Source organism: Saccoglossus kowalevskii, chromosome 20 (genome assembly GCF_978046115.1).
Source record: "Saccoglossus kowalevskii chromosome 20, keSacKowa6.1, whole genome shotgun sequence".
NCBI classification, from domain to species: domain Eukaryota; kingdom Metazoa; phylum Hemichordata; class Enteropneusta; family Harrimaniidae; genus Saccoglossus; species Saccoglossus kowalevskii.
The window spans coordinates 13,313,530-13,365,227 of NC_140660.1; the positions used below are offsets into that span (position 1 = coordinate 13,313,530).

General features: G+C 37.9%; 1 protein-coding gene, 2 long non-coding RNA genes and 1 other non-coding gene across 5 annotated transcripts in view; 1 reads left to right on the plus strand and 3 right to left on the minus strand.

The window, feature by feature from the left end:
• Positions 1 to 1,034: 1,034 nt before the first annotated feature.
• Positions 1,035 to 10,805, minus strand: LOC144351965 (uncharacterized). The gene is made up of 7 exons (XR_013420507.1): positions 10,733 to 10,805; positions 7,103 to 7,180; positions 6,164 to 6,188; positions 4,288 to 4,338; positions 3,470 to 3,554; positions 1,784 to 1,842; positions 1,035 to 1,144 (listed from the first exon to the last, which is right to left on the minus strand). It is a non-coding gene; the product is annotated as an uncharacterized LOC144351965 (long non-coding RNA).
• A 10,358-nt stretch (positions 10,806 to 21,163) lies between these two features.
• On the minus strand, positions 21,164 to 29,954 carry LOC102807356 (uncharacterized). The gene is made up of 7 exons (XR_438291.2): positions 29,712 to 29,954; positions 27,679 to 27,758; positions 26,669 to 26,693; positions 24,501 to 24,533; positions 23,425 to 23,497; positions 22,702 to 22,760; positions 21,164 to 21,346 (listed from the first exon to the last, which is right to left on the minus strand). It is a non-coding gene; the product is annotated as an uncharacterized LOC102807356 (long non-coding RNA).
• TRNAT-AGU (transfer RNA threonine (anticodon AGU)) lies at positions 21,573 to 21,646 on the plus strand. Its single transcript has one exon. It is a non-coding gene; the product is annotated as a tRNA-Thr (tRNA).
• Positions 29,955 to 37,751: 7,797 nt separating the features above from the next.
• The window catches only part of LOC100371821 (aminopeptidase N-like), an 18,868-nt gene continuing 4,921 nt past the window's right edge, over positions 37,752 to 51,698 (minus strand). Inside the window, exons 3-17 of one of the 2 annotated variants that reach the window (XM_002734727.4) lie at positions 50,059 to 50,179; positions 49,263 to 49,417; positions 48,885 to 48,998; positions 48,589 to 48,792; positions 48,196 to 48,261; positions 47,670 to 47,863; positions 46,795 to 46,883; positions 45,719 to 45,846; positions 44,954 to 45,009; positions 44,357 to 44,504; positions 43,733 to 43,911; positions 42,946 to 43,113; positions 41,654 to 41,794; positions 40,758 to 40,836; positions 37,752 to 39,466 (exon numbers count right to left, since the gene is read on the minus strand). In XM_002734727.4, the coding sequence (XP_002734773.2) occupies positions 39,308 to 39,466; positions 40,758 to 40,836; positions 41,654 to 41,794; positions 42,946 to 43,113; positions 43,733 to 43,911; positions 44,357 to 44,504; positions 44,954 to 45,009; positions 45,719 to 45,846; positions 46,795 to 46,883; positions 47,670 to 47,863; positions 48,196 to 48,261; positions 48,589 to 48,792; positions 48,885 to 48,998; positions 49,263 to 49,417; positions 50,059 to 50,179 (2,001 nt within the window). In that variant the 3' untranslated portion in view covers positions 37,752 to 39,307. Of the gene's footprint in view, positions 39,467 to 40,757; positions 40,837 to 41,653; positions 41,795 to 42,945; positions 43,114 to 43,732; positions 43,912 to 44,356; positions 44,505 to 44,953; positions 45,010 to 45,718; positions 45,847 to 46,794; positions 46,884 to 47,669; positions 47,864 to 48,195; positions 48,262 to 48,588; positions 48,793 to 48,884; positions 48,999 to 49,262; positions 49,418 to 50,058; positions 50,180 to 51,698 lie in introns of those variants that run through there. The other variant, XR_014927800.1, reaches the window with a different exon arrangement.

Consider the following 51,698-nt stretch of genomic DNA (forward strand, 5'->3'; position numbering starts at 1 on the left):
TCAAAGCCACTGTACCCTGGGGAGTGTACTACATAGTGACTCAATGGAGATGTCAAAACCACTGTACCCTGGGGGAGTGTACTACATACTGACTCAATGGGGAGGTCAAAGTCACTGTACCCTGGAGGAGTGTACTACATACTGACTGTATGGGAAGTCAAAGCCATTTCTTTTTCGGAAAATATTGCTACTAGAACCATATTCTGATTTAGCACCACTCAACGTGTTGGCCATCAATGTTTCTATCATGTTAATGGTATTCTCACTTTATATCAAAGGCGGCGGCACAACATTTTTCACGAGGGGGCTCGATCTGAAATTTATTAGCCCGACCATGTCGCCATTCCAAATCATAGTGAATTGTGGGATAGAGTTTAACCGAGTTGAACACAACTTTGCCAACCACACTCAGCTGCACGCCTGCTATATATGCTACCCATATCCAACAATGCACTATAATTTTATAATTGTGATAAGGTCTATGTCAGCGCCATCTATTGGACAAATGCATTGTGGGACATGTCAACAATCGGATTTGAAACATTGCCTTGTGGGTCACAATCTCAGTTCTGAATTTGGAACCAGTGTATTATGGGACCGTAGATCAGTATTGGGTATTCAATTATTGCATTGTGGGATACTGCAAAATGGCGACAAGGCTTTTGTGACGTAAAACGCCAGATGAATGAAAGTTATACCGTTTACCTGAAGAAGTTAAAGCAAACTATCGTTTGGTTTTATAAATTGTTTAAAGGGCCGTGGTCGTCGTACCGTGCCCTGTTCGATATGGGACTCATAGCGACGTATACAACGCGTGTAAAATACATTGTTTGTTTACATGAAATTCGAACACGCGCTGCGCGACGACCACCGCGCTTTAACATTTTTAGTAAACACAATTTCTATAAACGTTTTTATGATTGACATACGACATGGTGAAAACAATACGCCGTTTACTTTATTAAAGCACTTTGTCGCTAGAGGGCGCAAGGTGTATCTATGAAATAAAAAATATGACACACAGCCACACTAAATAACATAAATCCCTCTTATTTAATTGGTTTACACGTATTGTTTGTTCTACATGAATGCAAGTTTTTTAATGATATGTTCTCTATTTTTCTCTTTTACCCAGTACCATAAACTGTTAAAAAAAGAAAAGAAATTATTTTACAATAGAAAGGCCAACACAATTTTTTTTTTATCATGAAAATAGTTTGGCTTAAAATAAATGGTTCGACGCTGAGCTGAAAAATTGACGAGCACGGTGACATGAAAGACATTTTGTTATTGGTTGGTCTAAGCGTCTAAGAAAAAATTGAATAATGTTTCGAAGTTCATTAAAATAGTCACTTTTGGAAATTCACATAAGCGTAATTTTACAGGGAGTTGTTCTAGTCATCCACACTCCGAACACTGATGGCGCGTTCGATCTGTAGCGGTAATAATGGGATTAGCGGAGAAGTGAAGCCTCGGAAGTGATGGCGCTGTCAGTGTGGTCTAAACGAAATACTGTGAAATGACTAATTTTCACTGGCTATAAATTTCACTCACTGATTTGGCATTTCAGGCATATTCAGTGGGTTTTAAATTCACGGTTTTGTCATTTAGATAATGTGTTCTATGCTAAATTTTACATATTCACTGGGTTTTAAGTTAGCGGTTTTTCCAGTCAGCGAAATAAGCAAAATTAAAACCCAGAGAATAATTAACAGTATAGTTCCAACAAGCTTCGTCTTTGTCGCTTATGTATGATTTATTTCAGTTTTATGATTGTACTTACAGCAGTCGTCATCGGTACACCACCAATATGGGTCATTTTGTTCGTCCAATTCACAAAAACTAAAAATATTAAGAAATGCACATTTTAGTAAAACAAAAAAAGGGGAGAAATTCTAAATAACTGTACATCAGTATTGGGTGCGCGTGCATTCGAAACATGCAACTTCATAAACATGTAATGCGCAGAAAACATGCGCAGAATGGGTAAATATTGTGAAACCATTTATTTTCACTGACATTTAATCTGACTCACTAGCTAGTTCGATGTTTTGAGCATATTCACGGTGTTTTAATTTCACGAATTTGTCAAGAAAACTATGAGTTTATTGTTAATTGTACATATCCATGCGGGTTTCGAATAGCTAAATTTAATCCAGTAATATACCTAAGCATTTACGTTATACAAAATGCAACATTTGTCAAGTATACAAAATAAATTATAACTAGGATTATTGCCATGATTTCCATTTCAGCTAAATAATTAAAGCGAGGGAGTCGTCACCTGCGCATGCGTCCGATTGCCGTAGCGTGTCATTATATACAAACAAGCGTCTACCCATGAGCGTTTTTAGCGTGTGTTGTTATCATCGATTGGGACGGACTCAATTCCCGCGCGACCCTCCTGCTTTAAATCTCCACAATGCTTTGAAAGAGATCACGGGGTCTGCTAAGGAAAACTAAACCGAAATCCCAATATAGTAAAACAACATAGAGGAAAATTAGCAAAAACAGATACATACATGTAATAAAATGTTGCAATAGACACTGCACTAAAATGGAGACTACATAGCGGGCAGAATACACTTGATTGGATGAAATCATCATATTTGATGGACATGCCTTTTGGTCAGATGAATATGGTACTAGTGTGGGTGAATATGGTACTAGTGCGGGTGAATGTGGTATTTGAATATGGTATTAATGCGGATGATTATGGCATTTGATTGGGTGAATATGGTACTAGTGTGGGTGAATATGGTATTTGATCGGGTGAATATGGTACTAGTGCGGGTGAATGTGGTATTTGAATATGGTATTAATGCGGGTGATTATGGCATTTGATTGGGTGAATATGGTACCAGTGTGGGTGAATATGGTATTTGATCGGGTGAATATGGTACTAGTGCGGGTGAATGTGGTATTTGAATATGGTATTAATGCGGGTGATTATGGCATTTGATTGGGTGAATATGGTACTAGTGTGGGTGAATATGGTATTTGATCGGGTGAATATGGTACTAGTGTGGGTGAATGTGGTACATGTATTTGAATATGGTATTAATGCGGGTGATTAAGGCATTTGATTGGGTGAATATGGTACTAGTGTGGGTGAATACAGTATTTGATCGAGTGAATATGGTACTAGTGCGGGTGAATGTGATATTTGATCGGGTGAATATGGTACTAGTGTGGCGAATGTGGAATTTGAATGTGTGAATATGGCATTAGTGCGGGTGAATATGGTATTTGAATATGGTATTAATGCGGGTGATTATGGCATTTGATTGGGTGATTATAGTACTAGTGTGGGTGAATATAGTATTTGATCGGACGAATATGGCATTAGTGCGGGTGAATATGGTATTAATGTGGGTGAATATAGTATTTGATAGGACGAATATGGCATTTGATCGGTTGAATATGGCGCCCAGCTGAGACTGCCTGTACCTAAGATCACATGACTCACCATTCGTTACACTCATCTATCTCGGGCCATATCGGCCAACTGGTGCCCACTTTATGCTTGCTGTTGTCATAGGGATAGATACACCCTGAAATGAAAAATATGAATAAAATTGCAAACATTAATTTAAAAAAGCCTTTCTATATTTTTTGTTCCACATTTATCACTGGATTGTGATTTATCGTAAATTAAAATTCCACGCGCACAAAATACTACGGATTGGTCGATAGAATACAAAATACCTCCACTGGTATGTAGCACGTACGCAAATGGCCGCCAAGGTCTCGTTGAAAGCGAGATTTTCACGAAACTTCACAAGCCACGAGACTGTTCTTCGTTCTCCCGTCTCCGCGCCAACAGACCAAATAGTAACGTGGATCAGAGAAACAGTAGACCCCAACGTTGCTGTGAATTTTTGAATATTTCTGTCGATATTTTAGTTTTCCGAGCATAGCAAATGGACAATTCGGCACGCCGGAAATAGCTCGTATCATACAACACAATACAACAAAGAATGATACCGTCTTTAAAGAGTTATAGTTTTTCGCAAAATGTGAGCTGTTTCGGAAAGGGCAGTGTTCTAGGATAAAAGTGTTACAGGCCTAGTACAGAGCCAGAGTAGTACCCCCTCTATAGTTTTAAACGAAAAATACACTTATTTAAAACTTCTGAAAGAACAAAACCCTCCGGAATAATGTTTCCTGTATGCTGACTGCATACGGATGCGGATTTTCTTTCCCCACAAATTGCTGCGTTCATTTCCATTGTCTGACCTTATCCGTTATTTTATAAACAATTATATGTATAATTATCATACTCACGTTTGTTGCCACCACCACCGCCGCCGCCATTTCGTCGTCGATTCGGTGAACCTAAAAAAAAGTTTTTTTTTTTTTATTCGGATATGTAGTGAAATGTAAAAGAGTAACGTACCATATTTAGGTAACGAATTTAGGTACGATGGGTCTATGGACACATGTCAAAATTCGGCCCAACAAACTGATTACTGATTTTGTGGGTCTAGTTTTGTAAATTAGTTGAAACCTCACAAAAATTCGATAGTAATAATATGTTAAACGCTAACATAAACAACTTTACTGTAAATCGCGCCCTCTAATGACGAGGCGCTTCTATGACGTCAAAATGGCGTATCCTCGGGAGCGGACATCCGGGCATTTTCACCGCCTGGCAACCATCACGGTGATAACTTTGGGATGGTTGTTGAGACTCTCCTGAACAGTGCAACAAGATTAGCCCTACGTGTGTAACATATATAAATTTGGTTGTTCGGGATTACTTCAAAGTTGAGTTTGTGTTGTTTTCTCGAATTTTCACCGGCTCGACCAGCGTTCCACAGCAGCGCGCACAGAGCCCATTGAAATGCATGTACAGTGGTGTGCATCTTAGCAGCGTGGAACGTCTTGTGACGTAGCTCCGCCCCCGAGGATATGCCAAGAGGCCGTTAAAATAGTCGGTATATTTTTGATCTCCTGTCGTCCATCAATGAAAATTATTTTTATCAGAGATTATACTATCTTCGGAATAACTAACGACAACACACACACACACACACACACACAGTTGTTGACTGTCAACGTTCTTATTTTACTCACGCCGCCATTGTACTAACACAATGTCGAGAAAAAGAAAATTAAATAAATTAACCCTTCGACTGCCGAAATCAAGTTTTGTCGCCATCACAAAGTTTTAATCCAAATAGCCGAAAAATACATAAAAACAAGGAAAATATTGAACCAATTTTTAAGCGGATTAACGGCTTAACCGTGGTATACTATGAGGTTATTACGAGAATACCGCAAAGTATGAACGAAGACAGTACAGCTGGAATATCGACCGACGCGCAGCGGAGGTCAATGCGACGGTGTACTGTCTGAGTGCATACTGTGCGGTATTCTCGTAATAACTTTATTATTATACATCTTTTCCTCCCAATGATACATCATGGGAATGCCGAAATTCAAAACGTTTAGAACAGATTTAGAAAACTTCTTTGTGTGGGGTCTGGTCAAATCCTAGTGGTAGCCATGTTCGTTTTTTTATTATTAGATGACGTTTGCGCTTGTAATCGTTCCATATTTGGAGTTCGCGTTTCCTAATATGGCGGGATGAAAATACCCAGTGCCATAACCCAAAATTACAACACGCTGTAACGTCACAGTGACAGATGTATAATAATGTATTATATTACGATATACATTTACAACATATATTAATATGAACTTTTACATGTGTTACATAAGGCCAGACTTTTTTTATTCCTTGTTTCTCGAGTTTTTATAAGGAAATTCTTTTGAGGAGGGCGGGAAAAAAATAAAATTAATTCTTTTTTTCCCATTAGATTTGTGTGATTTTCGCAGAATTGTAAGTGAAATCATTGATCGGAGAGAAGAAATAAAATTTTATTTAATGTATATCCTTGTTTCTCATCTGCGCGGTACTTTGATCATGATAATCCCACGAAAATGCAACTTGGTTTTTTTATGCGGCGGGGAAAAAAAATAGGATGAAAATAAGTTTCTTTTTAGCAATTTTTTGCACTTACAAGTCAGCGGGCGCGAGAAATTACACTGAAATAAAATTTTATTTTTATTTCATTTTCGGCCCCTGTTCATTCGGCGGGTTCGCGAAACAAGGGATAATAAAAGTCTGGCCTTACACAGGAAAGTGCAGTCTCACCTCGTTTGGCAATCGAGCTTTGAACCTGTCGACATGAAAACAAAAATGATAAAGTAAAGGTACTCCTCGTTAAAACACCAGTTGTTGGAACATGCTGGGATAGTATTATTTATTCACATATTCAATGTGGTACTGTAAAATGACTAATTTATTTTCACTTGGTTTAAATTTCATTGATTTACAATTTCAGGCATATTCAGTGGGTTTTAAATTCACGGTTTTATCATTTACATAATGTGTTCTATGCTCAGTTTCACATATTCACTGGGTTTTAATTTAAATTAGCGCATTTTCCAGTCAGCGAAATAAGCAATATTAAAACCCAGTGAATAATTAATCCTTTTACAGTAAGTTGAGGTATATGCATTATATGAACACGGGCATCTTATATTTAAATGGCCGCCGAGATCTCGTTGCGAACGAGAGAGCCACGCGACTTGTTTCTGGTCTCTAAATAGTGTTCTCTTAGTTATAGTCATCGTTCCTCTGTTCGCCTGACCGTCGTAGCCATGGTATTTGAAGAGAATGAAACACAGAGGTGTAAAGACAGGTCACGTTTTCCCCTCACTCTCGATGACGCTATATCAGCGATCATTTAAGTTTAAATCGATTGTGATCATCTACACAAACAAACAAACAAAATTGTCTACTCCCTTTCACAGTCTTACAGTATTGGTTTCATAATGTTAAAATTCGGAGCTATACAATAAGTGAAATATGATTAAAACACTATTTGTGAGAATTTTAAACTCAAATACCTGTGAGAGTTGTGAAATATTGACACTAAATAGTTAGTGTTGTTATCTATTGGTTTAATCCATGTGTTTGCGTGCGTATGTGGCATGTTCTGTTCTGTGTTAAATTATGGCTTGATTGCATTACATCCTGGTTATATCGTTTTCCAATCAAAACGATCATTTTTTCAAACACTATACTTACCTCAGTGATCGCCACGACAACGAAAACCACCATCAGCAACGACAATCTCCAACAGGTCATCTTCTCAAATAATCTAATCTGAAAAAAGGGATACAAAAATGTGGTATACTAATCTGTGCGACTTTTCATCTTCTGTAATGATAAGTGATGACACCTAAAGTTTACCTGTATTTGCGCATGCGTCACCTCCTTTTTGCGTGCGTGTTTTTTTTAAATATAACAACGCCACCAACGATGTTAACATGAATCATTTTCGAGGTCCACACCTATACACAGGCACACACAAATCTATGCAGATACTATCGGATGACAGAACACCATTACACATATTGATTCAAAATTATAACATCACAATGACCATATTTGGACATTGCGTCATTGCTATGCAGTAACATAAGTTATAAATCCTTACTGCCAGAAATATAGGCGCTCGTCACGAGAGGTCGCGATTTATAGTATTTTAATTCATGTTATACGATAATGTAAACCTCTATTTGAAAGTAAATTCATTTCAACAACTGAAAAGGCCCCAAAATTTAACTAAATTTGTTTGATAATGAATCCCAATAGCGTCATATTGGAGTTGAACGCGGCAATGTGTTTGCCTTCGCCTCACACAGCAACTTGCCACATACCATTCTCGATGGCGATGTAGGAGTACCCATTAATTTGTAAGGTTACTCAATACAGTTTAACGAAAGGCTTTGGATTGTTGTTTCTATAATAGATTGCTTATTGCCATACAAAAAATAATGGGAAGACGAACCAATTCTCTGGGGCGGACATCCGGGCATTTTCACCACCTGGCAACCATCACGATGAAAACAAAGGCCGAAAACTCTCAGGGGGGTGACACGGATATATATTTTAATACAGCAGTTGCAGTAATTTGCTGTATGCTGACACGTGGTTGGTAGAACGTGTTCTCACCCGAAAATTACTGTGCGTCATCGGATTATTTTATCGCGTGCGTGCTTAACATCATAATAAAATGCATATTAATTATATTGTGTCTGAGTGAAGTCATGCATAGTCATGGTAAAGAGATGTTACAAAACAAAACTATTAAGACTGATTTATTATACCTATTCATGGTTTATATATATCTATAAAACCCTCCAAAAATTCAGACATCCATAAAAATCTAACAGCGTTCACTTATGAATTATCTTTTATTATTTTATTAACTGTGTGTCACTTTTGTTTCTTGACACTTTACTTAAAGAAAGGCGTGTTGATATTATACACAGGTGGTTAAAAGGCAAGATAAACCTAATCAACCGACAACTTATTGGTGTACTACTGCGCACTTCAATTCTTCAAACGCATCACAAGGCATACATAAACTGTTATTTGGTTTGGCAAATAAAAATACTACTAGACTGTGGACAGTCTCTCTGGCCTGATTTTTTTTTTCAACTAAAATGATTTGATGTAATGCGTTAAATAATTTTAGTTGGAAAACTTGAAGGGCGACAGTCGTCGTGCCGCGTCCTGTTCGATATGGGACTCATAGCGACGTACACAACGCGTATTTACATGAAATTCGAACATGCACTGCGCGACGACCACCGCGCTTTAAGAACAGACGGACTGTCGTCAATCTAGATACTACTAGTACGCACATTTTGAAATCGCTTTGTGTAAATATCATATATTACTGAGTATTGTGATGACCATTATGAACAAGATATCGAGCCTAATCACCAAATCAAATCATAATTTATTTTGATTTATTTATGGATTTGATCTGTGGATAAATGATTTCCCGTAAACTGTACAAAATCCCAACAACAACTTGAAGAGAGATAATATTATCCCCGAGTGGACCCATGACTACTATCGGATGAAATGCTATGTGTTTTAAGCAGCCAAATGTTTTCTATTCGTTAATAGGGAGGACACATGTATGCGTATGTATGCGAATTAGATTAAAATATTGGACCTTGAAAATAGTCTTAGCAATAAAAAGACTCAACGTAATAGTCGTTCTTAGGAGAAGAGAACTGTGTGGATTTAAAAGCGGTCTTAGCTTTCACTGTTTGTCCAGTTGGAAGTGGACTTTTAAAAAAGTAAATTCATCGAAAATAAAGCCTCTATAAAATATAGGAATCGTGAGACCGCGAAGATCACTTTAAATATAAACTACTACCGTGTCTGGTGTATCTAATAAGTCAAACCTTAAGATATATAAAAAATTAAAAAAACACACTTATATAATTAGTTATGCGGTAATAGTATGTTAAAACACTCGATTAACAAATAATTAAAAACGGTGACTCGCCAATTTTTGAAACAAATAATCGGATTTTCACTGTGATATTATTTAAATTATGCCATTGTTCACAAACAAGATAAAAAGTATATGGTCATCAGACTATTTTTCGTACATAAAAACATCCATGAAAATTGAGATTATTGAAATATTATGATCTTTGGTTCTTAAAGTAAAAAGTCCTCGTCATATCTCAATAATTTTTCTTTAGGTTAAATATGATGAAAACATGTATATGTTTGTAGTAAGATGAATAAACGTGATTGCCAGGAATTATTAAGACTTTCTGATGATTAATATTCTTTATGGAACAATGCTTTAACATGGCTTGCAATGAAAAATGTCAATTTCTGATTTCATTTTTCAGGAGGTTTTTTCTCTTTTACTGAGAAAAAAACTTGAAAAGACGATGACGCATATTAAGAATCAATAATTATCTGACACTTTTGAAAAAAAACAAATCGTCCCTATTTATTAGGTAAAATATAAACGATCTGCCATAATTGGAAATTGATATCACATTGTTTTGATTTGTAATGTAACACCGTTACACATAATTACTTTGTAATTAAAAAAAAATACCTAGATAAAAAAAAAAAAACATCGGGGAACACTAGATAATTGCGCCGATTGATTCTTAAAAGAGCACTTCCAGTTAAGCCTAATCTCACAACAAATTTACTTTTCTGGATTAAAATTACAATAGATAACAAAAGATAGATTAACTTTGTAAATAACATAAACAATAGAGTCCCGTGATTCGTTGGTGCAATCCCTGGGCTTGGAAAGTTCCCCTTTAAACTAGTACTAACGACAGCAACGCAAATACGCCTTTTGATTTCACAAAACCGGAAAAAAAAAAATTGTTTCGCTGATGTCTATATGTTCAACATATATTCTAATTGAATTAATAATTAACACTGCATCGACACGTGTTTTTATATTAAATGTTTTGGTAAATTATGCGTTTCTGTTCATTTAGCCACTGTGAGTCCGCGTTCATTACGCGCTATTTTCGTGCATTTGTCTTCGGGGCAGTTGGAGTAGCGTTAGTATGCGTCGTCTTGTAACAGTGGAGAGATCGTCAGATCGAAACATCATGTGTTGCCAGCTTAAGGGGCGGCAGTCGTTGCACCGCGTCGTGTTCTATATGGGACTCATAGCGACGTATACAACGCGTGTAAAATACATTGTTTATTTACATGAAATTAGAACACGCGCTGCGCGACGACCACCGCGCTTTAAAAGCACGGAAGTCGCGTACGTATGTGGCCAATATTTGTCATATACACGAGTGCGAAGCGAACGTGGCACGGAAAAGTTTTCGAACAATAACATATCAGGGATGCACTTACCGAAACGCTGGAACACTTCAAAACTCTCACGGCTTTCTAGATATGACTGAAACCCGCCGACCGCAAGTCGTATTTAAACAACTAGGTGATGTCTAACCCCCGCCCACCGCGAATTAAGCCACGGATGGGTTCGTTAAATTAATACGACCTATTCAAAATACTCATATGTAATAGAACACGACATGAAGTCGGGTTAGTAGGTGTCATTTGTGCATGGACTGGTAAATGGAGTGTAATTAATATTGACAGTATCTGGCGGTTTATGACCATAACACGGGATCTCGTCGGATTTATGGCCACCTAGCATGTGACGTGTATTCGATGTGCTGGTACGGGTTTTGTGCGTATTCGCATTGTATGCGTGGTTCATTTTCATTTCTTTGAAGTCGAAAACATTTTATTTTTTTATTGATCTAGTCTCAGACGCGTATTGATAAATATGATGAGCACGGTACTTGGTTCAGAGCGTTTGAATCACGCTCGGGTGAGTGTAGGGATATCAGGAGCGGGGATACTTATGACGTCATCTGTGTCAGTTTACTTGTCTCACACAGTGCCGATAAGTTACGCCCCCTAGGGACGGAGCTTTTCTGTGACGTAACTGGACATACGTAGAAGATATTGTTTATCTATGGTCGTCTGTCAATAATAATAATAAACATTTTTTTCAGATGTGATATTATAGTGAACGACTACACAACCAAACAGAATTGTCTACAGACACTGATTGCGTCATTTTTACGTCACTAACGCCCCTCCGAGTTGTCACGGCTAGAATAGCTGCAGTGAAAAGAACCACACAAGCACTGGTATTGTTGAAACAGTTTACCCCGAGTCAGCTGATTACTCTCTTCAAATCTCTAAATTTACATTACTTACACTACATTTCAAGTCCGGATCTCAAGTACATAGTTGAGACAAAGCATATAAATAAGACAAAATTTGATACGTCGAAAAATAAAACTGTCAAGCAAGCTGCTCTCTGATTGGTCTGATTGTTAGGTGCTAGGATTGGGTAGCCAATCATGCACAATCTTACAGGTAACTTCACATTGACACCAAGTACAGGCGATATCTGCAGACGTACTATTGGATAGAATCTACAGAATTCAATGACGAGGTGTTGTCAATACTACAAGCATACGCCGTGCCAGGCCGCCACATAACTACAATTTATGTTGTGTTGAAGAAGAATGAACTAAGCATGCGCATTCCTGGTTCGGCGACAGGAAGTATGGTTTTTGCAATTTTTTTTAATTTATAATATTTGTTTTTAATTTCTACGCAATATTAACATAATAATTTACAGAAACAAAAGCGTAGTACACACACAGAAAAACTGAAAAGAAAATATGAGATGTGGGCTAATGTGGCGTTTTTCTATTTTGTACCCTTCAATGTCAGCTGTCATGTTTTGTTTGTGCTATTTCAATAACCAGAAAGAACGAAATATTTACAATTACAAAATAACATTTTTAACCAGTTCGCTACCTTTATATTTATAAAATTGAAAAGCGATGACTGCTGGTGTTGAATAGGTGGATACCCGTTAATCCAAATCCTAATTGGCTCCCAATTCTGATAATAATATATAGTATTTTGCCTCTATTTAAAGCCAGTTGATGTACTATATTATCATGGTGTTTAATGTATGCCTTAAAACCTTGGTTTTTGCAACATGTTACGATTACTGTTTTGATTTTACCGACAGCTTCATTTAATGTGTATAGCTATATCGAGATGTTGATTTGTTCGAATTTCGCAACTCGATATTCGTAACTCGAAGTTCGTAACTCAAAGTTCGTAACTCGAACAATTCAACATCTCTGCTATATATTGCTATGTTGTTTTACCTACAAGTGTGGTGATAATAATTTGGTATCAACAGTTGATCTTGCGAACAATTTCTATGGTTACACCGGATTCGAACCAGGTTGATGAAAAAATATCAGTAAAATCACAATCTTGGTCAGTCACCCCCCCCCCCTGTTCGTAAGGTAAGTGAAACATCTCTATGCATAATCCGTTCTCTGTAGTATCAAGTTTCACAATCAGGTGTACTATAACTCTGAATTTTGGCAAATTGCGATAAAAGAATACAATTTCCTCTTCTTATCACACTCAATTATACTTGAATCGCAAGTGTTTGCGTGCGAGCGTACTAAAGTGTGAACAATTTGTCATCGGCTCCCGGCAGCTTCTCTTTGATCATGCGCAGTTAAGTTTTACTACACGAGGTGATTCGATCATTATTAATCTTTCGGTCTAGGCGTGGTGGGACGCGCAAATAGCAATCCATTCATTCATTCATTCATTCGTTCATTTATTCATTGTTTTGGATATTCTACTTAAAAGACGACCACGGCCCTTTAATTATCAACTAAATTTACTGAATATGTCCACTTCCCTAATTCGACGCAAAATGCGGAGCAGATCGTATATCCTACATTCTCGCGTAAAGCATTGAGTAATTAATATGAACTATGGTCACGTAATATCATTTTCCTGAGATATAGGTAATTTGTTTCTTTTCTTTTCATGGTAATCCAGTAAGACAGGCTACGCCTCTCTTTGAAACCAAGGTCAAAATTTAACGCTATGTATTGGGGCAAATGCTAAATATGGAATCGTCTGGTACGTTAAGGTAGCAACGTGCCTGGGAAGAACGATTTGAAATTCTACTAAGCATGCTACTATAAAAACCTATACGTCATCTGTACTTTCGGCGAGAGTCGGAAATCCGGAAACAGTCGATCGTTTCAGGATAGGTGAGCGTGGCCACAACACGAGAAATATCTCAAATTTACTTGGATACGAGTAATCACTTTCAGCAAAAAAATCAATAGCTGCCTATTTCAGTGGGACACGGATCTAAAATGGGAAAGGTGTAGGTGGGCATTGCACAGGCACTTTAATGCATGCGAACTCAGTAGTCCATCGGCGTACCAATACTTGTCTAGCCTTTTCACCACCCTCTTTTCATCACCGTCGACAAATTCACAAAATAATCCCGTATTTTCTTTCAGAAGTTTGAGGCAAAACAATCCAATTTGTTTAGTAAAAACTGAAAAATTATCTCAAATTGTGTCTGTTGGCTCCAAAATTAGGGTTTATTTCCAGAAATATTGAAGAATATAAGAAAAAAGTGCGGAATAATGTGGGCCAGAAAGTCCGGTGGTGAAAATACTAAAGGATTATCAGTTTCGTGGGTCAAAGAAGTCGACAGGTAGTTTCGGTTTTGTTATATTTATTTTTTAATTTTATTTACAACCTGTGAAAACTATTTAAATAATTGTCAGCAACATGTCTGTCGTATTTGGTCATAGCTAGAAAACAAGCCGCCGGCAGATGAAGAATTAATTACCAATATCTCGTGCTATTCACTCGCCTGGCCGAAAGTTTTAATAAGAATTGTTTTTTAAAACAAAATTTGCCGTCAGGTAACCCTTTAGACAAACACTGGTATGGTATACTATGCACCACCGTATTCGTCTATATTCGACATTGTGATATTCTTTCGTTTTTATGCAGAAAAAAGTACAGTATTTTTACAAAGTAAAATCATATTTATTAAAGTTATTGTTCATATATGAATTATTGAAAAGACTGCATAGTTAGTAATTTCATTCAGCTTCTTTCAGTCATAATTCAAGATAAATTATTTATGGGTGCATAGGGAATACGTTTCGTTCGGGTTGAATCTAATCGTAAATTAAATTGTTTCTTTCGTTTTCTTTCTTTCGAAATTTCTTCGCTTAATGCAGTTTGACAACTTATCTGTATTTCAAATTTCGAAACTTGTATTCTACGCTTTAAACATATTACTACTATTAAAAATATTTACTACTACCTCTATTTTATCAGTCAAATCATACTTGTTTCTTTCGTTTTCTTTCTTTCGAAATTTCTTCGCTTATTGCAGTTTGACAACTTATCTGTATTTCAAATTTCGAAACTTGTATTCTACGCTTTAAATATAGAGAAAATCTACTTAACCAGTTGTAACTTGTAGATTCAATGATTATTTAAAAATCTACCTCTATATATATTTTTCTATTTTTGATTTATTGTACCATAGGCCTGACGCCATTCTACTGAATAAATTCATATCAAAACACATTTCGTTATGAATTATTCTTAATATAAATTTTTGAATTATCATGCAAAAATCAGTTTTTTCAGGTTTTTTTTCATTTTTGTCCCAAAAAACGAAAGAATTTCACGGAAAGTCTTACTTAGTGTTACCTAGTAACTTAATGTAAATGTATTTGCTCAAATTTTTAATTTGTTTCCAATTTCTGTTTGATAATAGACCATTTTCCGTTCACTGCGAGAATCACGCGTTATGCGTGAAATCGAACGTAAAAACAGGACAAACAAAGGTCATAGCGTCGTAGTGGCGTCAAACATCGCGTGGGATTCGACAAACGCTAAAGTATTTCGGAGACATTTCCATGCTTAATAATGTGCTGTCCACATTTGATGATAGGCAATTTCGATTAAGTGAGGGTATTCGGAAGCAATATTCCTCTGTCGAAAATCGGCCGGTCAATGTAAGCTGCGAAATAAAGAAATTCTAGTTCAAAATCAAATCGTTCGATTTTTGCGGCAGACGTTCGACGCGCGTCTTTCATGCATCTCGCGAGATCTCGCAATTGTTCGGAAAATCACCTATTCCAGGCGGTCGGGGAACTAATCACTCTTTACGACATCTCACCTTAATGCTGTTTTAGCGCCCTCTGAATTGGTTGAGCATCGGCAGGAAGGAAACACACGACGTCACAATCAAACAAGGTCAATGTCATATTTCCTTTACTTCTGTGATCGAATTATGTGCATATGGTATGTACGTTTATGACTTACATGATGAAATGGAAAACAACTCATGAATGAAAATACTCAGAATTTCTTTATTTTTGAAGAAATGTGCACAATGTAACAATATCTGTCTAAAGATGTTGCGGGTCAACATATTTTTTCAAATAAATGATAACTGTATTTTAGTGAATGACGGCCATGTTGTCTTTACCCATAACGCTTTACCACAAACGTGTGCCAAAAAATGCACTTTTTCTTTCATCGTTATTCTTTATTGAATTTCCCTAAAAGTATCGATTTTTGAAAACTATTTGCGCTGTTTTACTTTATAATGAAACCTGACTACTAAAAGTTGGTAGATGTGTGGGACTGGTTGCAATTATATAAACATATAATAATAATAATAATAATAATAATAATAATAATAATAATAATAATAATAATAATAATAATAATAATAATAATAATAATAATAATAATAATAATAATGTAATAATCCTATAAATACATATCCTGAATATTTCTCCTTGTGGGTTGTATTTGAAAATGAGATTGAATAAATATTTTTACCACGTTTGACAAAACTGATCAATGGCACAGTGAGTATAAATTGAATATTTAAGTGACTACATTTGTTTATAATTGTAATTGTACGTTGTGTTCACTGTAAAGACGTCTGTTAAACCATAGACGCCAAATAATTTACACAAAACCTTTCAATTAAACGTTTGTTTACCTAATTGGGCGTTTTTTAGAAATAATCTTAAATTCACTCGTGCAGTCTACACGGCCCACTTAATGACAGATTTTTCTCGAATAAAAATACATAAAGAGTTTTGTTTGTGTTAAGTATAATTTTAAATAATTTCAAACTTAATTTCCGATTATGTTGATTGTTTGAAGACATCAAATTGAATTTATTTCAAATCTTAGAAAAATAAACAAAAGATTCTAAGCATAAATTGTCACTACACCGATATGTAAATGATTTCCAAGATATAATCACTCAAAACCATGTGGCATTTGTTATACATTGCTGAGCCATTAGACAAATATCTTGACTGATTTTTAGTTTACATGTATAACATGAAACGTTATGACATCATTACAGGCGATAATAGTTTATCTCCACAGACGACTTTAATCTCCTTCGTGCATTGTCAATAATAAAACGCAATTTTCCATAAAATTCAAACTGTTTGAATTGTAGTATTTAGGCTCATTTGTGTTTGAGTAAACAAAAAAAACTTCTGAATTTCAACAATAAATTTGCTTCCATTTTTACCATTTCATTAGCTCTAATCATACTCACCATGCACGATCTTAGTTGGAGGAAACTTCGCTCCAAGTACCACACACATTAATACAGAGAGGAGTATTGTCATCCTCTCCGTTTTCCGAATCTTAATACCGTGCAGAAATAATCAACCTCGCTCCTGTGATATGGTTATAAGAGACAATTATTGCATCCACCCAACATCGTGAGTAACAACTCATTTCACTAAATTTGGTGCCACATTCACCCACCGGAGTTCAACATCTTTTTATCGTAGCTCACATTGTCTATTCTGTCTAAAAGGTGTTCGCCCAACGTGGGGCTCGAAACTACGACCCTGGGATTAAGAGTTCCATGCTCTACCGACTAAGCTAGCCGGGCTGCTGATGAGAGTGTTTTTGCACCTCAATCAGCGACTTTGAGTAAATGTCGGGCGATGATACGAAAATGAGTGTGCATGACTTTGTGTTTGAGCTAAACGTAAATCTTTAAATAACAGCGTTGACAGTAGAGGGAATTTATGCCACTTGAAGCACGGCTACTAACGTACTTGTAGAGTTATACTGCGTGCTCTCGCGATTTATGTGACAACTTGGTCATGTGGTCGCCGGATAGGAATTGAGTGGTGTAAACATGTCACTTTTTATGTCTATGTGAGTTCTTGGTAGAACACTCTGATTACTCCGTGTACGTAATGCTTATTAAAGCACTACGTTGTGGAATTCTTAACGCGAGATTTGCTGTCGAGATTTGCTGTCGAGATTTGCCGGGAGAGAAGAGCTATCACATATTGACGTATTGAATCATGCTGTGTCGAAATGCATGCTGATATACTGCCCTCATGAGTGGTAACCTATGGATAGTCGCCGCTTCTCTCGACCTATTTTGCGCAAATCCATGTCAAGAACTGACGAGGGACGCCGAGACCCAACGAAGGACGCCGGAAACCAACAAAGGACGCAGCTAACTAATGCAAATGTGTAAAATTTGAAAGCGCTACAAATTCTTGATATTATGCTGTGCGAAAGATAACATCAATTGAACAACGGAAATCAAACAAAAAGTGGGTTACCATGGACACAATGACTATGTGATTTCATCATGGCGTTATTGAAACCATACTTGGGTAGCCATTTTGAATTGGAAAATAGTCAAAATACATACAATCGATCGATGGAGGGTTCATATTTTAAAAACTAGTTACTTTAACCAGTCACATATAAATATTAAACGCAATTTCAAACATGATGTAGAAATTGGGAGGTGAATTCTAATGAAGATGGAGATTATTGATCGCACGTCACGGCTGTAATTCATCGCTGGAGGGTGCCCACTTAAAAGATGCAATATCTGAAAAAATGCCACACACACTTTCAAATCTGTCTTGTCTTATCACAATATATTTGAAATATTACATGAAAATAAAATAATCAGATAATTACTAACTAAAGTATTACGGGAAGACTATTAAATGATATTAATAACAATAATAACAAATAATTGAGTCCCAAGCGACGATAACAACACACACTAAAAACGCAAAAGCTCATGGGTAGACGCTTGTTTGTAAACAATGACACACTTTGGCCATCTGACGCATGCGCAGGTGACGACTCCCCGCTTTAATGAGTTCATTTTGAGTTATCGTGTGGGGATTTATGGCACGGTTACTACCTGTTCTCGTTATTTATGAGACATATAGTTTTTGATGCAGTTAACGTGAGATTTTCCAGGTTCAGTTGGCGCGAGAAAAGCGGATTGGACAGGTTTGAATTAGAAAATGCAAAAAGCAATAATCACATGAGACGGCATGTCAGTCATCTCGCATTTGGTAAAACACATAAGTCGTATTCCTGTCCTTATTTACTTCGCCGTGATATGTTGAACCAAAGACACTAGAAAAGATCTTTTTCTAGTGTCTTTGGTTGAACTATGCTGTCCCCGCAATGCTTACTAATATACTGCCCTCATAAGGGCATACCTATAGATGGACGCGTCTTTGCTGTTATGTTTAGCGCCAAATAATGCTGGGAACTCATGAAGATGGAACCGGTGAAAGACAAACGATACAAAGCACAGTTAAATAGTTCAAAACCAGTTCTTTGGGAATTATTTAGCACAATTTCAAATATGTGACGTAGAATAACTATCGCATAACTATCCTCTGAAGGCTAAATATCCACCCGCCACCATTTTACTCAGCGTTTCTTCCGCGGAACTATATACAAGTATTACTTGTTTTGAACACATTCTCTCCCGATTTTTAGCAAGATTTAATCTTTAATGAGTTGATCAATTAAAATACTCATTAGAATGTCTTATTTTATTAACATTAAAATGCATGTAATTTGGCATTGACACGCAGATCGCCGCAAACCAACCGAATAGCGCCACCTGTGTTGACACAATGTAGAAATAGTTCCGACCATTTTTCCCATAGTTCCACGCGGTATGTGTCAGATCGGTTGGTTTGCGGCGATCTGCGTGTCAATGCTGTCTCTTCATATTTGGTTGCGTCCATGCGGAACGCCGTATTTTCGACTTCTAGAAAAGTGGTCTGTTTACTGTAAAATACTTTATTTTCGCTATTTTCGCTGAGGTAATGATTCAGTGAAAATAAAATCCAGCGAATACTTGTATAACTTTCTTTCCTATATTTCACATTCAACTCGCCAAAAATCTGTGAAAATAATTCAGTTCCGGACTTTGTTGTCTTTCCTTATTTTTTTGTATGTGCAAATTGCAAGTGCAAGTGCTGACACATAGTGCATTCGTTAGTGAATGAATCTCGGCCAGTGGAATTGGCCTCCCCATTGAGTATGTGGCACACTCACCCACGGTAGGGGTCCACGCTTTTGATGTTCAGCCTTAGCCGGGTAGGATTTGAACTTGGGTCTACCGATCCTGAGTCTGATGCGACAACCACTATGCTACCAGTGACTGGTCAAAACGTTTTTTTCAGTGAAAATTAATTCCATCTAAAATAAATTGTTTCACAGTATATCATAAGAGAACTTTTGCTGTGTATTGGAAGTGGAGAATTATGCGCGTTTCGCATATCAGCGAATAAGTATGATCTATTCTATCCTCGGGGGCGGAGCTACGTCACAAGATGTTCCACGTTGCTAAGACGCGCACCACTGTACATGTATTTCTATGGGCTCTGTGCGCGATGTCTGTGGAACGCAGGTCGAGCCGGTGAAAATTCGAGAAAACAACACGAACTCAACTTTGAAGTAATCCCGAACAACCAAATTCATATATGTTACACACGTAGGGATAATCTTGTTACACTGTTCAGGGGAGTCTCAACAACCATCCCAAAGTACTGTTTTCTGTTTCTGTACCGTTTTTGGCTTTTGTTTTCACCGCGAGGGTTGCCGGGCGGTGAAAATGCCCGGATGTCCGCCCCCGAGGATAAGGTAAGTCTGAGTAAAATCACGGGTTGATGTCCCATCCATGTGTTTGGCCAAATTCACCACGTAGTGGAATGTGTATATAATTCTGTGAGGTCATAATGCTTTCATCTGCGATAATTTGTATTTATATGTTTGCTTTTTATTTGACAATGGACAATGTGAAGGGAAACTGTATATATAAAACATGGAAGGTTTGTGGTTTTAATCGAAAATAAAATTCTTTCCAGTATTTTGTGTATTGTAAATGGTCAGCGACAAATCTGAAACACTTTTCGTTTTAGACACCAGCCTGACGTCCTGCTTGGTTAAAGGGCGGCAGTCGTCGCGCCACGCATGCGCGAGATATATGGGTGCTATATATGAACGTAGATGGCGACTTTGACTGTTGCGCAAGGCAACGAGTACAAACTGAGATGTTTCCATGCTTCGAAGGAGTCACCGGCGGTGATTAGTGCAAGTCGGGCCCAGGTCAAATCTAATACTTATGATTTCATTAGAAGAGCGCTTTGGATTGTGGGAAAATCAATGTTTATCAACACAAATGTCGCACATGTGCAGCGTGACGACTACCGCCCTTTAACCACTCTCCACTATAGCCCTGAAATTCTTGGAACTCGTACGTTTATTTCAACAAAATGAAGATACGAATACAGTAACACTTTCGTCACAATGGTATCTAACTGTTGATACAGCGCGCGAGAAAACACCGTATAACTATCATCTATTGTTCAGAAAAATAGCATATTTAGACGAGCAGCATGCCAGGTTTGTCAAATATTAACATAAATTCCAGATTACTATAAAAAGTGGGTAACTATAGCGACAAAAGTCTGGTATCCAGACCTGCTCTCGTACTCAAGCCAGACAAACAGATGGGTGTAGACACACAGACATGCGCACGAACACCACAGACACAGGTTCAGGGTTCAATAACTTTATTCCATGAACACATCACAGTTATGACGTCATAATGGCGGTTTTTGAAATGTACAATGTCACTCTCGGGCAGTACCGTGTTTCTACATCCGGGACACTGTGAAACAATACTGCGATGTGCTTTCCAGTTTATCCGTACCAAGGTTTACTTGCCGGCTCCATAAACTAACAGAATGAAAACAAGAAACAAAACAGTAACCAGGAAGTTACCAAAGTCTTCTCCGACATTTACTCTACCGTCAACTACAGTAAAAGGGGTGACTATTCACTTGGTTTTAATTTTACTTACTCGTATTTCGCTGACTGGAAAATACGCTAAACGCAGATGTCTAGATAACATAAACTGACATAGCGTAAAGACCGAAAATAACCTATTTTGTCATATAAACCTGGCGCTATGGCTTAGTTGGTTAAAGTGCCTGTCTAGTAAACAGGAGATCCTGGGTTCGAATCCCAGTGGTGCCTGATTTTGATACTGAGCAAATGCGAACACATTACATTCATACCAATCAGACACCTGCCTAATTCGTGGACTGATTTCATCGTTATTCATATTACACATTCATTTGCATATGACACCTTGACCACGTGTCTCATCAGTGTATCATGCTCCACAATTGAAAAGTTCAAAACTATAGTTAGTGAGAACATTATCTTCTAAGCTAACAGGAAGTGACGAAAATGATCTATGTTTTAATTTCTACACGTGTATTCGATCGAGTTTTACAGAATAAACCTGAATAACGTGATTGGTTGCACCACGCAAATCATGATGCACACAAAACAATGGGAGGCGTGAGTTACTGCGCCCTCAAGCCGTCTTTGGATTCAAATTTGTGCCTAGTTCATCGGTGGGGGCGCTGCACCTCGCGCCGAGCATATTGATATCAGGCGCTCCGTATGTTCAGTTGAGTCGAAACAAACAAGGCAGAATTCGATACGTCGAAAAAAGTGTCAACAAACTGCCCTTTGATTAATCTAACTGTTTGGTATTAGGGTTGGCTGGCCAATCAGACACAATTTTGTGGATAGCTTCCATTGATTCCGCCTGTTTGGCTTGGCCTCAGTTATTGCTTTGGTGTTAACCGTTAGAAAGTGTGGGGGTGGTGGATTTGAGAAAAAAATCCACAAGGAAAAAAAACAACACTAACGTTAAGAAACGTGTAAGACTGTCTACGCGTAGTTTCTTACAGAAAAAAAAGATTTTGTTTACCCCCTCTACAGTTAACTTTTTATATACCGTAGACGCAAAATGGCCGCCAAAATCTCGATGAGAGTTGAGAACCACTAAGTCCTTCAAATTGTGTTCCAACCCTTTCCTTCCCAATGCCCAAAATTCCACTGACCACTGTAATCTATATATTTTGTGCACTGAACACGGCGGTGGGACTGTTTGAAAAACAAAAAAAACAAGTCGCGTGGAATTCTCGCCATCAACGAGAACACAGCGGCCCCTTTGCGTTTCAGGTCACTACTTAACTGGCAATAAAGAAGTATTTAAGGTCTGTTGGCGTACTTACAACAAACGTCATCAGTACAAGAATAATCTAACACGCCGCTAGTATCTTTCTCACAAACGCTGAAAAGAAAAAAAAAATGAGACAAGATTCATTCGCAACACTTTAAATCTAACTGGCATTTGTTAAAGCTAAATAGACCACTTTCCCGGAAGTTGGAGATACGACATTTTGCACGCACGCGCGCGTATGCCGGCCATGGCGTGCAAAACTTTACGTTGTGCGCGTGGATGCAATAGACATGGTTTAATGAGACGCTCTATTGCCGAACACAAGCAGACTGACACGTTTGCTTTTACCGCCATAGTAAATGCAGACGTCTTGCTTGCGCCCCCCCCCCCCCCATGTCCGGAGAGTCCCGATTTGAGATGCACATCTGGCAGAGTCACATTACTTACGCTATGGCTGGTTATATACGGATGACACGCGCGAAATTTGGGAATCACAAATAGTAATACTATTAAATTTGCTAATACGAATAAGGCATTGCTTGCAATGTGGGCGGGGTTAGCAATGTTGTTACAATAGCCAAAATCTTTCTGAAAAATTGGCATTTTGACATTGGACCTAAAAAAATGATATTAAGTTCAAAATCAAATCATTCGATCATGCGACAGACGCTCGGTCCACACCTATCGCGCAATACGCGAGATCGCGCGATGGCAAATACTTTGTCGCTAGAGGGTGTGATTTATAGAAAATGTGTCTTGAAATATTGTTATTTACCATGTATTGCACAAATCGTCTATCACGTTCCATGTTTGTCCTTCTCTGTATAAAGTACCGTAATAATCGCATCCTGCCAATAATAAACAAACAAACAAACAACGTTTAAAGGGCGGTGGTCGTCGCGCCGCGTCATGCTCGATATAGCGACGTATATAACGCGTGTAAAATACATTGTTAACATGAATGAAGAACTCACGCGAATTGTGCGAAGAACACAAAATCGCAAAATATACATTTTTAGCAATTCTCGTACAAATTAGTGCACCTGTGACAGAACGAATTTGTATTTATCACAGACTATTCGCAAAGCGCGCTTTTGTATATGAGGTAGCTTTCAAACACCTGGAAAGCGCGAGAGTTCATATCTCGCGAGATCTTCATCGCATGTTATTGTACATGGTTATGTACGTTGCACACTATCATCTTATAAATCCGTGATTACAGTGAAAGGCACAAAACTGGAACTTTGCTTACAAACATATTTATAAAAAATGTAAAAACCGATCATCAGCTTTCATTCAAATTCAAACATTCAATAGTGATTGTCTCGAGAGCTGACATTGTTTACGCCCAAAATTCGCGCGCATGCATTCTCACTACATAGCACCTGCGACCGACAGTCAAAAATGGGGCGGTTGTTGATAAGATAATATTGAACAGTCTCGTTAATATTAACTAATTAACTTGATGTCCCAATACCATTTCCGGATTGCTCAATTTGAATTCCAACATTCATTTTAATGTATAAAAAAACCATGTATATAACGACCACAGCTTTGTGCCATTCACTGTATAGATATACAACAATATCTGTATGTGCGCGGGATAGACAGTTTGCCTACGCATGTGACGTCATTATTTCACAAATCACTCGACATTGTTCAGGATAATGTACATGCACAAAAAGTGACTGATTGCAGTTGTTATGGAAACGGCCAGGAACGATAAATCGATGGTCATTTCAACAGTGATAAAAGTTCTAACAAATCCAAGATGGCGGTACTGGGAGAATCGGGGTGACGTCATCGGTGGAACAAAGTTACACGTGGTTATGAAAAACAAAATATACATACGTTCCTTTCCACCTTTCTTCGAAGCACGTGCACCTGTAAGTAACAATAAATTATTCATGAAATTGACATGCGTTGCATAATTCGGATGATGTTTTTAGGTTCATTTGTGTATTTTGCGTGAATGTTTGGAAATACGCCCTCAATGTTTGGATGTCAACAATTTTCAGCTCATAGACCACTTTCCCGGAAGTAGCAAAACTAACTGGGGTGCAAAAAATACTCCTGCTTTGTCATGGCGGAAAATACAACCATGTCAGTTTACTGATAGTCGATAGAAGGGAATTTTATTGTTGTTACGTCAATTGGTACACCCAGAAGCACAATATCACGCGTGCAAGTTTACGTTACACCCCAAAACGCGCATGCGAAAAGCCATATCTTCGACTTCCGGGAAAGTCGTCTATTCGAATGTTGGCAATGGTTTCGACTTCCTATTTGCATCACTAAAGAATCGCACTGATTCCGAATTACTAGAGCGAATCTTTATATATTTTCCGTAATGCGTGCATAATCGTACCAAATAAATGTCGCTAACGAGTCTATACAAATAATTTATCTCAATTAATGTGCGACTGTGACACCGATTCTAGCCGTCAAAAAGTACACGTTTTCATAAGTCACGCCCTCTATCGTCGAAACACTTATGTGACGTCACAATGATGTCAGGCAATTCCGAATAGGTAATTCTGTTTGGATGGGTAGTCATTCTTCATTTTTAATTTACCAAAAAAGCAGTATTTTTTTAAAAAAAAAAAAGCTTAACAACAATAATTAACGTTGCTGGTCGCCTTACTGCCGCATTTTTCAAAAACATTTGATCAGAAATATGTTGGTTTTGTGTGGTCTACGCGTGAGAGACTTATAGGAAATAGACATTGGCGCTCAATATACCTACGAAATCGTCTGCATGATGGTTTCGTCTCACTCTCACGAACAGATACTGTCAGATTCGTCACAGTGAACATTGAAGTCAAAGTACAAATATTTTCCGCCGTCGTAAAATAAATTAGTTTTTTATTTCCATAATGACACATAAATTGCATAGATCGTTATAAATGACATTGACAAAGATGAAATACGGTTTTGATAGAATGGCGACAATGAGCTTTTTTGAATTTGTCGCGTGCAACGATCTTGAAATTCATTATAATTTTTAATACAATAGCAAGCGTTTAAGAGCTTCGGTCATGTACATACTCGTTAAATACGACACGAGATTAGATATATTGGTGTAGGATCAATCATACCACATATCGTATTCATGTAAACATTAAAGCGCGGTAGTCGTCGGGCAGCGCGTGTTCGAATTTCATGTAAACAAACAATGTATTTTACACGCGTTGTGTACGTCGCTATGAGTCTCATATCGAACAGAACACGGCACGACGACCACCGCCCTTTAACCTTATTCGGAGAGTCTGTTTTAAAGGGCCGTGGTCGCTGCGCCGCGTTCTGTTCGATGCATACAGCGCGTTGTTTAGCCGAAGTTCGAACGCGTCTTACTAGACGACTCCCACCATTTCAGTGCACACAATTTGAAACGAAATACTCTCTCTTTTTGCTGTCTACAGTCTTATTATATGTTGTTTTTTCAACTGAGAATTGTGGATTTGACATCATTTGACGTCAGTGGAATCGGTCAATCACAGCTCTCCGGTTTGATAATGTGAACGAGGGAAACTTTTGTGGATAAGAAAGAAACATAACGTGTACTATTTCAGTTTTTGTTCCCTTATTTGTGTTTCCGAATTGAACAAAGATATGACAATGTTTTCGTAAAAAGAAACGATGTTCAAAATACGTGACACTCAGGTCATTAATATGTACTACTGTAAAGTACTTTATTTTAGCTGGAATTAATTTTCATGAAAAGACGGACTTGTTGGGCGTTTTGTATGGAATTTATTTTCACTGTTTTTTGATGAGTTGAATGTGAAATATAGGAATAAAAGTATATTCGCTGGATTTCATTTTCACTGAATTATTCCTTCAGCGAAAATTGCCAAAATTAATTCAAATCGAAAATAAAGTATTTTACAGTACTAGATCATAATGGGACATTTGTCTAGCCCGGTATCAGTTCTTTGTTCTCGGCCACCTACGTCATTTAATTCATTAACATATTCATATTCAAATTTTAGGCGAATCAAAGAAAAGAAACTACTTACTCAGTCTTCTTTCGAAGTCACTACCCTGTGAAAAGAATAGTATACGGTCGTTACTGTTTCTGACGTATATAATGACGTAATATAGATTGATCGTAATTAATAAACACCAATATCACTGAAATAAACACATTTTTAGACGAATGTTCACATGCACAAAATTTATTGTTTTTTACAGTTGCTTGTGTCAATGTTGTCGAAAACGCCATACATACACGATTTTGCAGCAATTACGTCATCGTTGTTGCCAGTGTCGTCATCGCGATAAGCAATGACGTTGATGCATGAATGATGGCGTTTCATACAATTTGCTTCACGAACTCAACAAACCCTAACCCTAAACTTCACACAATGGACAATTTACTAACTATTATTCACTGTGGGACGAAACAGGCATGAACTATTACACGTAGACATATACTAATTTTAATTATGTTTGCGACAGCTGACGATCCCCGACAAGAAATGCCACTGTTGTTTCCTGACATTTTGTGCAAGTGAAGTTCCGACGGTTCATTTAGAGCATTTTGACATGAAAACCATATTTCATGTTTTTGGTAATGTACGCGACAGGGATGTGTGACCATCGTTCTTTGAACGCAAGGTTCAAGTTCCTACAAAGTCGATACCGTTAGCGACTGAGTCTCCGCCAACGGGCTTGGCCTTCGAATTGAATCTATAGCGCACTCACCCAGAGAAGGGTTACCGTTTCCGGTACTAAAACTCGGGTCTACCACTAAACACAACACCAGTAGACACAAGTAATATTGTGTGTTGATCATGAACTACTAATATACGTTATGCTACAGAGTTCTGATTATTGAACTTAAAGCGGGAGGGTCGTCACCTGCGCACGCGCGGGATTTGAGTCCCAAGCAACGATAACAACACACACTAAAAACGCAAAGGCTCATAGGTAGACGCTTGTCTGTAAACAATAACACGCTATGACCATCTGACGCGTGCGCAGGTGACGACTCTCCCCTCTTCAATGTGATTAAAATATACTTTACCTCGACCGCCAATAATAACACGGAAAGCACAACGGTCAGTACGAGTAATCGAAAATAAGTCATCTTTAGTTGTATTCAATCTGACAAAATAATAATCAAATACAAAAAATGCAATTATTAATATGAATGCCTACAGGTATACGGCTAATCGATTACCATATCTAAAACAAGACATGAAAACAAACAAACAAACAAACAAACAAACATGACACGATCATTGACATGCGTATTAGTGTTTATGATAAATCATTATCGGTTTTAGTATACAGTATATGGAGTATTGAATAATAATAATAAAAACAGACGATTTCGTTCATACTGTGTCTTCAGTATAATGTAAATAGTGTCATTTTTATAAGAAGATTTGATTGAAAAATAAACAAGATCTTTCAAAATTTCCACAATTTTGTGAAAATTATGGTAAACAAATTGATGTATATGTTTTTTTTTGTCGACTCGACACATTTCATAGTTTTTGCTATGCATGGATATATAATTATCGTAATTACATTTGCATGACGTATTTATTGATTGCGAGTCATTGGTACACAGTGTTAACAAATAAGAAGATCAATCGACATAACTAATAATACGTTAATACAGCCTGACTGATTCCGATTGGCTAGACAGTTAGGTGTTGGGTAGCCAATCAGTCACATTCTTGTAATTAGCTTCGCTTTACCTCGAGAAGTGTAACGAAAAAGACAATGACGAATTGCACTACATTGGTAAAAACAAACAATGAATAATTTTGTCTAATGCGTGATACTGAAAGTATTTCTGCAATTGTAGTAACTGTATTCACTGTTGTGAGTATGCACATGGAAATGGAGATGTTAAAATAATCGTAGATCATTAAACATTAAGTGCATGCACATATGACAACTACATAAGCAATACATTTACAAAACCTGGTCGAATCAGTGAAAAAATGATACTGTAAAATACTTTATTTTAGCTTCAATCAATAATCGCTGAATATAGTTTCCGGGTGGTTTTGTATGGAATTTATGTGCACAGATTTTGTGACAAATTGAATGTAAAATATAGGGGAAAATGTACATATTTTATCGATCTTATTTCCACTGAATCATTGCTTCAGCGAAAAAAGCGAAAATCAATTCCAACCAATGGTTGATATGAATGTGATTAAAAAATAATTGAGCATATCCTCCTCCACATGTGACACTCGCCATATATCTGAGTCCTAATCATATGGTTTCTGTATGAAACCTGACGTCCACTTCAAACAATTCACATTGATGTCGTTTGAGATCATCCATGTAACAGTGTTAATGTATGGTCAATTGTACAAACGTATTGTATCAGTCAATCAAACCTGTTTGAATGCTTAGTCTAGTCGTATTCTCTTGGTTTAAAAGTTTGGATGACAGAAGACAAAGCACCCAAATTGAGACATATATACAACATTCCACCATGTGTAGCTTTTGCTGTGCGCCATGCAGCGTTTTTTTGGATAATTGTACAATTGATAGCATCTTATACTGGCCAATGTTAAATAGATATATCCAGCATACTCAAACATTATCGAAATACATAACCTAAAGGAATTTACAAGTCCGAGAACACAAAACACGAACAATCAACAAGTACATTACGTTCATAGTCAAATCAAAAAAAAGAAAGGTATATTGGCCTCACAATGTGGTGCATTATATCATATGACAACCAATATGAAAATCAATATTTAGCGCAAAATGGACACAGTCTCCATACATTAACCTTTTCACCACCATACCAGTTCTCACTTTTCATTACAAAATAGTCCCTTTTGTACCCTGCAAAGTAACAAATTGACTCAAATTGTGTCCGTTGGCTCAAAAATGAGGGTTTATTTTCTGAAATATTGGAAAAAGTGCAGAACAATTTAGGCGTAAAAAGTCTGGTGGTGAAAAGGTTAAACACATCATAAACACGACTCGAAATTTCACCGACTTCCATTGCATACATACACACACACATACATACAAACATATGCATTACATAACCCACGATGTTTAAACTAAACTTACCTATACGATACACGCCGGATATACTGCAAGGAAGCCTCAGCTTATGTTGCACAGATGAGCGTCACAAAGATATATACCCGGATTTTGAAAGAAGAAGTCTACTTAAACCCTACTTAAAATATATACTTGATGTCACAGGAATGAATACTGTACTGGAGTATTGTTGGCATGACGTGCCATGAAAAGAAGCCATAATAGACGATTTCTATACATTCGTAGTGTGTGACAAATTAATCACTGGTACTGTAAAAAAACGTGTATACTTTATTAGATGTTTAAGCGATTTATTAACCCGATAAGTCCTGAATCTTGCACGTATGCTGGTATGAAATTTACAAAACAAAAGCCATTAATATGTAAATTACTATGCCCAGTTAATTTTTAACCAAACCCCACGCTGTTGAGACTTCAATTACCGAATATGAAGCTCTATCGTTTAAGCGACTTGTCGACAGTGATGGTTTATTTATTGACGGTCTGTCACGAATCGCGTGGAACGTTTTTTTTTTTTACGAAGATCGTGCTGAGCATGTTTAATTGGAAACTTATTTTTCGGCAAATTAGAGATATAAGAACGCGACATGAGATTTGTATTTTAGTTGTGGCTGCTTTGTATATAGTTGGGATTGTTTTTTTTGTATTTTGCTCTCTATTCACATTGCTGAGTACTTGGACTGTTAGAAACAGTATTCTAATAGACCATTTTCCGTACACTGCGAGAATCACGCGTTATGCGTGAAATCGAACGTAAAAACAGGACAAACAAAGGTCATAGCGTCGTAGTCGCGTCAAACATCGCGTGGGATTCGACAAACGCGAAAGTATTTCGGGGACACTTCCATGCTTAATAATGTGCTGTCCACATTTGATGATAGGCAATTTCGATTAAGTGAGGGTATTCGGAAGCAATATTCCTCTGTCGAAGATCGGCCGGTCAATGTAAGCTGCGAAATAAAGAAATTCTAGTTCAAAATCAAATCGTTCGATTTTTGCAGCAGACGTTCGACGTGCGTCTTTCATGCATCTCGCGAGATCTCGCAATTGTTCGGAAAATCACCTATTCCGTTGGTTCGTTTCCTTCAGTGAAAACGTTAGTAATACTGAGGCGTTTCTAAATCAGAAGACTGAGGACGAGTTCTAGTTTTGCATTGTTGATATGTGCGCATACTTTTAATCATATTAGCGGCTAACGCGCTTTTGAGATAGAATTGTTTTAAAGTGTTAAATTATTTCTTGTGACTGGCTGTTAACACTAAAATATTACATTCGGAATAGAATTATATTGGAAAAGACGTAACTACTGAAACATTGAATACTTTGTATGTAGCAGTGTTCGTGTTAAAGGGCGGCAGTCGTCGCGCCGCGTCCTGTTCGATATGGGACTCATAGCGACGTATACAACGCATGTAAAATACATTGTTTATTTACACGAAATTCGAACACGCGTAGCGCGACGAGTACGCGCCTTAATTGTACATGGCCATATATTACAGTACATATATATGGACAAACAGCCTCCAGAAATGTGGCAGTGTTTGGGTGGGTACTACATTGTGCAGCCTTCCCTTGTCTAGAAGTAAGCACATCTTTGTTATTTGTAGGTGTTTACAAATGACAAACATTAAAAGTACTCCTATTTGCCATTATCTCGGCTTTGTTCAGTTATGTTTGTCAGTCATGAATATTAATGAAGTAGTTATGCTTTTTAGAAAGAGAAAAACATGCATTTTTTCACCAGAAAAAAACACACATTCTTTTCAGCAAAATAAATATGTCACTACATAAGGTTAATGCCAAAGTGTTATTTCTCCCATTTTTGAAAAATACATTGAAAAGTCCCCCCAAAACTATCTTGCTACCTTAATAAAGACGAGTTTTTTTGGTTTTTTTTAAAGAAGTTGAATGTTTTCTTGACTCAACATATTTAAAATATACCTATCAAGTCGAACTTAATTCCTTCTTATATCATATAATTATTAATTGATAATAAAAAATCGATCATCATTTGCCTATTTCATGATTTGGTACTAAATATACTAAGTATGTCGGGGTTACGAAAATAACAAAAGCCAATAAACTGTTATCTCTTCATCTTTATATCAAGATTTAATAGTTGATTTTGTTTGGTTTTCTAACCAGTATTATATAATACGATGTCGAAATAACGGTGAATGAAAGCGTGCATATGATATGTAATTCTCCCTTTCAAGCCAACAATGAACCAATCGTAAGTACTCGAACAAATCGATTAGTGTTAACACGCGACAATCGTGTATGCATTATGCTCTGTGATTACCTAACACACTTTTGGAACAGAAATTTCCCGAAACTTTGATAAGCTATTGTTTTGTATTTGCCTATTAACACTTAAATGTTTCAGAATTATCTCATAAGTTATCCTAGAACTTGTATCCTCGTGGGCGGAGCTACGTCACAAGACGTTCCACGTTGCTAAGACGCGCACCACTGTACCACGTATTTCTATGGGCTCTGTGCGCCATGCTGAGGAAAGCGGAACGCCGAGCGAAGAGCCGGTGAAAATTCGAGAAAACAACAGGAACTCAACTTTGATGTAATCCTGAACAATCAAATTTATATATCTTGTTATACTGTTCAGGGAAGTCTCAACAACCATCCCAAAGTACCGTTTTCTGAGAGTTTTCGGGCTTTGTTTTCATCGTGATTGTTGCCATGCGGTGAAATGCCCGCATGTCCGCCCCCGTGAATACCATAAATGTTCTTAGACTTTTATCCGCATCTTTTCTCATAAATTTAAATTTTATATTTTTGATTGCTATTTTTGCTAATTTATGAATATTTGTTTGGTTTTTACTTGCTTTTATCATTTTTTTTATATATATCGTATTTCAGTATCGTTACAGGAGTCACGAAATGAGGTCACCCAAGTTGAAATAACTTTTCCAGGCTGACTGTGTTTTTTTCTATTCCCCATATTACATATTACGACGTAAAAAATAACGAAAGCGTGTATATAATACCTTTTGATATATCAACAACTGGAGACTCGCCTGTACTTCAATAAATCGATTATATTGTACACGCGACACTCGATACGCTTTGTGCTGTAATTCCCTGCTTCAAATGACCGGAGTAAAGTTAATCGAAAGACTTGAGGTTTGGATTCCGGTGTTGCTACTAAAATGTAATAGTTTGTTGAATAGGTGATTTTCCGTACAATTGCGAGATCTCGCGAGATGCATGAAAGACGCGCGTCGAACGTCTGCCGCAAAAATCGAACGATTTGATTTTGAACTCGAATTTCCTTATTTCGTAGCTCACATCGACCGGCCGATCTTCGACAGAAGAATATTGCTTCCGAATACCCTTACTTAATCGAAATTGCCTATCATCAAATGTGGACAGCACATTATTAAGCATGGAAATGTCCCCAAAATACTTTCGCGTTTGTCGAATCCCACGCGATGTTTGACGCGACTACGACGCTATGACCTTTGTTTGTCCTGTTTTTACGTTCGATTTCACGCATAACGCGTGATTCTTGCAGTGTACGGAAAATGGTCTATTGCGTTCAATGAAGACTTCACTCAGATTTTGTCTGATGACGAAACTTATAGATTTTCCAAAACAAGTATTCTTTTCTGAACATTTTATTGATTAAACTTTTGATGCAAGTTCATAGGCGCTCAGAGACGTGACGTCATATTATTTTTTTGGATAGTGCTAATACACTGTTAGCACTTTGGGTGTTTGTCGCGTGGAGCTTATATTAAAATAGTTTAAACTTATCACAACACTGATTTCATTTTAAACATTTTATGTTTAAAAGTAGGCTGTGAGCTGTTTAAGTTTTAACTCATTTACTAATCAAATGTTGAATGTAAATTGTACAGACACGTAAGTGATTATACCCCCTCATATTTTTTTAAATAAAATGTTATTTATAGTAAATTACACTTCCTTTTAAAAGCCAATTATACTGTTATTATTTATGAGCCCGTCTGTAGCTATGAATCAACTGTCATAATTTTGACTTTTAAGTGGCGGCGTCTTACAGCTAAACCACTTTAAACAGAATCTTCATATGACATAGTGAATGAACTGCCAGGGTACGACCCATATGTACAATATACCTTGGATTCTGTATTCAACACAGTCGTGTTTGCTTTGTATTCTCTATCATCGTCTATATAGTATTTAACCACTGTGTGGTGTGTTCCGTATTTGACTGCTAAGGTACTTAAATTGTTGGTGGCGTTGCGTGTGCGTTTGTTCGAAAAACTAGTGGCAAGGGTTCATTCCTCTTGGCGAAGTATGTTTCGGGTAGTTAATAACTTAATGTAGAAACACTGCGTTAGGTAAATTAGTAATACAAGACAGTACCATGCACTTATCGCAGGTAACATTCTGGACTGTGTTTATGTTAATTGCAGGTTTCTCCATCATGTGATATATTGTTTGGGTAAGTCATCAAATCCGCCATCTTGATCATTCTAGTTCCTAGATAATCGTGGTAAATAACTAAAATATAGCACCAAATAATGGGTCGACCCCATTCCAGGGGTATGAGACCAAAGCTGAAAAAAGCTACGGACAAGACTCATTCAGTTATGAATGCGAATTCGGTGAACATTGGTATGCAGGTCTTCATGTTCAAAAAGGTCTTGTTGATGCCGGGATGAAGCGCATTAAAAGGCCGGGAAGCCATTACCTCGTATTATTGTCAATACCGAATGAAGAGTATTCTCATTTTTTTTTATTGAATGTTTCAGCAGTGAAACTCGCCACGGAGTTTGTATCAGCAGCATAGCAACCACGAAGTAGGTTCTCCGGCGAGGAATAATGCATCCAGTTTTTTTGAGGCTGTTCCTATCTAATCTAAAACATCTGTTTTATCGCGTATTCAGAGGTGATGGGGAAAAAATGCCCCACCCCATACACACATTCGAGTCATGGGATAACATTTCTCCACAGTCTTTGTTTTTTGCACATTCGTGTAAGATAACACATCCACCAACTCTTGGAAGAAATATCATCCTTGGCTTGTGAGATTCTTAATTGCCTGACACTACTTTTTATTACGCGTGCTATGCTTCATACTGTGATGTGTTGACTCAGGAACACGTGAAACATCAAAGAAACCAGAGAGCTTTCACGTTTAACTTTAACTAACAGCACTACTTTTTACATATCAGTACACTCTGGTGACCAGGTGACATATAACACCATAACAAATGTATGTATTATGTCGCATGCAATAAAGTAGTCCCAAAAACGTCACACATGCGTGTTTTCCGACGAAAGCGAAGAAGTAAAACAAGTGTCAATCAAGCAAGCAAGTGAAAAATACATTTTTTTAGCACCAAATTTCCAATACGAAGTGTTGTTTACTGGCGCTGTATATATTTTCCTCAGCGAGTTGTCTGTCACCACGCTTATTCTTGTGCCTCTTATTGCAACTATCATAGCGAGTGCGTTAAAGCATATTGCGCACAGGACACTTTGTTGGCAAGTTTATGAAATTATTTGCGTTACCTGACTGTTTAACTCTACATACCAGTAATACATTACTCGAGTACAGACTTATGGCATAAGAAACTGGTGATGGAGATATATAGGATCAATCAATCAATCAATCAATCAATCAATCAATCAATCAATCAATCAATCAATCAATCAATCAATCAATCAACTAATTCATTGAGTTTATATTGTACGGAATTACAGCCGATACGTATTAAACGTAAATAACGAGTGAAATTATTATAGTGAAGTCAACTAATATTAATTTGGTCACGCACGGCTAATGACGTGTGTATGTCAATGGACTAGTTTGTAGTGTGCTAGGTAGTCTCTTTGATGACGTAAATTATGCATAGTCTCGTTCGCAGCGCGCGCGGTCATTGGCTTCTTCGCATACAAATATGTACCACACGACCACACACACTGACTACATAAATCCGCAAATAAACAACAATACAGAATGTCGAATCCGATTAAGTACTATACGAAACGCGCATGCGCAACAATGCTCAGACCCCCCTTCATTATTGGGCCTCATTGCCAATACTTTTATCCAAAACGCCATACAATTATTCCTCAAACTATTTTTCACTAAAATACGATACCCATCTCACATTTGAAAGCTGAAGGGTCGTCACCTGCGCATGCGCAGGAATTGACGATAACAACCTTCGCTAAAACAGACTTATTCCTCAGACAAACCTACAATGTAGCTCATTGGGTGTCTATTGTTCACAAATCTAGCTTAATTTAAGTGGCCCACTTAAATACATATACTGCAGTTAATTCTCATTACTCACACAAAATCTCAAAATTTGTTGGTGTAAATATTTGTCAGGGGATAGACCAACATATGTTGAATGCAATTTGAATATGCAAATACATATTCATATTCTGTCATCGTGTCGCCTGGGTAACGAATACTATGTAGCAGATGGAATCGAAAAGATGGCGACCGATCAGCTGTAGGTTTTGTTATTATGCCAGAGCCATGAACCCGTGTTCAATCTAACTGGGATGAAACATCCAAAGGTGTAAAAATATTAACCTGGGCGAGTCAGACACAGGCTCAATTGGGAGGTAAATTACGTAAGCCAAGATTATTATCATAACCTTAGGGAACTTGTGCTTGTGCTCAACCTGGCCTAAATGACACCAAGATGGCGCAGAACACCAATAGCAATCCCACGTCTGTCTACAACTAATGCTTACATGACATTTTAGTTCCCGGATGTAAGTGGCTTCCATTTTGTTTACATCGTTGTGACATGATATTATATCATTATACTTGCCATTTCACAGTCACACAGTCAACTTCCCATTCAAATAATTTGTCGACAGCTGCCCCACCAGCTGCAATGCAACGTTCAATAGTATTTAATCCTAGACCCATCTGTACATTGTGACAGAATTTCATGTTTTGTGCTGAACACTGATGTTGTTATTTTTAGAAAGTATGTTTCTATCCGGTCAATTGTTGCTCTCCACACCTGTTAGTTGGAAGGTCAAAGGTGACATATCGGAAATATCACGTTCGTCCCATGCACTCAATGAACAATGTGTAATACGTAGAAATTGGTGATGTTGTCGTCCACTATGATGATAAAACGTCATAGCCTCGTTCTGATTTTCGTACGTAGGACGCGGAATAAGCAAATATAAATAGGTGATTTTCAGTTCGACTGCAAGATCTCGCGAGTTGCGTGAAAGACGCGCGTCGAACGTCTGCCGCAAAAATCAAACGATTTGATTTTGAACTCGAATTTCTTTACTTCATAGCTCACATCGAAAGGCCGATCTTTGACAGGAGGATATTGCGTTTGAACACCCTTACGTCATCGACATTGACCATCATCAAATGTGTACAGCACATTATTAAGCGTGGAAATATCGCCTAATATACTTCCGATTTCACGCGGGATTTTTAGATTTAAAAACAAATGTATCAAAATAATTTGAATAATTACTTTTTAATGGCTTATCCGCTATAATATAACATACGCCGTGAAGACGGTTGACTCATTTTCATTATTTGCCGTTATAATTTTTTCTGGGGCACGTGACTAATTTGTGTAGTTATTTCTTCGTTTGACTTTGGACGTTTTATTATTTAAAGCGGGAGGGTCGTCACCTGCGCACGCGTGGGAATTGAGTCCCAAGCGACGATAACAACACACGCTAAAACGCAAAGGCTCTTGGGTAGACGCATGTATGTAAACAATGACACGCTATGGCCATCTGACGCATGCGCAAGTGACGACTCTCCGCTTTAAATATATACAAGCATAGCATCACTTTTAACAAATAACGAGAAATGTCAAATTGTACTGTGACAATTTAAGATATGCATTAAATGCCAGGAAAACTTAAATTATAGAAGGGATTATTTTCTTTGCCTGTTAGACAGTACAAATGTTATTCCAAATGACCAAATTAATCCGCCATACACACGTAATAATATATGTTAATGAACACATTGAATTATGATTTACTGTGAATGAAACATCGTTGCTTTTGCAACACACAAGTTGGGATTCGTTTGATAACAGTTTGGAACAGTGTATATAATCGTTTTGGTTTACAGAACTCATAGTCCTCTTTTTGTCTCTGTGTCACTGTGGCGTTTTTGGGACTACTTTATTGCATGCGTCAGAATACATACTTTTGTAATGATGTTATATGTCACCTGATCACCCGAGTGTATTGATATGTAAAAAGTAGTGCCATTGGTGTAACTGAAAATGGCGGAATAAACAAGAAGTTAAACCTGAAAGCTCTCTGGTTTCTTTGATGTTTTGTGTGTTCCTGAGTCAACACATCACAGTCGCAATGTTTGATGTCTTGCATAGCACTCCACAAATTACAGTCGACATTCCTGCTTTGAATCATAATTTCACTAGCGCATGCGCAGTAAATGTCGGTCAAACCACGTGCTTGCCAGTACTGACAGCTGAAGAGCTAGAGAATGTTTTCTGTTACAACATGTGAGATAAATAAAAAAAAATGTGTTTAACGGGTCAGCTAAGTTCATTATTGAAACAAAATTTCCATATTTGTGTTATAAAAAGGATTTTGATTCAGAATTTTGTGAAAAAACATATGAAAAGAAAATTTATGTAAATTGAAGTTGTCATATGCTATAATTAGCGGTAGTCGCCAGTGTGTGGATGCAACACGTGAACCACAAACATTCTTATATCAAAAACATGGTATTATATTCAAAATTGAACTAAATATTCAATATTATAAAATATACATTTCTTAAATGAATATTTAAAAAATAAACATACAAAAATGCTATTATTCTACAGCGCAACTTGACACGTAACGAAACGTTAAACCGGGAGGGTCGTCACCTGCGCACGCGCGGGAATTGAGTCCCAAGCGACGATAACAACACACGCTAAGAACGCAAAGGCTCATGGGTAGGCACTTGTTTGTAAACAATGACACGCTATGGCCATCTGACGCATGCGCAGGTGACGACTCCCCCGCTTTAATGTATCATACATTTTGGTTTAATTTGTCGATCATTTCTTTCTCGTGCAGAATATTTCTATTAAATTCTAACCTAACCCTCCTCAACAAGAGTAATAGTCTACCCCTAAATTATGCAATGTACAAACAGGATATGACGTCAATGCGCCACAATTCCTATATATAAGGTTCGTTCAACTTCGCGAGACGTCTTAACCCAGTTCGTCGTATACTAAAAACATATATTATTCACTGCGCATGCGCTAAATGGCCGTATTTGTGACCATACCTGACGATAATGCAGTTTGATCCAAAAACAAATTAAATGCACAGACTGCAGTTTCGATGGGAATAAATAGTGGCGAACGATGGTTCCCTGAACATGCCTATGCCAACAGGCTAACGCCTGGTACAATGAAATACGTGAAAATTGGTCTTTTTTAGTAATTCAGAAAATTTCAATAAAGTTGGAATTTAGCAACATAGACCGCGGTTTTGTATAGACGGTCAGTAAAACGTCGACTTATACGCGCCGCCATTTTGAAAGTGTCCTGCACGTTAAACAACATCTACTGAATGTAAAAATAATCCGAAAATTTTGAGACAATCGTTCTGTTTCAAATCATGTCTTGAACGTCGTCACTCTCAAGGAATCGTGCAACATCGTCGACGTAGGATTTCGCCCATTCAACGTTGATGGCGACCTTCTCGATGACGTCATCCAATACTGAGTAGGCCGCAAGGTCGTCGCTTGTCCTGGCTTTCAAACTCTGCAACTAAAAATGAAACGTCGCAGACATTATCATTTCTTTATTTGAATATGTTTTACATACATTTAGAGCAGGACAATTTCCCAAGTCTCCTGATTCTTTTTTCAATTTTAAGCATTTTCTGGCAGTTCCTAAAACAGGTAATAGGAAAAGTTTTGAGTATTTTATAACAACTCGTCATTGCATTCTAATGAATGGCCTTGGCTATGATTAATGGCAAACTAGAAAAAAAAATGTCAGAGATCTTAAAATACTATTATCACGATTAAATAAAGAGGTACGCATATACACATGAACTTTGAATTAATAGTACGTACCAGTAATTAAGAACGCACGCACATGTGTATATCACGCAGCGAAAACTATTTTTTGTTTATAAGTAATTGAAATACTGTGCGTACAGTGTGCCAAAAGTATTTCACAAAAATAATTTAAACGGCGGTGGTCGTCGCGCAGCGCGTGATCGAAATTCATGTAAACAACAATGTATTTACACGCGTTGTGTGTGACACTGAGTCTCATATCGAACAGGATACGGCGCGACGACCGCCGGCCTTTAAGAAAGCTGTGTCACATGATAATTATGCTTGGTTTATATATTTATTTATTTATTTATTCATTTATTCATTCATTCATTCATTTATTCATTCATTCATTCATTCATTCATTCATTCATTCATTCATTCATTCATTCATTTATTTTATGCTGACAAATGGCTTTCATTTCCAAGATAAATTTCCCAGTGACCAGATTGAGTAAGTATAAGATAATTATTTGCTCCACAAAAAAAATAAATGGTTGTTTAACTACACATAATTTCTGAGATATCTCCCGAGCACAGTTCTCATTTGTCGTGGTGCAATATGGGTACAAATAATTTGAATCGTCATAAGGTAAATATATGAGAATCTAGTTTCTGAACGTTTGCGTTCCTGTACAAAAAAATGTGTAATTAATTTTTCGCCCACGGATAAAACTGGTATTGTCCAACTGAACTGGGTCAAGGTAGTGAAATGTATCTCGTGACTAATTTATTTCACAAGAATTTACGAGCCTTGAAAATCTAATTGTCAGTAAACTTGACGATTGTTGCTAAAAATAACAATTTCTTGCACGCCAATGATCGAACCAATTATCGAAATATATTATTTCTGGTAAATTCTAAAAAACTGAATGTTGTGGGTGTGGTAAATTGTCTGAACACCGAACATAATCTCATGCAGGCAACTACACAGGAAATGACATATGTAAATGTACATAAAGGAAATGACGTATGCTAAATAGAAGTAGACATACCTGTTGTAGGCCAGCATCACTGTTTATCAGACTAGTCCCAGTCAGAGCGTACCCCATGAGAGCTGTGTTATCTCCAAATCTATTAGGACAAGTTTTCACATAAAAGACAAAAATCATTCTCATACACTTGAGTTTTACAGTTGAGTTGATCTATACAGGGCAAAATGCGATACGTCGAAAAAAACCTGTCAACAGACAATCTGCTCTCTGATTGGTCAGACTGTTAGGTGGGTTAGGTGGAAGGGCTTGGTAGCCAATCAGATTCAATCTTAATTGTTAATGTAACTTTATATCCCTGGTGACATTAATATATAGAATTTCCGTTTTCGACATTTTTTCGCTATTTCGGGGAAAAAATGAAAAACAACAGATTTTGACAAGAGAATTTAGAAATATATGAAGGATAAATCATAAACAAAATGAATTTTATATGCACACCATTTTTTATAATTACCGATTACATATGAACATTACTGAAAATAATAAATCTCTATGTTCTCTATATTTTTGTCATTTATTCATCTTGAATTATGACTGAAAGAAGCTGAATAAAATTACAAACTATGTAGTGTGTTTAACAAATCATGTATGAACAATAACTTTAACAAATATGATTTTACTTGTTAAAAATTTTCTGAATAAAAACGAAAAGATTTCATGTCGAAACGGAAATTCTTAATCGTAGTGTTCTAATAAATAATAACAAAATCATATCACTTGATAATATCACTAAATAACCAATCATTCATTTCGTTATTGCCTACTAGTAGCCAATCAACTATATCCTTATATACTAGTGTATCCCAGTAGCCAATCACATAACTCCTTGTTAACTAGCATGTTCTCAGTAGCCAATCATCCAATTCCTTGTTTCAAGGACTCCGTGACTTACTTACGTGGATAGCATGGCATCCCAGTTATCGTCAATGAAGTCCATGGCAACGAAATGACCGTAAATATTAGTACCAATATTCTGGAAAACCGCCCAATTCAGAGACTGTGGCACGATTGACACATTCAGACTCCATTGCATATACCTATTGGGTAATATGAATAGGATTGATTGCAGTTACGTCACCATCATCTAATGAATATTCATGAGAATATTCACGAGATTGACGAATTCGGACAAACAGATAAAGTTATCAACAGTCGAACACTTTTTCACAGAACTTTGTTCAGACAGAAACAGTTCTTAAGAGTCACAACAAACACGAAATCACTGAAACGCGAAGAATAGAGCAGTTTCCGTACATTGCGAGAATCACGCGTTATGCGTGAAATCGAACGTAAAAACAGGACAAACAAAGGTCATAGCGTCGTACAATCTCCCGGGCAGAGTTCTATTCGACGAATATATACTTTCGGTGATCTAACCGCAAGGAACTCTGGGAAGGAGAATGAGCGTCGTAGTGGCGTCAAACATCGCGTGGGATTCGACAAACGCGAAAGTATTTTGGGGGACATTTCCATGCTTAATAATGTGCTGTCCACATTTGATGATAGGCAATTTTGATTAAGTAAGAGTATTCGGAAGCAATATTCCTCTGTCGAAGATCGGCCGGTCGATGTGAGTTACGAAATAACGAAATTCTAGTTCAAAATCAAATCGTTCGATTTTTGCGGCAGGCGTTCGACGCGCGTTTTTCATACATCTCGCGAGATCTCGCAATTGTACGGAAAATCCCCTATTGCAAGATGGGAACATATCGTCTGCGCACGTTTTACACATCCGATGCCGTTGAGTCCAGCACAACAAACAGGGACGGCAAATACTACGCGACAAACAGACTGGAAATTGAATCTTGGTTATCAACTGTGTATTGTGTTTTATTTTATACTTTCATATCAGTAATGATTCTTTTTGAACCATGGATATTCAGAACTTTGTCGCTGATATGTGCTATAGAATAATTTGTTTAAAAAATCGTCCTTGCCCTTCCCGCCACAGCAAATGGTTCGCCCCTTATTTAATTCAAGTGTGCAGATACACTGTGACTTGTTTTGCAGAAGACTGATCAGTAAATTGATCATATAGACAAATTATAAATTATTATCAATGATCGTATATAATCTGCAGATGTCACGTGTAATTTTAGACAAATGACGTCAACGGGAAAAAATGTCGCAATTCAGTGCATTGATATTCATATTTTAACTACAGCAAATCACGCCCTCAACCATTTACCTGTCTAGAACCCATGGCACGCGGGAAGCTGTCAACGACGTCATGATGATCGTCTCCTCGTCTGGCGATTGGGCATTCTGAGCACGTGACCACATGACGTCCCAGTCATCGACTGTGCCGTGTGCAATCCCTTCCGAGTACACCACGGACTTCTGATCGGGTTCTATTCTGTGATACAAACAAATGTACAGTACACGTTATACGCCACACTGTTTTATGTTTAGGATGTCAAGGTTGAAAGCGACAATTTGCATAATTTTTAAGGATATTTCTTACACAGTAATATTATACGTCTGTTATCGTAACGCCATAAGTTACCGTGTGCCGTAATTTTGCGGTATTGCACTAGGTATTTTCATCCTACTATATTAGGAAACGCGATTTAAATATGGAACGATTATGCGCGTAAGCGTCCTCTAATAATAAAAACAAACATGGCCCCCATGGTTTGACCGGACTCCACACAAAGAAGTTCGCTGAATTTGTTATAAACTTTTTGGATTTCGGCATTCCCATGATGTATTCCTGCGCGTTGGTCGATACTATCGCTGTGAATACTTTGCAGTATCCCCGTAATCACCTCATATTATATACAGGGATTTTGAAATACTGGTATTATTCAAAAGCGCATGCGTATTTGCATATATTACTATTATAAGTATACAATGAATGATATGTTGTCCGAAATGTTAAAGGCCAAGTTCATTTCATGATTTGAACAATTTTATTCTGCATAGAACCAATATGTTACCATAGTAACATTTATATGCCAGTTGTAGTAACCTACCTTCGGTCAGACTCCAGGTATTCGTCAAATCTGGACACGGCCTCGTTGACACAGCCGGCGGCGCCATTAGCACAGGACAGTTTTAGTAGCATTTCTTGGAGAAATCTTTCCGATACTGTATCACTTGCGGGCAAGGACCACGTGACATCGTAGTCATTAAGCAATGCCAGTATGTATCGCTGATTTAAAAAAAAATCAAACGAAGTATGGGTCAGAAAAGAACAATATTACGTCATCATCCTGCACCACACGTTCTTGCGTAAATGTAGTACAAGCGGCCATGTTAAAGCGGGAGGGTCGTCACCTGCGCACGCGCGGTAATTGAGTCCCAAGCGACGATAACAACACACGCTAAACACGCACAGGCTCATGGGTATACGATTGTTTATAAACAATGACACGCTATGGCCCACAATCCCTGGAGGGACTGTGTGTGGCCATATGACGCATGCGCAGGTGACGACTCCGCCGCTTTAAATGAAACCATCAGCCAATGGAAGTTAGTGCCGTTGACTTGCGCCCTCACAGTTACCAATGCATGTGAACCAGCGAAGTTGAACAACAAGGTGAAGTGCCACCTCAACCATTCATACAGATAACCATAATACAAATAGGGTACTCTACCTGAAATGTACCATAGTATGATGTCATATGTAGACGATTTCTAAGATATGTAAATCCTCTGTTGGCGGCGTGCCAAGGTGCGTAGTGGTTTTCCCTCCCAAGGTACAATGTAACTTGCAAAGCGGTCATCGTGTCCAGTAAACCAGCTCTGTAAGGATTCAATAATACCGTGATTTGTTGTACGTAACATAGATGCGACAGGACTAGCCACACTCTGTTAACGCCTAGGTCTACCATCAACTGTAAATGTGACCGTGATTATGGGCAATTCCACGAGCGCACTTTCAAACTAGTCAATGAACAAGAAGAGTATTTCATCTCAACGAAATCACTTGCGTTTTTTTTCTTTTTCTGAATGGTGCTTACAGGTCCATTAGAAACTCGGAAGGAGTGAGATGGGGATGTACTGTTTCTTTCACAAGTTTTTAGTTACATTTTCTGTACTATTTTTTTTTCTAGTGAACCATAATCATAACAAATAATCATCTCCTCTCACAGCACGGCGCCCTCTATGTTTGCGACACGTCGTTATTGAAATATTCGAGCAGAAGAACCCGATACACGATCGGATAATCAAACAAAGCGAACAGTTTTTACCTTTGAAGGGAAAACGCATCATCTATAATCGCTGCCCTTGTCACTGGACTGAACGACTGTAAGAGAATAAATAGCCACGTTGCAAAAATAAAAAAAGCTACAAAATAAAACTTTCGTAACCATGGTTACTTAGATATTATAAAATATTCCCAATCTTAGAGTTGGTCTCGTCCAATACTCGTTCGCAACGGTAAAGCAAATAAGGCCATTTTTTTCTATTACATCGCGAGTTCACCAATTACCATGTCCCATGTTAAATTGTCAGGTTTAAATACTGTTATTTTTATGTTGATTAGGCGGTTGTCACGCACACATAACTTTACAAGAATATATATAGAGAGAGAAAGCATTACATTGTAGTGATAGAATCGAATCAAAAGTGCCATCTCGATCGTGTTAAGAAAATCGCAGATTATAAAAGTTGTCTTCAAAATCTACCGTCCTCACGCCAAAAAAAATAAAACAAAATAAATGTCGATCTGCTTTCTGATCAAGCTTTCAGGAGGATAACAATGTATCTAGCGTTGGAATACAAATACTTCAGCAAAATTGACCATCAATAGTTGTTTATAGCACACTAAGAAGCGCGGAAAAAAACATTTTCACTTTTGTCGAATACCACAAAATGTTTTAACGCCACTATGACTTTTGTTTTCACTTTCGATTTCACGCATAACGCGGGATCTCACAGTGAACGGAGAAGCCGCGTCACTCCAACCACAACACCCTTAATGCATTGCCATGATAAAAAAAACATAAGCTTACATTGTGATCATTGCGAAGTTGCTGGATGATCCACTCCCAGTTTGTTTGTTCGTAGTTCACGCGGTAGAATCCCGCGAGATCGAAATTACCTATCCAGTTACCATAGTTACTGCCATCTGGAACATCGACTAAGAAGAAGGGAATGGAAAATGTAGTACTAGTAGTTAGTAAGGTTATTTCAAAGAACAGCGAAACGTGACGACAAATATCATCGGCTTATGTCGGGTTCCATCGTGTAATGTCGGATATTGTCGAATTAGATTAGTATGCATTTGTACGCCACGGAACAGCGATCGCAAAATGAGAACCATTTTCTTGCAAATGTCACAATTAGACCTCAGACGTAAAAGGCCGCCGATATCTCGTAGAGATCGAGATCGAGCCACGAGACTTGTTTTGGCTCCTCAGGTAAGTAAGTAAGGATAATATTTGGGGCAAAAGACAAGTCTGGTGGCTGACACTCGCTCTCAACGAGATCTCGGCGGCCATTTTCATCTATAAAAGAAACTTATGATAATGATAGTGACTGGTAGTAATATTTTTTCAGTGGGAAGTTTCACACAGTTTTGCTCCTTTGATTGGCCACATTTCTGCTTTTCATCGAAGATTTCATGGAAGAGGGTGTCCGCTAATTCCGTCATAATCTTCGAAGAAAAGTTACAGTTGCAAACCGTCATCAATCATAAAATGTCATTTGTGGTTTGGTATTCTGCATATCTCCGAATGCGATAAATATTTCGCGCGTGTTCCGAATTACTGCGCAGTTATAGTCATGTGCGCGTGATGTGTTGCAGGCTCGTTCAAAGTTCGTGCATGACGAGCACCATCAACGGTTTGTTTACCCAAATGTGTGCAAATCAAGAGCACATTTCCAGAGGTTCACGGTATATTGCAGATATTTTTACCCTGATTTTATACCCATTTGAAAAATAATAGGTAATTTCTACATAGTCCCCTCCCTGAGCAGACGCAAATTCCGCGCGAGCTTAACAAAAGCGTTGGAAAATGAAATCCGACGCAAACCTTCTCAGAGTGCAACTTGAAATCGAGCATTGTGACGTCATGTCTGAACTCACCTGTTCGGCTGCTCTGATCGATCCATTCAGACCGCGTTGTGAGCGTTGCAGTACTAGCCACGTAAGTGAAAAGCACGTTCCATTTATATCTAGACAGAATCAAACAATTATTCACCATTCATGTAAATCACGCCCTCTAGTGGCGGGCGCTTCTGTGACGTCAGACGTATATGGTCAGGCAATGTCGTTCAAATCGATAAACATGTTTAAAGCGGAGGGGTCGTCACCAGCGCACGCACTGGAATTGAGTCGCAAGCGACGATAACAACGCACGCTAAAAATGGAAAGGCTCATGGGTATACGTTTGTTTGTAAAATATGGCCGTTTGCCGCATGCGCAAGTGACGACCCCCCCCCCGATTTAAGTGTGCAGTCGTTGTCATCAAAAATATACAGTATGTCTTCCCGAAATATAAACGATGGAAAAAAACGAGATCGACGATTTCAATGTCTTTGACCACTTTCCCGGAGGGAGTGAGAGTGGGGTACAGACTACCTACATCTGCTATTCTCATGGCGCTAAATACAAGCATGACAGTCTGCTGATATTTGATACAAACACGCTTGCAAGTTTACATTTTACGCCATGTCCGGTATGCGCGCGCATGCGAAACGCTGTATCAACTTCCGGGAAAGTGCCTATTAGTATTCGTGTCACCCATTTACGCTTCATCGCTTGAGGGTTCATCAAATATCCCAGAACCAAAATTTTCATTTTTAGAAAATGTAGCAATGTAGCGAAAATGTTTGGTCAGATATTTGAATTTCAGATCACTACATATTCCAAAATGGCGCCCAGAGGTTCAATTACTTCCGGGTTGTACAATGGGGGGGGGGGGTCACATATATTGGGTAGGATCAATAAGCCGACGCTACCTGAACGGACTTTCCTGATAATCGAATCTTTCTTCCGGGGATTTTAGGACAAAATACCGCTGCTCAAGTTTAGTAGACTGTCCACTATATGCGCCGTTTTTGGTCGCCGTGATAACAGGATACCCCTTCTGAAGTGTCCACGTATCCATGACTTTTTTGACGTCGATTTCATTACCCAGGGTCTCGGCCGTTACCTGTATGAAGTAATATACATAAAACATATATTTTTCCCGATATATTGAGGGACACAAACGTTCGAATTTAAACATCAATATTCTGTCTATGGGTTAACAAGTGGGATGGTACACGACGATTTATAACACGCGCAAAAAATGAGCCTCGCTCACTCCGGCGCCATCTTTCAAAGTCCAACGCGCAATATCAACCCACCAAGAGGTAAAATATCCCGGATGTTGCTACTCTATATTGCAAAAATGTTATAAAAAGTGTTATACACTCGAAATAAATTTGATTGAAAGGCACTATTTCTGGTCGATATAAAAAGAAAACAAAAAAACATTCCTACCTTCCTGACTTCTTCCCAAATATCGTCCATGTCGGCATTACTATACTCGTAGCGACGCAAAAAGTTCTGTGAAAATATAAAACAATTTTATCGATGCAAGTGAAATATTAATTTCTGCTTGTTTATCTGTTTATCAGTGCCGCTGGTGGCGCCCTGGGACTAGAGGGATTTCTGTCAACATAGAAGACGTATGCGGATATCTCGTTACTATGATGGCGTAATAAATTTCTTCGCAATATTGCGAAAGTAAAAAATTGTTAGGACTGTCACGTGACTGTAGCATTTATTTTTCTAATAAAGAAATCTGCTTCGTTCTGAAGCCATAACACATACTATATACTGTGGCTGTGAAACATCGACATTCCACGAAGAAGTGCGCCCTCCATAGTTTACCTGAATAGCCCTTTTAAAGTCGTCTGCGCCGACAATATTTTCGAGCATGCGCAGTACGGACGCGCCCTTCCAGTATGTTAGCCTGTCAAAATTGGCCAGCAGATCGGTCAATTCTTGATTGTCTGGATACGTAAGCGGATGTGACGTCGTGAAACTGTCTAGTTCGAGCGCTTCCTGTACGACTTCCACAGATACAATTTCATCCTGAAAATAAAAATTGAGTAAATCGATAGTAATTCAATGGTTTCCATGGAAACGCAGCCATATTGTAGATAATTGCTGTCACGTATACTTGCCATGTTCCAGGATGGTTCAATGTTAGCGATAACTTCAAACATGAAGAATGACGCAAAACCTTCTTTCAACCACAAATCATTCCACCATGTCATCGTGACCAAATTACCAAACCACTAAAAAAATTAAAGTGAAAAATAACAAATGTTTAAAATTAAAATAATCAACAATGTTGATCATCGCGAATTGGCCTTGCAGCTATGAGTACTATCTGTGTATTTTTTAGGTTGTTTAAGTAATTATGTGTACGTACACATAATACATATGCGCATGCGTGGTCATAAATATATGCCTCGATACAACCAGCTGTATGTTTTAGTAGTATGATGTGAGAACTACACTCGTGATCACCGCATAGAGAAGCATATTGTAATACTCACAACGTGAGAACATTCGTGCGCGACCACCGTCGCTGTCTCATACTTCTTTCGCGTGGACGATGTGACGTCATTGTAGACGACAAGGCGCTCCAGATAAGTGGCCAGCCCCCATCCTTCCATGGCGCTGAACAGATGAGTTGGCACGGCAACGTTATCTGAGGAAAAGTAAAAATGAGTTACGTACGCATTTTTATTTCGGGATAATGAAATATGGATAACTTTACGTGAAAAATTTAGTGAAAAGCGAATTGGAAAATTTCGGCCACTGCGACTGTATTTTAAAGTGCGCCCTCTCTAACAATTTGTCAAACGGCCATTTTGCTTTTATGGGCAGTAAAATGTGCGCGCAGTAAATACTACTTAACCACAATAACTTAGATATATTTTTTTACATTGCTGCGTAATTTTCTGTAATTTATGTAAATTTTTAGACCAAATGGACATAATTAGCCATTGACTGAATGAGCCTTGATTAAAGGGCGTTGGTCGTCGCGCTGCGCATGTGCGATATTTATGAACATTAATATTCCCACAATCCAATGCGCTCTTCTAATGGAAATCACAAGAATGATGTTTGACCCGGGTGCGACTTGCACTAATTACCGCCGGTGACTCTTTTGATACCTTCCAATCAGTACCTAATTAAAGCTTGGTAATGTCTCAGTTTGTACTCTGCGCAACAGTCAGTCGCCATCACCCACATATCTCGCGCATGCGTGGCGCGACGACTACCGCCCTTTAATAATGAAATAACGTGACAAATATTCATGGTTAAATATTAAAACAAAACACTCACCGGACTTTTTCATTGCATCCGCTCGACCAAAATATTGTTCGAGAAACTCAAAACTACGATCAGCGACGTCAAGCGCCCAATCCAGGTCGTCAATTATTGCCGATCGTGCCCAAAAACGAATCTGAAGAAAGACAAAATCAAATTATTTGACTAAAGGTGAAATATGACATGCACGAAACTTGTTATTACACTAACCAAAATGCGGTAAAAGTGTAGACGTTACAATAGATCCCATGCCTGACTCTCAAAGGGTTCGACATTCGGGTACGATCCGATAAATCGTCAATTATATATGTCGAAATTCAAAACAGTTCAACGTAGCAACAATAGACTTGAAAATGGCCGCCGAGATCTCACGGAGAGCGAGAAAGCTACTGCGTGCGCCTTTTTCCCCTCCTCTTTTCCATCTTCTATAGCCATCGCTGTCACGAATACCGTAAACTCGGTAATCAAGGAAATAATGGACGCAATAACGGCAGCCAATAAACATTATTTAGGCGGCAAAAACAAGTCTCGTGACTCTCGTTCTCATCGAGATTTCGGCGGCCATTTGCAATAATGAAAATTACTGCGATTATGCCCCTGCTAAAGACATCACTTGTTAGAGGGGCACTCAAAATTGAATTGAGGTTGGGTGAGGGTTAGAGTTAGGGTTAGCGATGGGAGTACAACATGAACTCTTTCCGACAAATGACAACACGACACAAAAGCGCTTCACCGCTAGGGGCGCGATTTAGAAGAATGAATATTTATGCATTTCGTAGATTCACAGGTGTTTATCACACCTGGATTGGGTTTGGAGCACCGCAGAGGGCGCAACTCACGCGACCTCGTCATTGTATTCACACTTTATTTGACTTAAGAAGAAATAGAAATTGCTAGGGGGAATAATACTGTAAATGCAATAATTATCCACTGGTTTTAAATCTTGCAATTTTCATTAATAATTGAAATTCGATAAATTAAATTCACATGAACTTGTAGAATAACAATAAAACGCATTGTTTCCCTGTCAAGTTCGTGAATCCAGGTAAAATTTTCCAAACATCAAAATGGTGAAATTAAAATTAAATGTCAGTGAAAATAAATAGTGTTACAGTAAACGTGGAAGGTTTGTTCACCAAATGCATGTGGGGGTGTACCAACCACCGCATACCGCAGTTTGTGTGTGGATTCTCGGGGTGACATCCGGGCATTTTCACTGCATGGCAACCATCACGGTGAAAACAAAGGCCGAAAACCCTCAGAAAACGGTACTTTGGGATGGTTGTTGAGACTCCTCTGAACAGTGTAACAAGATTATCCCTGCGTGTGTAACGCATATAAATTTGATTTTTCAGGATTACTTCAATGTTGAGTTCCTGTTGTTTTCTTGAATTTCACCAGCTCTTCGCTCGGCGTTTCGAGTTCCTCAGCAGCGTGCACAGAGCCCATAGAAATGCATGGTACAGTGGTGCGCGTCTTAGCAACGTGGAACGTCCTGTGACGTACTCCGTCCCCGGGGATTGCAAATATCATATTTGGTCGATTTCACACTCTCTCAATGGCTAATGCGTTTGCGCTGGTCATGATTGAATGCGAATTTGTAGTTTATCTTTGTTTGCCCTTAGTTCTTCTATTCCGAATTTAAAATGAGACCC